The sequence below is a fragment of the Vombatus ursinus genome, unplaced genomic scaffold (genome assembly GCF_900497805.2).
Source record: "Vombatus ursinus unplaced genomic scaffold, bare-nosed wombat genome assembly UNPS02014830.1, whole genome shotgun sequence".
In the NCBI taxonomy this organism is placed as follows: Eukaryota; Metazoa; Chordata; class Mammalia; order Diprotodontia; family Vombatidae; genus Vombatus; species Vombatus ursinus.
The window spans coordinates 50,614,254-50,686,342 of NW_020954608.1; the positions used below are offsets into that span (position 1 = coordinate 50,614,254).

Here is a 72,089-nt window from a genome sequence, read left to right on the forward strand (position 1 = left end):
AACTGAAGCCTCCTTTCCAATAATTTCCTTCCCCTTCCCCAGCCTCTCCCTTTTGTCTTCATCTTTTGTTCCTTATCTTTTCTTTTTACACCTTCAGTTTCCCTTATCGTAGTAACCATCTCTGCTTATTTTACCTGCCTTTCCAGAAATTCAAAACTCTTAGTAAGATTTTGGTCTTGCCAGCTAAAGTTATCTGTCTTCCTATACAAGCCAGGGTGGCTCAGGTATTTATTTGTTTATTTTTGAACGCCAGGAGGGAAAAGAATTGAGGAACTGAGGGAGGATATCAACAGGTAAACAGTAGTAGAATTGGGATTAGAACTGAGGAATTTTTAGGTAGTCAGCTGGATACACATTAACTTAGTATGTTTGGGACAGCCATCTGGGCACACATTATCTTAGCATATTGTCTTTCTTAAGGGCTAAGACAAAAATTGCCTTCTCCTTTGTCGTGGGGAAGTGAATAGATTGTTGTTACAAATGGTAGTAATATCAACTTCTTTAGGAAGAAGTTACTTTGGGACTGGCTGATTAGGTATATCAGAATAAAGTCTTCATCCTACAATCCCACGCCTTCTTAGGGTCTTGTTGACCTTTCATCTGAGTTTGACCAGAGGCAGAGTGCAGTGGGAAAGCACAAATAAGTTGTGGGTAATGGGATGGAATGAAGACTTTCCTTCTGAGTCAAAGTTGCCTCCCTATTCATCTGACTTGAGGGAGGGGGAGTTTTAGGAATCAGAATATTGGGACTTTGCCACGGAACCCAATGACATGTATTGTTCTAGCTAAGGATTCACTTGCCAATATCTGTTGCATCACCAGACAGTATATAACTCTGAGACTAAAGCATGACAGTCCACCTCCTAACAGGCTCTGTACCTAGTTTTGGAAGATTCATGCCCCAGAATCTTTGCTGGGATATTTCCATCCCGCTTTCTCCTTAGAATTTACCATAGTTTTCTTTCACTTCTTCTAAACCACTAGATGGTGTTCCTATTGTGCAGAAGTATATGAATATTCTACTCTATTCCAATGGAAAGGCCCACACAAACTAAAAGTTGAAAACAGTGTAGCCAGAATCAAACCACCATAGTGAAGTCAAAGCATTTTTAGTGACTTTCTCCTGTAATTTGAATTAACCATGCAATCACGAAATGTTTATTGAATAATTTTTATGGGTAAGACAGTGCTAGGTGCTGCAGGTAGTGGTAAAGATCAGAGACATAATCCCTGCCATCAATCATGTTGAGGAGATAGAACATATTCTTAAAAGAAAAAGAGGACGAGGAGAAGGAGTTGAGCATAGACTGAGAGAATTCCCTGCAGATTGGACAGGAGGGAAAAGGGTGATGAAGGACACAGGAGAAATACCATAAACAAGTTAATGGAGATTGTAGGGAAGAAGTGATAAGGTTGGAGAAGTAGTTTTGGGCCAGATAGTACAAAACCTCAACGAGTTTGGGTTTCATTTGGTACACAATGATAAGCCATTGTCTCTCCAGAAAAAGAAAAAAATGAGGTGATCCAGAACAATTAGGAGGGGGAGACTCCAGATTTTCTGCCTGTCTGAGGAGGGCAAAAATTCAAACAAGCTAGATTACATTTTTTACCCGCACTCCCAATTCAAAATGTCACTCAGCTGCCAAAATATCCAACAGGTTTAGAATGCAATCATAACAATGCTAATGACAATTCATTTTTATATAGGCTTTGCAATTTAAATTTTCCTCATAACAATTAAATATCTCTTCCTTTTTAAATTTAAATTAATTTTTTTCATTCAACACTTTTTCTCTCTCTCTCTTTCTCTGTCTGTCTCTCTGTCTGTCTGTCTGTCTGTCTCTCTCTCCTGCCTTCTTTCTCCATTGAGAAAGAAAAGGCCTTTGTTCCAAATGTGTATTGCAAAACAAATTCCCCCTTTAGCCAAGGCTCCCCCCACCCTTTTGTCTCAATCAGCACTCTGAATCCATCACCTCTCCATCTGGAGGTATGTAGCTTGTTTCATCATTAGTCCTCTTGAATAATGGTTGGTCATGCGTTGATCAAAGTTTTAAAGTTTTTCAAAGCTAGCAGTAATGTTATTGTAGAAGCTTTCTGCTCATCTACTCACTTTACTCTGCAACAGTTCATACAAGTCTTCTCCTTATAGTACAAAAGTCTTCCATTCTATTCATTTACCATAACTTGTTCTGCCATTCCCCAGTTAAAGGACACCCAAGATCCTTTCCTTTTGAACTCATTTTTCAACTAACAAGCATATTTTTTTCAATTTTATTAAGTTTCAATTAATTAATTTTAAATTAATAAACATGTGTTTTCTATCCACCATTGGAAATAAAAAGCAGCCTTGTAACAATAGTTACATATAGTTAAGCAAAACAAATTATCAAGTTATCCACGTAAAATATGTATATCTCATTCTGCATCTCGAGTCTATTGCCTCTGTCAGGATTGGTGGATAACAGTTCATCAAGTTTCTGGTAATCATAAGGGGTCTTTTTTTGTCTTTATAATGCTGTTACTATTGTTCTGATTCTTTTTACTTCCGTCTGCATTGGTTCATAAAAATCATAGGCCATAATTTACTCATTCATTCCTCAATTAATGATACCCCTTTAGTCTCTAGTTCCTTGCCACTACAAAAACAGCAGCTATATTTTTTTAATGAGTCCTTTTAAAAATAAACTTTGATATCTTTTGTTTTTGCTTTGCCTCGATTTTTTCCCCTTGTATCCTTTCCCCTCCCCCACATATAACAAAGAATATTTTTATATGGATCATTTTTCAAAGGTCTCTTCCAACTCTAAATATGTGATCCTAGAAATCTTATGAAGTAAATAGTCTTAAGTATCATCCTCATTTTACAGATGGGCAAACTGAAGCAAGCCCACAAAGGTTAGGTGACTTGCCCCAAATCAAAAAGATATATGAGCCAGACAGGAATTTGAACCAAGGTTTTCTGAATCCCAGTTCAGCATGTTTCCATTATAAAGTCCTTCCCTCTTCTTAAGGCACCTTTAAACCTTGCTCTCAATATTAACTTTCTGTGTAAAATGGCTTTCCTTACCTTACTCAAAGAGGTGATTTTGTATGAACAGTCTAGGGTGGGAGCTAGAGCCAAAATAATTTGCCCTCCCTTACTTTTTTAAGCATCTGAACGTCTGTGAAACAGAAAAATTTCGGCCTTTTGAGAGGGGGTTGGGGTGGGGATAAAAAAGGGCGGGGATGGGAAGGATGTGGCTTAAAGAGGGGAGGGAGTTATTGCTTTGCTAGGTGGGGGCTCGTCTGAAGTCACTGAATTCCGAGAGGTCACAAGATTATCCTGGGATGGGAAGGACAGGTCATCCCCCACACTGGCCCCACCCCTTGCCAAAATTATAAATAGTTGGCTGGAGAAGGGCCCCCCCCAATCACAGATGCTCTTCCAGTGAAGGACTGAACTTTACCCTCTGTGGCCGAAGACAGCTTGCGTGCGCCTTGGAGACCGCCTCTTAGGCTTTTCAGGAGGGGAGGCTTCTGGCTCCAGCTCCTTCGGCTTCACTACTAAGGATTTGTAAGGAATTCGGCCGGAGCCATGTCATCAGTCAAGGTAAGGATCGTGCTATTCCGCTGTTCCTGTGTATATCAAGTGTGTTGGAAAGGAGAAGGCTGGGGCGGCGGGGGTGGGGGGGGGCGGAGGGGAGGGAGGAAGAATGATGCTTGCAGGCATATGTTGCTCCCGACTCGTGCTGTACCATCTTAAAGGCCTTAAAAAAACCCCCCCCCCCCCCGCCCTGGTATGTCTCCATGCGTCTCTCGGGATGGGAGCTTGAAGGGATTTCTGCCTCTTCGACCTGTTTTCTTGCAGGGATCGGGCTGCGATGCACTGCCCTTTCTTCGCTGGCTTTCTTTACTGTAAGACCCGAGACCGGGCCAGGCAAGAATGATGCCTAGGCAGGGAATGTGCAGAGGGGGTTCGGGGGTGGATGGAGGAAAGGCGGCTCATATGTTATGGGTTAGGTTTTCCTAACCTAGCCTTGAGTGTGTGCCCGGATGGCAGGCAGTCTGAATGTCATGCTTGGCCCCTAGGCTCTTGGAAGCTGTGATTCTTGATGGGAATAGCCTCCTGTTCCTGCAATCATAGCTCCCTGGAACTCCTGGAAGACTTCCTTGGAAAAAAAACAAATTTCCAGCTGCCCCCTATAATGCAGAAGAAACTGAGAAACCGTAAACACCTTAGTGTTTAAATGTATTGAAAGTGTGTGATCGCAGGAGAGGATTGGGGGCGGCGGAGAGGGGTAGTATCGGAGAGGTCGATAGTTAAGTAAGGAAGGAGCATATGAAAGGAGACGAAAAGAAAACATAGCTATTAACAGAAAAAGTAGTATCCTGCACCAGGATCACTCTCTCTTTTGGGTATTAGTGGGTGGGGTGTCCCTACCAAGGTCACCCCTCCCAGTTCTGGCCCCTAAGCTACTTCTGCAGAAAGTGGAGGGAGCTGGAGATAAGGACCCTTGAGGCAAAGGGTGGGGAGAGGTATGGTTGTAGTTCCTGGGAGAGGAAAAGGGATTGGTTATATCGCGGTGGAGACTCTAAGGGCAATAATATGTGGGCTTTCCCCAGGCTATGCTTGTTGAGTTTACTGGGTTGGGAGCCGAGTGGGTCCTCTTTTCACTGAGAGAAAAGCAGGACTCTTTAAAGATGGGGGAGGGGCGCAATTTTCTGCAAGATGTCTCATCTTAGGGACAGCTAGAGCTGGGATGGCTCTAGGGAATCTTAAAATGATGAGCCCACAGGAATTAGAGCTGTGCTTCCCCAGCAACCCCAGTTCTTGCTATTTCTGGTCATGTCCCTTTGTCTTTAACCGAGATCAGATTCCCAAAGGGTTAAAAGGTTGCTTAGCCTCACTGTTAATACCATTCCTTGACTGAGGGAGTATCAGCCCACCCCCCTCAAACTTCCCATCGTCCCCCCTTTCCAAAATAAGAAACAACTTTTTTTGGAAACTAGCTTTCTAGTTCTCCCATTACTTTTCACTAGTGATATACTGTGCATTCCCAATTCAGATTTTCCGGTGTAACTTCAAGCCTGAACATAGTAGGTTCTTAACAAGGCTGATGATTGAACTTGCCCCTTACTGTCTCCACTTTACCCATTTGCCATATACTCCTAGAGCACTCTTATCCAAGTTGTTTTCTATAACTGGTTCCATCTTGAATGTGTGGTGCTTAATCAGCCAATCAACAAGCTTGTATTTTGCTAAGCGCTGGGGATACAGCTTGTGTATATGGAGGGACATACAAGGTCATCTTAGAAGGGAAAGCACTTAGCAGCTTCGGAGATCCGAGAAAGGCTTCCTGCAGTAGGTGGTATTTGAGCTGAATCTCAAGCCAGGGATTCTTAGGAATGAAGAGAGTGGTACACTGAGGGCATAAGTCAATTCAAAGGCTAAGAGATGGGGTCAATGGAGGGAGGTCGCGTGTAAAGAATAGCCAGTGTGGCTAGACCTTCAAGTACTTAGAGGAGAGGAATATGTAAGTAGAAAGGAAGGATAAGAAGGGCCCAGGTGGTGGAGAACTTTAATACAGCTTTATAGGCCTTCCTCTCTTCATCTTGACTCAGAGAGGGAAAATAATCAGGAGAGTGTTGTAAAAGATTTTGGTTTTTTTCCCCTACCCAGGTTACCTGCCCCCTCCTCTTTGCTGTTGGTGTAGCTGCTATAGGCTCTTTTCAGTTTGGCTACAACACTGGCGTCATTAATGCACCTGAGCAGGTAATAACCCTGGCACCTAGTAAATAGCATTAGTGAAGTCAATCCCCATTCCCTCCTTCCTAACTTTAAGGTTTCGGAGAGCTCAGTATTGGGTGGGGGGAGAGGGGTGTAGTGAGAGAGAGGTGTGGGGGGTGGGGAGGCACAAGACCTCAGATTCACAGTGAGGAAGGAGGAAGAACAATCTTAGTAGTTCTTGCAGAGTCATTTGGACCAAGGCAAAATTATTCATTTGTTTGCTTAACTTTAGACAGCAACCATGTACTCTTAGTCTATGGTGAATCACCACCATGTCCTTCAACCCATAAGGAAGAAAAAGAGTTTACAGCAGCTCTCCAGTGCTGCCACCTGCTTAAAGCCTGTTATGTAGACTGAAAAGTAGAGCACATAGGAAACAAGCCTGAAGGTCCTAGTCGCAGCCTTACTTCCAGCTTTTTTTTTTAAACCCTATGTCTTTGGGGAAAATTGCTTAGGTTTTGCTACCTATTAAAGCAGGAAAATTACAGATTTTACCCTACTCCTCCCCCACCTGCTATAGCAAAATGGAATCCAGCCCATCATTTCTTGGTTTCTTTTACAGATCATTAAGGAATTTATCAATCACACTTTGAGTGTTAGGAACGGTGAGCCAGCCTCTGAGGTTCTACTCACCTCACTTTGGTCCTTGTCTGTGTCCATCTTCTCAGTGGGTGGAATGATTGGCTCTTTCTCTGTTGGACTCTTCGTCAACCGATTTGGCAGGTATTACTCAAATACAAAAAAAAAGGTCAGAAAGAATGGGTGAATGGGTTGCTATAAGGTAAAAGGGCTAGCTGATGTTACTTAATTGGTTAATCCAAAAACATGTGGATTAAAGACAGCATTTCTGAAAAGGAGCCAGCATTAGGCTTGACCACAATCAAGCCTCATTGACTTAACTCTAGAGAATAGTTAATCGTCATTGACATTTATTACCTCATTTCAACTTTCCAAGAACCCTTTGAAATAAATACAGATTAGTTTAAGCCATTTTCTCAGATGAGGAAATTGAGGCTCAACCCACATGATTTACCTGAAAGTCACACAACTAGTTAAGTTTTAGAGGCAAGATTATCTCTTGGTTCCAAGTCTGTAACTGCACTGTAAAGACATAGTTTTCATCCTGGTCTATTTGGAACTGCTTGGAATATTTTATATTTGCCTTCATATCCTGAGTCAGGCTTATTTCTGTATTGTTTAGCATATAGACCAACTATGGTGTTTTCCGTGAGAATTTGGTTTCTATAATAGTTAACATTTATAGAGTACTTGCTGTGTGCCAGGCACTGCTAAATACTTTACAATTATATTATCCCCATTTTACGGATGAGGAAACTTGAGGTAGGGGTTAAGTGACTTACCCAGGGTTTCCCAGCTAGTAAGTGTCTGAGGCTGGATTTGAACTAAGATTTTCCTAACTCCAGGACCAGTGATCACTGTGCCACCTAATTGCCTATCATTTCTCTCAGTGTGAGTAGGTGGCTTACTCCTTAAGACCTATTTCCTTTCATTTTCTGTTGGGCCTTCCTCTGGTCTTTAAGAACATGTGTTTCCCTCTCTCCAGATCACTCTTAGACAGCCTTATAACAAAGAATTTAAAGGAGGGGGGGAGAGCAGTCCAACAAAACCTAAAAAATGGTCTGGCATTAAATGCAATGCTCCACACATAGTGTTGCCTTCTTTCTCATCTCTCCTTAGGGGCTAAGCTTGGTCATTATAGCTTCACAGCATCCTTTTTTGGTTATGTACTTTATTTTGATGTGGCAGTCATTACTTATCTTTCCTTAGCACTATTTTCCCATACTTTTGGGGTAATTGTATTCCTTGTTCTTATAGAACATTAACTAATAATTCAATTACATTCACATACTTATTTGTCTTTATTATTACAAAAAAAGTACTTCTATAATTATTTTGGTGTATAAGGAAGCCTTTTTATCATTGTTGACCTTGGGGCATACACCAAGTGGTGGCATCTCTAGATTAAAGGAAATAGACATTTTGGTCACCTTAGCTTAGCATAATTCCAAATTGCTTTCCAGAATGGTGGGACCAATTAATTCACAGCTCTGTTAACAGTGCTTTAGTATATCTGTTTTTCCTCAACCCTGCCAACACTGATTGGTCCCATCATTTGTCACTGTAGCTAATTTCTCAGGTAAAGTTAATTTGGTTTTGCGTTATTAGTGACTGGAGCATTCTTTCACTCAGTGTGGTTGTTAATGGTTTGGGATTCTTTTCACACCTTTTAACCACTTATCTATTGGGAAATGGCTTTTGATCTTATATATTTCTTTTAGTTGTGCATGTACCTCATTGATTCCTTTACATTATTTCCATAACCTGTTCCTTACCACATTCTTAAAGGAAATACTTACTTTCAACCAGCTTTAGAGGGGAGAAAGTATAGACGAAATGGTGGTCCTTTTGGTCCTCTATTTTTAGGCGTATAATTACCATGATCCCCATTTTACAAAGGAAGAAACTGGGCTTAATGAGGGAATATGATTTGTCTGCAGTCAAATGTATAAGAATCTGGGGCTCCATCTAAGTCTTACTTTCACTATCTCTCAGAGCAGAGCCATTTGGTAATATCTTTTCTTTGCTTTTGCCCAATAAGGCTTATGATCTAAGATTAGGCAGAAGATGGAAAATGTTATCAGTTGCCATCTTAGGCTTGGCTAATACTATGCCTTACCAAACAAGCTACTTCAGTAGAGGAACTGAAGGGGCCAGTTTACAAATTGGAAGGGGAATTCTTTTTGAACAATCCATAATCTGTCTATTGATTGCCCAGTCTTTGGCCTAGTCATACGAATGAGAAAGACTCTTAATGCAGAGAAGAGGTTAAAGAGAATGAGATAAAAAAGGGACAAAAAGTGAGGGGAAGGAATGAGGACAAAAGAATCAAAAAAACACAGGAAATATATGGAGGAAATAAACTAAGGAAACTCAGAGGCAGACAGTACAAATAGGAGAGAAAGCAAAACAAAGGGCTAGACAAACCATACTTACAGTTATCTCCTTCCTTCTATAGACGCAACTCCATGCTCATTGTCAATTCACTAGCACTTGTTGGAGGTGCCTTCTTGGGCTTCTCAAAGTCTGCAGGGTCAGTGGAGATGCTGATTCTGGGCCGTTTGATCATTGGCCTCTTCTGTGGACTTAGCACTGGCTTTGTACCCATATATATTGGAGAGGTCTCCCCAACTGAACTTCGTGGAGCCTTTGGTACCCTGCACCAGCTGGGTGTTGTTGTGGGGATCCTCGTTGCCCAGGTATTCCTTACGTTCTCATTTTAACTGGGTGGAAGTGGGTGAGGGAGGGTACAAGGGACCTTATTTTTACGCTTTCAGTTTTGTGCCCTGGCAGGACCAGAGGCACTGAGAGAAACCAGTGTTCCTCAAATAGATTCATGTTGACTAATAATGACTGGCTTGTTTCATTATTGATACTGACAAGGCCTGATGAGTTATTAGTTTGTTATTAAATCTGGGAAGGTAAAGCTTTTTTTTGTGTGTGATTTAAGATCTTGGGCTAACATGGCTAATGAAAGTAGAGTAAAGAAGATTTTAAAAGAATAGATTGTACCTTTCACTATAGGAAAAGGATTTTTAAATAAGTAAACTGTAACTATTCAATTTCACCAGAAAACATTGAGAGCTTTGAATGTGTACTTTAAAAGGTTCCTTGGACTATATAACTTAGTTCATGTTTTTGGATCCTTAGATATTTGGATTAAATTACATCATGGGAACTGAGACTCTCTGGCCATTGTTATTAGGCTTTACCATCATCCCTACTGTTCTGCAAAGTATAGCCCTCCCGTTGTGCCCTGAAAGCCCCAGATTCCTACTTATCAATAAGAAGGAAGAGGAGCAGGCCCAAAAGAGTAAGTACTAAGGAATATCTTTGAGGTAATAACACCAGGAACCAGCATGCATGACCTGAGACTGTCTACCTCCTATCCTCCCTCCAGAGTAGTTTCTTTAAATTACAAGTTTTGGGAAGATCCCAACTTAGTGACACCCCTAAAACATGAGAAGATGGAATTGGGCCAGAACACTTGATCTTGATATGCCTGATATCTTCCCATTCCACCCTTTAGAAAAATGAATTTGGAGAAGCTAATTTATTCCCTCTTCCTATTTCCAGTTCTTGAGAAATTATGGGGCACTCAAGACGTAGGCCAGGATATCCAGGAGATGAAGAATGAGAGTGCTAAAATGGCACAAGAAAAGAAACCAACTGTGCTAGACCTCTTTAGGACACCAAATTATAGACAACCTATTATCATTGCCATCATGCTCCAGTTTTCTCAACAGCTCTCTGGAATTAATGCTGTGAGTACCTAAATTCATCAATTACTTGTATTAATGTCATAGTTTTTCTGGTTCATTCTTTCTCTTTATTGATGTTAATGATAATAATTGATAGTAGTGACTGACTGTAGGTGTTATCCTCAGTTTCCAGATGAGGAAACTTGGTCTCAGGATAATTGACTCACTCCCTGGCTGTAGGGTTATCACTGTGGCTCTCTGCCTCTTATTCTTCCTGTTCTGTCTGGCCATTTCCTTCCTAACCCTCTGGAATGCTTTTCCAGTACAAAAAATAGGTTCACAGAGTAGGCTGTGTCCTTCCTAGTGGGAGAAGGACCGTTCCTGTGATAGGCCTCAATGGGAGGTAGCTTTTATCTGTTCTCTTTATAAGCATTAATTAAACTTTTAAGTTGAGTACCCTATACTATGTAGGGCAGGGAAAGAAGGAAGGCTAGGGGGACTTTTTAAAAAAATACAAGTCAAGGACTTGTATTTTGAGGACCAGAATGGAAATCCAACCAGGGTACTTAAGTGATAATGACATTGTAATTATTTTTAAAACTTTTTGTTTTGCCTTAAATTTTTATACAAGTCATTTCCTCTTAGCAAGTCACTTCCTCTTAACTCACCTCCTGCCTTCCCTTTTAACAAAGAAAAGCATTAAACAAAAACCACACTGCAACCAAGGCATTCCCTTATGATTCTGTTGAGTTGAGGCATGTGTGTTTCATTATCAGTTCTCCTGGACTAGGACTGAGATTATGCTTTACAATTCAAGAGAACTGCTTTTTAATACTGTTATTTACGTTATCGTTGTCATTGTCCATATTCAATAAGTTCTTTCTTTCTCTCATTTCCATATGAAGTTCAAGCTATCATAGCTTATACAATATTATATAATAACTTTGACAACAGGAAGACACTGAGGCAGAGACTAAATAAGTGTATTTGCTAATTGGTTCTTTAGATGCTTGTTAGGATAATAGTACAGTGTTCTTTAAGTCTTTCACTGAAGTGCTGATGGATATTTGAGTCATTTTTAATGAGGATCATAACTTCAATTGGTCTATTACTTTACCATTTAGAAGACTGTCATTTAGTAGCAGTACATCAACAAAGAGTTCCTAATAATCATAAGGGTGGGATCATTAACAAGCAGATATTTGGTTATGGAAAACAATGTTTGTTCCAAAGACAAATGGGATTAAGTTACTTTGGGCTCTAGTTCTGGTTATACTGGTAACTGATTTTTGTACCTAAGGCAAAGCTCATTGTTCACTTAATGGTACCTTCCAGTTTACTTGGCGTTATTTTGAAGCTCAAATAAAAAGTAATTGTGAAAGCAATTTGTCTTAAGTGGGAAAACTATATAAATAAACCTATAGCCAAATTGGTAAAAAAAAAATTATCTCAGAAGGATGAAACTGAATTAAGGAAATAACACTGACATTTATCAGTATGAACACCCAGGATAAGTCCTTTGGATGGAGAGAAGATTGAGGGCTCAGGGGAAGGGGAATTGATTGTGAATTTATTGTTTAGAGATCACTGAAGTTTCCAGAGTCTTCTTTTCTAACTTGGTCACCTCCTTTTTCCCCCCCAATTAGGTATTCTATTATTCTACAGGAATCTTTACAGATGCTGGTGTTAAAGAGCCAGTATATGCTACCATTGGTGCTGGTGCGGTTAATGTGGTATTTACTGTAGTTTCGGTGAGTTGGACATTTTGAATTTGGGGGCAAGAAAAAAAAAGAGAAACTTCTGGGGTAGATGTTGAGGTTGGATTATATTGATCTTGGGGTTTTGTGCCATAGTTAAAATAAGAACTGAGGCATCAATGCCTTTGGGAGAAGGGCGTGGGGAATAAGTAAATTCTAGAGGTGAAGTGATTGAACAGAATAGAGATGACAGAAAAGAGATTTCAATATTGGAAAAATGTAATAAGGAAGAGGGAAGGGAAATAAAGGGTGAATATAACAGGATATAGCTGAATATTTAGAACCCAGCCTTAGAGGTAGGGAAGATAAGAATACCAAGCAGGGAGTCAAGCATATTGTGTAGGGTGTATTGAATTGGGGAATGCCAACAACTCCTGACCATAGAATATATTGAGTAGAAAGCATTGTTTTTAAGGAAGAGAAAAAGCAAAGGTTTCATTTGCATGTTATTCTCCTAGCTCTTCCTTGTGGAACGAGCAGGAAGGAGAACCCTTCATCTGGTAGGACTGGGTGGAATGACCGTGTGTACTGTTCTTATGGTTGTTTCCATGTCTCTCAAGGTGAGTGCTCTTTGTGAGAGGGAAAAGGGAAAACTTGGGTTGTCTTGCTTATATTATTCTCATTCTTAGCTTCTTGATATTCCTCATTTAGTCTACTCATTTGTGGATGAGCTATATCTGTATCGTGGCTACCTTTGGCTATGTGGCCCTCTTTGAAGTTGGGCCAGGACCCATTCCTTGGTTCATTGTTGCTGAGCTCTTCAGTCAAGGCCCCCGCCCAGCTGCTATGGCTGTGGCTGGCTGTTGCAACTGGACCTCTAACTTCCTTGTGGGTATGCTCTTCCCACATGCTGCGGTAAGTGAGCTCTCTCCTTATCAAATCTTGCTTGAAACTAGTGTTAGCTCATTTAGGATTAGATGAATGAGTTATGACTGTCTTGAGTAAGAATACAATACTACTTCAGGTACTTACTTCACTAGCTGGGTGGCCCGAGCACTTCTTGGTGTACCTCAGAGACCACTCTATTTATTCATATTATAAAAATAAAACCCAAATTACTCCCATCCCTAAATCCCAAAAGACATTTGAGGATAGGATTCATAAGGGACTGGGAATTGGTACAAAGGTAAATTTGGAGGGCTTAGGATTTTAGTCCCAAATCTGGTAAGGGTTCCCCACCCAGTCTGGATTTTCCAAAAAAAAAAAAAAAAATCGTGACTATCATTATTACCATAGAGGAGGAGGCCTGGTTCTTGGTCTGAGAATAAACTTTGACTGACTTTGTTTTTTTCCCTTCTTTAGAAATATTTGGGATCCTACGTCTTTATTGTCTTTACCTTTTTCCTCATCTTCTTCTTTTTGTTCACCTTCTTCAAAGTCCCGGAGACCAAGGGCAGAACTTTTGAGAATATTACCCAGGTCTTTGAAACCAAGAGTCAGGGTGCCATCAGCCCAACCTTAATGGCAGAGAAAGACCCCATTGTGGATGTGAACAGCATTGATCCAGCCAAGGAATCTTCAACCTCCGCCCTCTAAAAGCCCACCTTCCACACTTCTTCCAGTCTCCCAACATGGAAAAGCAACATCTCCCTGAGGTGGAAGGGCCCTCATCAGGATAGCTATAACCTAGGACTGTTTCTGATTGCTGCTACTGTTTCTTTTTCACCTTACTCCATGAGCACTGAGATGAACCTAGGGTTGGAGTCAACTCAGCTTCACTGGCTTTTAAACATTCAAAAATCTTGGTCACTGTCTGTACTCCGCTAAACAGAGATCAGGTGAACTTGCCCTCATTTCTGGAGGGATCGGCTCCTTGGCATTTGTGCCAGCCTTTGCCACGTCTTCATTTCCTTGGGTTCTAATGATGATTCATTGAGGTTCCTGGGAATCAGAAGAGTGGGTGTAATCTCATCCCAATAACTACGAGAGTAGTATGTAGGAGTTAGGGGTAGGAGAAAGGTTGGGGATCAAAATAGGAGAGAATCTTCCTCACTTTTTTTTTTAAACAACTCTGCAGAGTGCATTAACTTGAGTTTTTATTTATTTTATCTGCCGGTTTTATTTCATAATTATTTTTTTAGTGTAAAAAGAAAGAATTGTACAAAATAATAAACTGTTGAGGTCAGAGAGAAGAGAGAAGGGGTATAAATTTAAAGAACTGGAGGAGAAGTAGAAATTATTTTGGAGGAGTTGACATAATAAGGATTGAAGAAATACAGGGAGAGATAGAGTAGTGCATTAAAGGGCACGTGAAATGGTGCCGGAGGTTTTCACATGACCTGTAGCAATTTCTGTACTCCATGAAAATGATAAAAAACTTGAAAGAAGTCAGGCAGCATTTGTGATGCCTGCAAAAGCTACTGGTTTCCTTCGGGATTTTTTTTCCTTTTTTTTTTTTTTTTGTTTTTTGGTTAAGCTATATAATGTTACTTGGAAACTGTAATATTGTTGTCATCATAGGCAGCGAAGTTGAATGCGGTTGGTGGGTTCTACCTCTGGAGGAAGATGGATTTTCTAGATATTTCACTGAAAACTCCCCCTCTCACCAGATGGAACTCCTTTCACTTTATAGCTTTTATTTTTTTTTCCTTCCCTTTTGATGGGAAAATAGTGTTGTGGATTGTTTCTCAATTCAGAAAGGCAAACTTTTCCTTATTTTTGTTCTTTGGGATTTTCTTAGGTTTTGGGTGTCTTTGGTTTTTCCGACCCTTAAATCTCAATAGGCATTTGAGGACAAGATTTAAGGGGTGTTATTCATAGGGGCCTAGAAATTGGTATGGAGGTAGAATATGGGGCTAAGGGTTTTGTTTTGTTTTGGTTTGGTTTTTTGCCTGTACTTCCTCATTTCAAGTGAAGAAATGGTCATGGCTTCCTTGTAAATACGTGTTTACATCACTCTACTACAGAAGATTTGGATGAGGTAGAGAAGGCTCACTCAGAGTTCACATTTAATTTAGATAGTAACAATATATGTCTAATGTCATTGTCTCCTCCAGGGGCAAATGTGTCTTAACGGGTTCATGAATATATTATTGCTGTTATGATTTATATGTTACTATTCATTCCTTCTGGATGGGATAATTCTGGTAGTTTAAACAACTACTGCCTTGGCTGGATGTGATTTAGCCACCCTACCTTGAATCTTAAGTGCCCTGAGACAGACAGACAGCCAGACACACACACAACACACACACACAAACTCACACACACACACACATCCATACACACCTTCCACCTCCCTTGATGCTGGCTAAATTATATTCCAGTGAACCACCAATTAGAGTCCCTTGCTTAGGATGAAATAGCCTTTAGTGAGTTTTACCAGTTTAGGTGGAATGGGAAGGAAAGATGCTCTGAGTATTCAAGAGGTTCAGGATAGAGAGAAGGCTTGACCTATGTAGTCAAAATGGGTATGGAAGGGGGCAGTAAGCTTAGTAATTACCTGAATTGTAAAAGGAAGGGAAGATAACAAGATATCACTGCTGATGAAGTTAAGTATCTTTAAATCTATGGGCTTTCTTCTTCCAAAAACTTTTGAGGGGATTGCCTTTGGTGCTTACCTCCTCCTGACCCAACTTGCCTGTGGACAGTATTTAGTTCTCAATTCTCACCTTCCTCTGGTCATTGGCAGGGAGGATAGATATATATGTATATACGTATATGTGTACATATATGTGTATATATACAATAGTTGACTAAAGAAAACTTATTTGCTCTCTGGTTCTACCCTGTTTCTCCCTAGATCCCCAGGTAGAACTAGGGTCTGGGAATTGGCAATAGTAGAGCTTAACAGTTTCTCCCTCCCTTTTCTCCATAGCCACATTGTAAATATTTCCAAATGTATTTTCTATGCTTATTACTGTTACTGTGGTTCTGTTTTTAAATAAAAGTTTTATTGTAAATATGGTATCATAATCTTTGCATATTATTTGAAGGTTTGTGTGCCCTTTCTTTCGTGGGTTAAACCCAACCCAGAAGCCTAACATATGGGTATAGATATAGGTGATGGTATAATTTGTACTGATACCTTGTTTTTTACATCACCAAGATTGGGAAGAAACACAGAAAAAAGCTTAAGGCCTGAACAATAATTTTTTTTTTTTTTGGCTAGACAATGGGGTTAAGTGACCTGCTCAGGATCACACAGCTATTAAGTGTTATGTGTCTGAGGCCGGATTTGAACTCAGGTCCTCCTGACTCCAGGGCCAGTGTTCTATCCACTGCGCCACGTAGCTGCCCCTGAACAATAATTTTTTGTTTTATTTATTCGCTTTTTGGTGAGGCAGTGGGGAGTTAAGTGACTTGTCCAGGGTCACATAGCTGTCAAGTGTCTGAGACCGAATTTGAGCTCAGGTCCTCTTGACTCCAAGGCTGGAGCTCTATCCACTGTACCATCTAGCTGCCCCCTGAACAATAATGTTCAGTCAATATCTTAGACAAATATTCAGTTCAATATCTTTGGTACAGTTAGTTCTTGATGGTGTTAAGTGCAGAGAGAATTGAACTTGGGATCAGGAGTCCACATTTGGAATTCTGACTCTTAAGGCCTAGCTTTGGCACTTGGTAGTCATGTGATCGAGGAAAAGTCACTTGACCTCTTTATTTTTTTTCTTATTTAGTTTTTTATTTTTCCCCAATTACATGTAAAAATAATTTTTAACATTCACTCTTAAAACTCTGCGTTCCAAATTCTCTCCCTCTCCACTTCCCCCTCATTGAGAAGGCAAGCAATTCAATATAGATTGTACATGTATAGTCATGCAAAACATTTCCATAATAGTCATGCACCTGAATGGGCTGATATTTGTTATAGTGTCCTTCATAGGATTGTGAAGAAGATACTTTTTTAAATCGCAGATACAGTCAGTGGGCTAATGGATAGAAATCAGGAGACTTGACTCTGAATCATAGCTTAAAACATAAGAATGATACTTTCCTGGCCAAGGACCAAGTCTGCTGAGAATGTAATTGCAAATACAATCAGAAGGGCTTTTAAACTGAAAGGGAAGGAGAGAGGAAACTGCTTTCCTATCTAACACTGGTAACCTGCTGTTCTCAAGGGGCTGGGGCACTATGGCTGTTCTCTCCACAGAAAGGGACCCCTCTGCTCTGGACCCATGCACGTATGGCAGGCCAAGTTGAGTGCTTGGGAAGCCTGGCCTCTAATGAAAGGCGTTAAGCTCCCATTTCTCATATTTGTCTCCACACTGGTGTTCCTTGGAAAAATTACTTAAATATCAGGTTTGACTCATGTTATAGGGTCTCCACAAAAGAGGAGTGGAAAAGTATTCAATGGACGGTTATTTCCTAGATATAATAGAGTAAACCTTTTTTACGCACCTACTATGTGCCGGGCACTTTGTTAAATGGTGGGGATACAAATGAAAAGGAAAGACAGTCCCTGCCCTCAAAGAGCTTCCAATCTACTTGGGGTGGAAGACAACCCAAAAGGAAGCTGACAGGGGGAGGGAAAGCCAGAGGGCGCCTGATGACAGTGGGCCAAGCAGAGCAGCCGGTGATAAACCTAGAGGAGCCCTCTAAAGGGAAGCGATGTAGAGGCAGAAGCAACTGAGAGTACTGATTAGGGATGAGTAGTAAAACAGAAGTAATCTTCAAGATGATTTTATCCTTGGTAGGGCTTGGGAGATGATCGTGAAATCAAAACGAAACAATAACTGGTAGAGTTTAAGTGTCAAATGCAAATTTCCACATTGACAAAGACTTAAAACATGATTCAGAAACTTGGAACTGTTATATCCTCTTACAAGTTAAGACAAACCTCATCAGAACATAAAGCAGTTTGCAGGACTGCCAAATAAGAAATTCACAGTTACCCCTTCCACATCTAGACTTTCCCCATCATGGTTTCTATATATTGCAGGTATGCATAAGAAATTGGAGTTTTTGGAGAGTTTTGCAGAAGCCACAGACAACACAATACAACCCCGGGGGGGTTGGGGGGCGGGGGCACTGGAATGTTGGGGGGGGTCCAGGTGGTAGTAACCTCAGGTACAATTGGGGGGCCTTGAATAAAAATAAGTGTTAACCTAACAACCCCAGCAGGGCACTGAGTAATTTTTTTTTAAAAGTTGTGATAGGCCTAATAAGTTGGGAAACCTCTGAGTCATGAAGGCCAGCAGATGACACAGAAAAAATTTAGAAACTCAGAAATGCATAAAATATATGTATAGCATAATATCAACATTTTATGTTTTAATACCAGAATAATTCAGACTTCTCTGGTACGAAGGGTGGCCCCAAAATTTTTACTCAGATTTTCTAGATCCAAGGGGCACCGTGCCCTTAACCACCTACGTGTGGAAGGGATTATTGTATTTTGCCTAGACTCTTAACTGCCCCCTGGCATGAAATAAATGTCTTCTAGAAAACTAGGCTGTTATCTGGTTGGTGGTCATCTTCCCCAAGAGTGCTGAAGTAGTTTCCAGGAACTATTTCCAAAGTGAAGCTGGGACAGACGGATTGAGTTCAAATATACTTCCTTGTGTTAGAATCTCTAGCTTCCCTTGTTCACTACATACATACCTTGTGCCTTTGTGTATAAGTATCTGAAGCCGTGTGTCATATTTCCGTTTCAATTATCACCTCTTTGATTTTGTTATTATAATTATCTCTTTCACATCTTAAGGGGTTAGGGGTGTGGCACCCTTGAGATCTGGAAAGTCCAATTAAAATTTTTTGGCCTTCCCTTCATACTAGAGAAGTCTGGATTATTATGGTATTAAAAGAAAATATATCGATATTATATAATACTATACGTGTATTTTATGCATTTCTGAGTTTCTAAACTTTTTCTTTATTGTCTGCTGGCATTTGTGGGTTGCCTGCAACTTCCTCAAAACTCAAAAAACTGCCATTAAATTTCTTATGCCTACTGGCAACATATTGAAATAGAGATGGGTAAAGTTGAGGTGTGGAAGGCAAAACTGTATATGGAAATGCTGTTGATTTTGTGGATTTATTTTGTGGTCTGCAACTTTGCTGAAGCTATTGATATCTTTATTAGGAATAATTTTAAGATAAAAATTTCTTTTTTTAAATAACCCTTAGGATTTTTTTATTAATTTATTTTGATTTATCAACAATCACTTCCATAAGTTTTTGAGTCATAAATTTTTGTACCCCTCCCTCCCTGCTTCCCTCCCCAAGATGGCCTGCAATCTGATATAAGCTATACATATACATTCCTATTAAACATATTTTCACATTAGTGATGTAAGAAAGAATTAAAATCAATAGGAGGAACCACAAGAAAGAGAAAACAAAACAAAACAGAAGAAAAAAAGTAGAAAATAATGTGCCTCGAGATGCATTCTTTCTTTGGATGTGGATAACATTTTCCATCATGAGACCTTTGGAGATGTCTTATATTCTTGCATTGCTGAGAAGGACTAAGTCTGTCAACGTTAGTCGTTGCATAATGTGGCTGTTATACAGTTAACAGTTCTCCTGGTTCTGCTCACTTCAAGCAGCATCAGTCCATGCAGGTTAAGATAATAATTTCGAGGAAATCATCATGTCATCACAAACTAAAGATAGTTTCATCTCTTCTTCAACTGTCTTTATGCCTTTGTCTTATTGCTATTACTAGCATTAACTGTGTTATTTGGTAACACCTTTTTACTGGGAACTTTCCTAATTTCTCTCAAAAAAATTCAACAAGTCACTTCCCTCTGGGGCTCAGTTTTTTCTGTTCCTTTCCATTCCCGCTCTGCCCCTTACCAGCTGCTTGATCTGAGGCAGGTCATTCTCTGACCTTTAGTTTCCACATCTGGATGACCTCTAAAGTCCACTCTAGCTCCAAATCTAGGATCTAATTATCCCTTACATTAATTGAATAGCTCTTCCAGAGAACATCATACCACATACCCAATACCTCTCCCTTTTTTCAGCTTCTTTTTATGGTTTGTCTACCCCCATTAGATTGTAAAGTCCTTGAGGTCAGGGACTATATTTTTCATTTTTGTATTTGTATCCCCACTGCTTAGCACAGTGGTGGGCGAATGGCAGGTGCTTAATGTTTATTGACTATAGACCACAATCTCCTAGGGTTTCCCTTCCCCCATCCTCCACATGGGTTAGACTAGATATTCCTTAAAAGGTGACAAAGCCAGCACTTAATTGGCCAAGGAATGAGGCAAAGTTTGAGTTGTGCCTCCCTTGACACAACTCCCAGACATCCTTTGGCTTTACTGAGTGACTTTCTGGTCACCTAAGGATATAAATAAAAAGGCCCACTCACAAGGCACAAATACCCATCCACTCTGGTGGATTTCCCAAGATACCACATTCTTCCTCGCTGACCATATATATTTCCCTATGGAGATGATTAGGACCATGTCAGCCAAGCTAAGTTCTATGATATCCTTGTCGTGTTAGGGATCAATATCTTTTTGTTAATTGTTCAATGACGTATGAGTATCTCATTTAATCCAAACATCACATCTGAGCTAACAGACACCAGTCCTGTCTCTAATAGCCTAGGAAAGGTAGTGAAAAGAAGCTTAGTAGATTACATGCCTATATATAATTTCCAATAACAGAAATACAGAATGTGGGGAACACTGAACATTAAATCCACAAAAAAAAAGAAATTGTTTCAAGAAACAACTGATTACCAATGTGGTAATTCATTTCTGAATCAACAGTTAGACTGTCTTGTTTTGTCACAAAGTACATAAATGCAGTTAGCACAGTGGATAGAACGCCAGGTCTGGAGTCACGAAGACCCATCTTCTTAAGTTCAAATCCAGCCTCAGACACTTACTAGCTGTGTGACCCTGGGCATGTCACTTAAGCCTGCTTGTTTCAGTTTCCTCATCTATAAAATGAGCTGGAGAAGGAAATAGGAAACTCCAGTATATTTGCTAAGAAAGCACCAAATGGAATGATGAAGAGTCAGATACAACTGAACAACAAAAATATAAATGTAATTTGTTTATTTTTTTGTTCTCCTTTTTCCACTTCCCAACCCTGTTTGTGACCTTTAGTTGTAAATAAACCTCCTTTTGTTAACTATTTGGCAGGTAGCTAGGTGATACAGAGGGAACAGTGGGTAGAGTGCTGGGCCTTGAGTCAGGACTAGCCACCATTTCAGTGTTAGAAGAGTAGGCACATCTACAAAGGACTTTTCCCCTTAATCCCATTTTTTTTGCAAGGCTGATTTATAGAGGAAAGTTTGAACCCTTGAGGCCAACATGATTGCTCCTTGAACACAATAAACTGCCCTTTCCAAGGCCAGACCAATAGCCCATGATCTAGATAACAGACCTTCTTTCTTTGACACTCTTTACATTCTGGTTAATCAAGATTGTGGGGAAAACTTACTTGGATGATAAAGGAATAGTCATTCAATCCTTTCAATCGACCACTCTAATCCATAGAATACTTTGGTTTTTGTTATGTTTGTATTATCAGTGAAACTTTTGCTAACTCATACCCAAACTTTGAACAATGGTCATTTTCCTACAGCATTTGCATTCTCCAGACTACCCTATTTCTGTTGATGGCACCATTATCCTTCCAGCAACTCAGTCTGACAATCATGGAATCCTCCTTCACTTTTCCTTGTTCAACCCCCATATCCAATTATTTGCTAAGTCTTACAAATCTTGCCTCTACAGCATTTCTCTCCTCCCATTCTCTCCACCAACATAACCTATTCTAGGTCAGGCCCTCATCACCTCTTGGTCTGAGTTATTAAGATAGCTTTTTAATTGATCTCTCCAACTCTAGTCTCTCCCCTTTCCAATGCATCCCCCAAATAACTACCTAATTACAAACCTAAACACAGATGTGATGTTGTTACCACGTGAAAGAAATTATTTTTCCTTATATTAATTTATTAATTACATTAATAATCAATTATTAAATTAGGATTAAGGTTTTTCTCTTTAGTTCCCTATTCAGGGACCAGCCCCTGTAGATCAGTCAGCTGGTCTTTGAAGGACAAGGTTGATAAGATTGCTCAATTCCTCCAGGGAACATCCTCCCACCACAAGGTCTGTGATCTTGGAACCGGACCCTGTCCAACTAAGAGATCTTCTATTTAGAGTGTAAACAGAATCTAATCTAGGTAAATTCCAGCCTCAAAGCATTAAGCCCATGCCATTGCAACCTTCTTTTGGAGTTTAGGGTAAACCAGTTCATGAAGGAGAAAACCATAGATTCCTTTGTCCAGATTGCTGGAGGTGACAGAATCTCATGATCAAGCATCAGCAGAAAGAGCTGAAGACTTTTACCCTACCTCGTAAAATTTGCCGACTTCCTAATTAATTGTTCACCAATCAGGGTTCATTTTCACCTGTTAGGGGAACCTCCTTTTCTAAAAATATTTAAGGCATTCAGTGTCTTCATTAGGTGTCTTTGATTACCAAGAGAAACCACTGACCATCAATTTGATTATCAGCTAGCCTAATTAATAAATTGATTATTAATTACCCAGAAACTGTTTAGTTTTTCATTCATCTCACACCCGACTAAAAAATCTTTAATTGATCCTAATGGCCATTAAGATAAAATACAAACTTCTCATGTTGGCCACAGTATGGCACCCTCCTCCCTTTCTAGTACGATTTCATGTTATTACCCCTCATGCATTCTGTTATAATCAAACTAACCCCGTCATCTATTCCCCATACATGACACTCCACATGTCTCCCACTTTTGTACAAGTGGGTTCTCATGTATGAAGTACATTCCTTTGTCACCTCAGACCCAGATGATCTGTAGCTTCCTTCAAAGTGTAGCTCAGGAGACTTTCTCCATCACTCTACCTCCTTTACATTGCCTTACTCCTAAAATTATTTTGTATTCCTCTGTATAGAATTCATTTTTCAAGAGGATGATACAGTGGCTAAACAGCTGACCTTAAAGTCAAGAATCCTTAGGTTCAAGCCTTGCTTTTGAAATATACTGATTTTGTGATCTAGGGCAAGTCACTTAAACTTTCAGTACTCCTAGACAATTCTCTAAGGCTTTATGTTACAGAGAAGGTGATGATCTATATTGACAAAGAAAGTCACTCTCTGGGAGCTTCCTATAAGAGAAAAATCACAGGGCCAGTGAAAAAACAAAAAAAATTTCCATTAAATTAGTTGTGTACATGTTGTATCAAACTCACCCCTTACCTCCCCTACCCTCAACAAAATGTATGTTCCTTAAGAGGAGGTATGATTTTGATTTTCATCTTTGTATCTGTAGTGTCTGGTGGAGTGTCTTGCACACTGTAGGTACTCAACAAATGTTTATTGAATTATATTTTTCAAAGAAAGAATACTGTGATTCTACTTTTGAGCAGAAGCTGGTCAGAAACATTCTATTCATGAAAATTATTCTAATCTAAACATTTCTTCTGCCTAGAGAAATGTCCAAACTGACAGTCCCCTCATGCCCTCAGACATCTAATACAAGTTATTTTTGTGTGTGTGAATAGTATTTTATTTTTTCAACATTCATTTTTTATAAGATTTTGAGTTCCAAATTTTTCTTCCTCCCTCCCCTCCCCCTCCCCAAGACAGCAAACAATCCAATATAGGTTATCCATGTGCAATCATGTTAAATATATTTAATATGTTCAAATGTATTTAACATGTGAAAGAAGAAGCAGAACAAAAGAAAAAACACACACACAAAAGAAAACAAACAAACAAAGTGAAAATAGTATGCTTCAAACTGCATTCAGACTCCATTAGCTCATCATGGGTCTTTTGGAATTGTCTTGGACCATTGTATTGCTGAGAAGGGCCAAGTCTATCAAAGTTGGTCATCTCACAATGTTGCTGTTACAATGTTTGTGTATAGTGTTCTCCTGGTTCTGCTTCACTCAGTATTGGTTCACATAAGTCTTTCCGGGTTTTTCTTAAATCTGCCTGCTCACCATTTCTTATAGCACAGTAGTATTCCATTACATTCACATACCATAACTTGTTTACTGATTTCCCAATTGATTGGCAACTCCTCAATTTTCAATTCTTTCCCACTACAAAAAGAACTGCTATAAATATTTTTGTAACATCTGGGTCCTTTTCCCTTTTTTATGATTTCTTTGGAATACAAACCTAGTAATAGTATTGCTGGATCAAGGGGTATGCCAGTTTGATTGCCTTTTGGGCATAGTTCCAAACTGCTCTCCAGAATGGTTGGATCAGTTCACAACTCTACTAACAATGCATTAGTGTCCCAATTTCCCCCATCATCTCCAACATTTATCATCTTTTCTTTTCTGTCATATTAGCAATCTGATAGGTATGAAGTAGCACCTCAGAGTTGGTTTAATTTGCATTTCTCAAATCAATAGTGACTTAGAGCATTTGTCATATGATTATAAATAGCTTTGATTTCTTCATCTGAAAACTGCTTGTTCATATCCTTTGACCATTTATCAATTGGGGGATGACTTGGATTTTTATAAATTTGACTCAGTTTTCCATATATTTGAGAAATGAGGCCTTTATCAAAGACACTTGCTGTAAAAATTGTTTCCTACCTTTCTGCCTTCTTTCTAATCTTGCTTGCATTGTTTTTGTTTGTGCAAAAACTTTTTAATTTAATGTAATCAAAATTTTCCATTCTGTATTTCCTAATGTTCTCTATCTCTTGTTTGGTCAGAAATTCTTCTCTCCATAGATCTGACAGGTAAACTACTCTTTGTTCTCCTAATCTGCTTATGGTATCACCGTTTATGTCTAAATCATATACCCATTTTGACCTTGTCTTGGTTACAAATTATTTTTAAAATGTTTAAATACCTCCTCCTCCCAGAGAGTCATTTTATATTAAAAAAAAATATTTCTTTAAAGACAAAAAAAAGATAAAAAGAAGAGAAAAAAATCAATACAACTGATCAGTTCATTGAAAAAGTCAGAAAACATGGGCAATGATGTAATACCTATGGACCTCCCACCTCTAGGAAAAAATGACTTTTTCTCTTGTGTCTCTTCATTGGGGTCATGTTTGATCCTTGTAATGCTTCAGAATTTGCTTTGAATTTTTTTCTTTTCTTTTTTTATTAATTTATTTTGATTTATCAATAATCACTTCCATATGCTTTTGAGTTTATAATTTTTCTCCCCCTTCCTCCCCATCACCCTCCCCAAGACGGCACATAATCTGATATAGGCTATACATTTACATTCATAGTAAACATATTTTCACATTAGTGACGTTATAAATAGAAATTAAAACCAATAAGAGGAACCATCAGAAAGAGGAAACGAAACTCAACAGAAGAGAAAAAAACTAACAATTTGACTTCCATAGTTCTTTCTTTGGGTGTGGATAGCATTTTCTATCACAAGGCCTCTGGAGATGACGTAGATCCTTCTATTGCCAGGAAGGGTTAAGTTTATCAATATTAGTCATCACACAACGTGGCTGTTATTCTGTACAATGTTCTCCAGGTAGTGCTCATTTCACTCAGCATCAGACCATACAAGTCTTTCCAGGTTTTTTTGAAGTCAGCCTGTTCATCATTTTTTATAGCACAATAGTATTCCATTGCATTCATATACCACAATTTGTTCAGCCATTCCCCAATTGATGGGCATCCTCTCAATTTCCAATTCTTTGCCGCCACAAAAATTTTTGTACTTGTGGTTCCTTTTCCCATTTGTATGATCTCTTTGGGATATAGCCCTAGAAGTGCTATTGCTGGGTCAAAGGGTATGCACAATTTTATAGCCCTTTGGGCATAGTTCCAAATTGCTCTCCAAAATGGTTGGATCATTTCACAACTCCACCAACAATGCATTAGTGTTCCAATTTTCCCACATCTTCTCCAACATTTATCATTTTCTTGTTTTGTCATCTTGGCCAATCTGATAGGTATGATGTGGTACCTCAGAGTTGTTTTGATTTGCATTTCTCTAATCAACAGTGATTTAGAGCATTTTTTCATATAACTATAGATGGCTTTAATTTCTTCATCTGAAAACTGCCTGTTCATATCCTTTGACCATTTCTCAGTTGGGGAATGACTTGTATTCTTATAAATTTGACTTAGTTTTTTATATATTTTAGAAATGAGGCCCTTATCAGAAACACCAGTTGTAAAAATTCTTTCCCAGTTTTCTGCCTCCCTCCTAATCTTGGTTGCATTGGCTTTGTTTGTGCAAAAACCTTTCAATTTAATATAATCAAAATTATCTATTTTGCACTTCATAATGTTCTCTATCTCCTCTTTGGTCATGAATTCTTCTGTTCTTATCAGCCTTTATATCTAAATCATGAACTCATTTTCATTTTATTTTGGTATATGGTGTGAGATTTTGGTCTATGCCTAGTTTCTGCCATATTCTTTTCCAGTTTTCCCAGCAGTTTTTGTCAATTAGTGAGTTCTTATCCTAGAAGCTAGGGTCTTTGGGTTTATCAAATAGTAGATTACTATAGTCATTGACTATTGTGTCTTGCATACCTAACTTATTCCACTGATCCACCACTCTATTTCTTAGCCAGTACCAAGTAGTTTTGATGATTGCGACTTTGTAATACAGTTTAAGATCTAGAACAGCAAGGCCACCTTCCCCTCCATTTCTTCTCACTAGTTCCCTTGATATTCTGGACCTTTTGTTATTCCACATGAATCTTGTTATTATTTTTTCTAGCTCTATAAAATAATTTTTTGGTCATTTGGGGTTTTCTTGGCAAAGATACTGGAATGGTTTTTTGTTTCCTTCTCCACAAAGCTTAGTCTTTAAGGAGATTCCAAAGTACATGGGACTATTCCCTAGTGAAAGTCAGTCCCTCACCCTTGGGCTCTGAGTCCTGGAGTGGGAGGGTGGGAAGGGGTCAACCTTTCCCTTCTTTCTCTAAGGTCCCCTACTCTTTGTTCTAGACTCGCTACTCACAGAATAGGTTTAAATTCATCTATAAAATTCTTCTGAATCCTTACAACAACATAGGGCAACACAAATTTTCTCCAGGGATCCCTGAAACACATAGGGAATCCAGCTAGAGATCCAGACAAAATTTTCAACATGGGTCACACCAAAACTTTCATTAGGGTCCCTGTACCATAGGTGATTTCCTTTAAAATAAAGGTAAAATTCCTTTACATCCCTATACCAAAAGGCACCAAGAATGTCCTCCCAATATTCCCTGCCATTGCAAGGACAATCCTATTGATATTCTAAACTTAACAGTAATAGGACAAGTAAACTCTTTTAGTTTACTAAATCAAAGATGAAATCATTAACAAGAGAAGCACTGGCCACAGATACCTAGAAGAAAGAATGAAGTGCTGTAGCCAGCTATGCTGTAACAGGCCACTGTTATTCAGTCCTTTTTCAGTCATGTCCCACTCTTCCTCTTCCTGATCTCATCTGAGGTTTTCTTGGCAAAGATACTGGGAGTGGTTTGCCATTTTCTTCTCCAGCTCATTTTACAGATGAGGAAGCTGTGGCAAATAGGGTGAAGTGACTTTCATAGGGTCACACAGCTAGTAAGTGTCTGAGGCCAGATTTGAACTCAGGAAGATGAGTCTTCCTGATGCCAGGCCCAGGGCTCTATCCACTGCACCATCTAGCTGCCATAGAAATAGCCTACACGTTGAAAAAAAAAAAAGAAAGAAAAAGAAAAAGAAAAAAAAAGAATGACTGAAAAAAAGAAAAAGAAAAAAAGAATGACTGAAAAAAAGAAAAAGAAAAAAAGAATGACTTTTAAAAAAGAAAAAAAAGAATGACTTTTAAAAAAGAAAAAAAAGAATGACTTTGAAAAAAAGAAAAAACTGAAAAAAAAAGAATGACTTTGAAAAAAAAAAAGAAAAAGAAATAGCCTACAGGAAAGACATTTCTTTAGGGTCTAGGTGAGGACATCCAAGGCAAATCCTTTCTTTTTCTTTTCTTTTTTTTCCCCCCATTGAAAGAGAAAGAATTCAGTGTTGTTTTGTCCTCTCTGAAACTCCCATGTACATTGGGCTCTTCTATCAAAGAACATGAGTAAAAGTTCCTCCTTATACTTTATCAAACAAGTAAGTATGTACTTGTTACAGAGCAGGCAGCAAATGTCTCTTCCGGTTTTTTTTGGGTTCTCAATAGATTGCACTTTTAGTACCAGTATAAATAATGGTCAAGTGAAGAAACATGGGCAAACTGCTGGAGAGGTCTCCTAGATTAAGCAGTGTAACATTGCATAAAGTACATCTGAATTTTAAAACTGGAAAGCTGTCAAGTGCATCTGTACTTCCGAAACAAAGAGTAAATGTATCCCAGTGAATAGAATGCTATTTTTTTTTTTTTTTGGTGAGGCAATTGGGGTTAATTGACTTGCCCAGAGTCACACAGTTAAATGAGTGTTATATATCTGAGATCAGATTTGTACTCAGGTCCTCCTGACTCCAGGGCCGGTGCTCTATACACTGCACCACCTGGCTGTCCCTAAGAGGATAGAGCACTAATTTTTTTTTTAAAGTTTCCCAGAGGATATCTTATTGAAATTCTCTCTTCCAAGGTGGATTGTGCACTCAACACTGCTCTCCTAACCTCTGAAGCACTGGCCTTTGCCCCATGTAAAGCCTTCTGGTCACTTTTCAGGTAAGGGGTTGTATATAATTGGGATCATCATCCAGTGTATTAAAAATTGCCTTCAAAATATGTTCAGAATTCTTGCTCCCGAGTGGGAAATATATCTTCCAAGAAAAAAATACGTGGCCAAATACAATTCCCAAGAGGTCCAAAATGATCACATTGCCCAGTAATAGGGAAAAGCCCATGAGTACCCAAGGCAGAAAAAAGGCCTGGAAGTTGAAAATGCCAAAAATGTTTACTTGAACATACGGATTTCTTTGGCTCCATATGTAGACAAATAAAGGCCTGATCCAAGAAAACTAAGCTAACAAACAAACCAAAAGGAGTCTACCAAGAGTCCCCTCTAAAAGAAACAGAAACAAAATGTCTACTGTCCAGCCTTGGAAAGGGCCTTCTTTGAGTATTCGGCAGTAATGATACAAAAAACAATATTAAATAAAAAACTGGTCCAAAGACTTAAGAACTTGGTGATTAATCTTAAATGCCTGGAAATACTGGAAGATCAGCTCAGAGTTGAAGCAGAATTAGAATGGCATGATCAGCTCCAGTTGCTGAAGGAGAAGAGACAGATGGTCAGGAGGGTTCCCCCCTCAGCCAGGCCCCAGCCCCTGCCCCAAGCCCACCAGCTGAGCAAATCCTTTCTTCTCCTGGCAGTACAAAGTAAAAAGCTTTGCCATAATCAGTTAGTCCTAAAGCTGTGGTTCTAGCCAATATCTGATTAATGATAGTAAAAGTCACTCCACTCTCCCAGAAGTAAGGTAGAGCCTATGGGGATGGGGGTAGGGGTGATGGTGCATAGAATTAGTTCTTGCAGGGCCTTAATAATTGAGTGTCTCCAGTACTTCTGGCACATCACCCCCAAAGCAAGGCTAACTACATTGCCCTCTTAGAATTCTAAGGTGCCTATGAGGCACCTTATGAGTATGTCTCTTCCCTAATGATATCGGCTTGAGTTCCCACTGATTTCCTACCATTATTATTCCCATTCCTACCATATTATTACTATTCCCACCATTATTAGATGCCCCTGACTAGTACCCTAGTTCTATTTAACTACTTCAAAGACATATAAAAACAAAAGTGCACACATTTGTGTGTATTTGGGATGTCCCAATTCCATCTCTCAGAATAGTGGGCTTAGACTCAGTTCAGTTTCTTTTTATACCCACATACACACACACGCACACACACACACACACACACACACTTTTCCCCTTAAATACCTGTTAAAACACTTTTTTAAAGTTTTGAGTTCCAAATTCTATCCCTCCCTCCCTCCTTCCCCTTTCCCCTCCCTGAGTAAGCAATCAGATATGTGCAGTCACATAAAACATTTCCATATTACTCATTTTGTACAAGAAGACTCAAATAAAAGAAAAAGAATGAAAGAAAGTGAAAAATAGTGTGCTTCAGTCTGTATTCAAACAATATCAGTTCTTTTTCTGGATAGTATGCTTCATCATTACTCCTTTGGGATTGTCTTGGATCATTGTATTGCTGAGAATAACTAAGTTATTCACAATTCATTGAACAATATTGCTGTTACTATGTACAACTTTCTCCTGGTTCTGTTCATTTCACTTTGCATCAGTTCATGTAAGTCTTTCCAGGTTTTTCTGAAATCATCCTACTTGCCGTTTCTTATAGCACAATAATATTTCATTACAATCATATACCACATCTTGTTTAGCCATTCCCCAAATGATGGGCATCCCTTCAATTTCCAATTCTTAGCCACCACAGAAAAATCAGTTCAGTTTCTATATGGCATTCGTCCCATCAAGTTCAGCCCATATGTGGCATTGCTGTGAGATGAGTCCTTGTCTCATTTACAACTAAGCTGGATCTTGAAGGCCATTTCCAAAGGTCACTATTCCTTAAGTCATTGTTGCTAAGCTAGTTGCCAAAACTGGATGCTGGGACACACGGCTGCCCAAAGATTCACTCTCTTTCCTGACTTTTTGGAACTCACAAGATCAGTCTCCAACTCCTTCACCTAAAACAGAAAAAGAACAAAGGCAAAGGACCAAGGCAGTGTCATAGAGTCACATAACAGCCACAACAGGGAGGACCCAAAGCCTCCTCTCCTGACAGCATTGTCTCTCATGGATGCTGTAAGCAAAGAGTCAAACCAAGAGAAAACGATGGAGAAGATGAAGAGAAGTGTTCACTCTAGGATATGTCATGATCTCAGATGGGCAAAGCTGGAGTTTTTTGGCTTTCTGAGTTTTAAGGGTTCTGTGATCCTCAGAGGCAAGGGTAGGAAGTGGATGTAAAGAATCTTATAATCTTCCAGTGAAGGGGAGACCTGGAGAATTATAGCTGAATTATAGCAGAATCATGTTGAAACACAGTACCATCAAGATCTTCCTGGAGTACCCATGAAAACAGCGAAGAGGAACCCATATTTGTGACAACCTCATCCAAGTAGTCATTGTTAGGTGAAAGCAAGTATTTACCATTTAGGTGTTTGGGGATGAAAAATAAAGCTGGGCATAAATCCACTATCATAAAATAATATAAATTTGGGAGGAATGCAAGATAATGTGCTTGCTGGGTTTTGAACAATTGGGAAGACAAGCAAAACCACAGAATTTACAGCCCTTGGGTCTTGGATGAACTTATACGTATCCTAAATTTCTTTAACAGGTAGTGTAGTTGCAAGGAGTAGTGGTTGTAATAGTAATACCTCCTTTTTGGGGGGAGGGGTTAGGCAATGACGTTAAGTGACTTGCCCAGGGTCACACAGCTAGTAAGTGTTATGTGTCTGAGGGCAGATTTGAACTCAGGTCCTCCTGAATACAGGGCTGGTGCTCTATCCTCTGAGCCACCTAGCTGTCCCTATAATACTTCATTTTGAAAAGGCATAAATAACCAGCTTAATGCCTTCCTTTGCCTCTGGGCATAGTAGGAACAGACTTGGGGCAAGAGTTTTGCAGGATTCAACTAAATCCTAATTGGTTCTGCCATTAAAATGTGAGCTAGTACGAGGGGACCACAGGCAGGGTAAGAATTTGTCAAAAAATTGACTCCTTTGGGTAAAGGTAAGGAAACAAGAATTTATTAAATGTCTAGTGTGTGCCAGGCCCTGTGCTAAGCATTTTACACATATCATCTCATTTGATCCTCAAAAACACCCTAGGAGTGCTATTATTGTCCTCATTTTACAGTTGAGGAAGCTGAGGCAGATAGAGGTTAAATGACTTACCCAGGACCACACAGTTAGGAAGTATCTAAGACTAGATTTTGAATTCAAGTCTTCAGATAGGTGGTGCAGTGGATAGAGTTCCTGGCTTGGAATTAGGAAGACTCATCTTCCTGAGTTTGAATCTGACCTCAGACACTTAAGTCACTTAACCCTGTTTGCTTCAGTTTTGTCATCTGTAAAATGAGCTAGAAAAGGAAATGGCAAACCACTTTAGTATCTCTGCTAAGAAAACTCCAAATAGGGTTACAAAGAGTTAGGTACAACTGAAAAAAATGACTAAACAACTTCCGGACCCCAGTCCCAGTGCTCTAGCCACTGAGCCACCTAGTTGCCTATAGAGTAGATCCCACAAATCCAAACTTGCTGGAAGTAGAGATGGTTACTTTGAAAGAGTCACCAAAACAAAACATTTTTTTTCTGCTGAAGCAAATAGTAAAACTGGAGTACAATATACAGTACAGCCCAGCTTGTAGAAAAGCAGGAAGCTTCTCTGCCACCAGAAAAAAGCTTTCTGCACTGAAAGACGGAGTAATGACGGAACATGCTACCTACTTTCTGACAGAGAGCTGATGGACTTAAGATGCAGAATGTAATATGCCTTTTCTGACATAACCAATATGAGAATTTGTTTTGCTTGACTATGCATATTTGATGCAAATGTTTCACTTTTTTTTCTCAGTGGGGTAGGGAGCTGAGGGGAGAGTGAATATAACTGTAGGGTTACCAAAATGTTAAAAAGAGAAAAGAAAGAAAATTATATTATTCAAATTTTTTTTTTTACAAGACTTTTACAGGTGAAGTTTCTCCTTCTCTTTTTCAGATTTAGGCCTCCACCTGACTACCCAGCGACTTCCAAACCATGCCATGAATCACCACCCTGCTTTCTGGCCTCAATTTGTGTGTCACCTTTCCCTCCTTGCAGGGGACTATCTTATTTGCTTGTATTTCTATAACCAAATCAATAATTAAAGGAAGGGATAAAGAATGAAATTACAGCTTTTCAGGAATTCAAAAGAAAAACAAAAATTGGAAGAAAACAATTTTTTAAAAAATGTATTCTCTGATTTTACATATCCCCCCAAAATGAGTATTTTCCACAAACACAGGAGAAAAGAAAAATATGATTGTATAATAAAAACTATAAATGTCCATCTCATACAGCTTGCTTTTCAAAAGTAGGTAATAAGTTATTAAGTTACTTTCGAAACTGCCCTGCTTAAGTTTTCAGAAGAAGAAATCAAAGCTATCAATAGTCACATGAAAAAATACTTGAAATCAGGCCTTCTAGGTGGCGCAATGGATAGAGCACCAGCCCTGAAGTCAGGAGGACCTGAGTTCAAATCTGGCCTCAGACCAAACACTTGACACTTACTAGTTGCGTGACCCCGGGCAAATCACTTAACCCCAATTGCCAAAAATAAAAATAAAAAAAATTACTCCAAATCACTACCGATTAAAGAAATGCAAATTAAAATAACTCTGAGGTATCACACCTATCAGAATGGCCTATATGACAAAAATAGGAAAATGACAAATGCTGATGGGGGTGTGGAAAAATTGGGACACTAATGCACTGTTGGTGGAGTTATGAACTGACCCAACCAAGCTGGAGAACAATTTGGTGCCCAAAGGGATATAAATCTATGCATACCCTGTGGCCCAGCAATATCACCGTATTACCCTAGGTTATATCACCTATTACCAAATGAGATCCTATTTGTAAAGTGCTTAGCACAGTGCCTGGAGCATAGTAGGTACCATACAAGTTCTTATTCCTGTCTCCTTCCCCCTTTCATTCTCTACTCCTTACTTTCACCCCTCACATTCAATTTGTTGCCAACTCCTGTGGATTCTACCTTCATAATACCTCAAGCATATACCCCCTTTTCTCTGACAATGCCATCTCCCTGATACAGGCCTTCATCATCTTACATCTGGATTATTTTTTTGTTTTGTTTTGTTGGCAATGGGGTTAAGTGACTTGCCCAGGATCACACAGCTAGTAAATGTCAACTGTCTGAGGCCAGATTTGAACTCAGTCCTCCTGAGGGCTGGTGCTCTATCCCCTGTACCACCTAACTGCCCCTCCTTTTTTGGGGGGGGGCAAGGCAATTGGGATTAAGTGACTTGCCCCAGGGTCACACAGCTGGTGAGTATTATGTGTCTGAGGTCAGATTTGAACTCAGGTCCTCCTGACTCCAGGGCCATTGCTCTATTCGCTGCACCACCTAGCTGCCCTTTATATCTGGAATATTACAGTAGCCTTCTGCTTGGTCTCCCTCCCTTGTCTCTCCCTACTCCAGTCCATCCTCCATTCCACTGTCAAATTGATCTTCCTACAGTCGTGGTCTGACCACATCATCCCCCGATTCAATAAACTTCAGTGGCTTTCTATTACTCCTAGAATCAAATATAGAAATTCTCTTTTTTTGGAAAGGCTTTTAAAGCCCTTCATAACCTGACCCCTCCTACCTTCCCAGTCTCCTTATTCCTTCCTACACTTCACACACTCCACAAACCAGTGACCCTGGCCTCCATGCTATTCCACCTCCCAACTCAATGTACTTTCTCCTGCTGTCCTCTGTGCCCCAAATTTCTCCTTCCTCGTTTCTGCCTCCTCTCTTCCCTAGCTCTTTCAAGTCCCAGATAAAATCTTACCTTCTACAGGAAGCCTTTCCTAATTTACATTAATACTTCTCCATGTGATTATCTTCACTTTATCCCATATATATATATATATATTTTTTTTAGGCAATTGGGGTTAAGTGACTTGCTCAGGGTCACACAGCTAGTGAGTATCATGTGATTTGAACTCAGGTCCTCCTGACTCCAGGGCCATTGCTCTATCCACTGTGCCACTTAGCTGCCCCACGTATATATAATCTTGTTTGTACATAGTTGTTTGCATGTTGTCTCTCTTATTTCACCGAGTTCTTTGGGAGCGGGGATTGTTTTTTCCCTTTCTTTTGATCCTCAATCCCTAGCATACATTAGGTGTTTAAAAAATCTTGTTTAATATAGACAAACGTAGAGGAGGGGGGTAGATGGGAGTGACTGACACCTGAACCTCACTGTAATCTGAACTGGTCAAATGAAGAGAGAACACATACCCAGAGAGCTGAGAACAAAAATGCGTTTCATTCAAGAGGAAAATAGGAGGGAAACAGGAGAAGTCGGGAGAGGCGGAAGGAAGAAAGATTAAAAGAGGTGTTAGTCCTAAGCAAAACAAACTCTAAAGATATACAAAAATATTTCAAACTTCTTTTGAGATGGCAAAGAATGGGAGTATGAAAGGGTATCCATATATTGAGGAATGGATGAACAAGTTAGGGTATATAAATATGATAGAATACTGAAAAGAGCTGAATTCTTATCAGAGTAATGACAAATCAGGATTCCAGAGGACTAATGGGGGCAGCTAGGTGGCACAGTAGAAAGATCAGTGGCCCTGAAGTCAGGAAGACCTGAGTTCAAATCCGTCCTCAGACCAAACACATGACACTTACTAGCTATGTGACCCTGGGCAAGTCACTTAACCCCAACTGTGTCACTAAAAAAAAAAATTACCAGAGGACTAATGATGAGACATGCCACTGTATTCACGTCCTAATAGAAGTGAAGGACTCAGAATGTAAAATGAGAAAAATATTTTTGGACACGGCCAATGTCGAAATCTCTTTAGATTGACTATACATGTTTGTAATAGAGTTTGTTTCTCTTGTGTTCTCAATTGGCAGGGTAGGGGAAAGGATAAGAAGGCAGACTTTGGCAGATTAAAACAAATTATATATATATATTTAAAAATTTGAAAATCCAAGCCCCTAGCTCTACAAAGCACGTGGTAAAGTTACTTTCCAAGGGTTACTCCAATAGGAAGTGGTAGAGCTGGACTCAAATTCAGTTCCCAGAAAACCTATAACCGAGTAGAAAGGGAGAGAAAAATAGGACATTGACTAGGGGAGGACCAGGAGGGAATCCTGTGGTAGTGCTGGAGGGTGGGGGAGAAATGAAGAGGGCAGGGGCTCCTGGCTCTTGAAGCCAGCACTGTCTTTGTCAGCTGCCTCTGCTGCTGATCTCAGATCAATCTGAGAACTCTAGCAGTGAGGAGGTCCTCCGGCCACGCAGTGCATGTGGTGGGCAAGGGATGGAGGGCACAGCAGAAAGGCATCTTGAAGGCTAGACTATGTAGCAGTTGGTGGGTGGGGGTCATGATGCTGTTAGTCCCCCTAAAGAGGAATAGCCCCAGGGAATCTGTCATGCTGGGCGCTACCCTTGTACTGGGGAGTTGGTTATGTTCTGGGAAGACTCGTACCTCAGGTGTGGGGGCTGCTTTCCATCTTATCCACCTAACTCTCACCTGTGGCCCATAGAAGCTGTAGCATGCACAGTGGTCACACCCCAATACACCATTTCCGCAGACCGGCTCAACCAGGCTGAGGAGAACCGAGACGTCTCAGACCTGTCGGTGAGTTAGGGGGGTATCCACCCCAAGCACGTGAAGACGTCCCCCAGGGGCAGATGAGAACAGTTTGTTCCAATGGTCACGAAGGTGGCTGAAGCAGGTGATGTGGTATGCTGAGAGCTTGGTTAGACACCAAAGACGCCAAGGTTATCCACTGCATCTCAAGCCATCACCAGTTGTCTTGACTCTGTCCTGCCCCTAGACTGTGGAAGAGAGAGTGAGGCCGATAATTTTGTGCAACTCTGCCTCACTTAAATCCAATTTACGCATGAATCAAAAGACATCACCCATACCACTTTATCCCTTTTTACCTACCTCGAAATGTGGATCCACTAGCAGCTGTAGTCACAACCCTGCACAGAGGCAGCCCAGGTCATAGGGTCATCTTCTCACTGGAAGCAGCAGTGGAATTTGGCAGCCTCGTGGGTATCTGAGCAGCCCTTTAAGGACTGTGCTGCTCACCTCTTGGTGTGAGGAAGGGGCTAGAAAAAGGGGCCCTAAAAATTGTCTGCTTACCCAACCTTGGCCTGATTACCGCAGCAGGCAGAGATCCCACCCTGCTGTCAAAACAAAAAAATGTACAAAAACTTCTACAAAGATGATTCCACTCACCATCAGTACATGGAGTGTGTGCACACTTATAGACAACACAAAATCCAGTAGACTTGAAAGATGCACAGCTCTTGTGGCAAGAGATCTCAGCAGGTATCGCATCCAAATAGCAGCCCTGAGAGAAACAAGGCTGGCCAATGAAGACCAGCTCACTGAAGTTGGAGCTGGATACACGTTTTTCTGGAGTGGCCGCAGTGAAGGGGAGTGCCATGAAGCTGGTGTAGGTTTTTCAATCGACTCTAATCTAGTCAACAAGCTTATATGCCTCCCCAAAGGAGTGAATGACACGACAAGGCAATTGCCACTTGCAGGAAAATGTCATGCCACCATCATTAGTGCCTATGCTCCCACCATGATGAGCCCTGACGAGGTCAAAGAAAAATTTTATGAAGACCTGGAGACCCATATCATCAATGTGCCAAAAGAGGACAAGTTTATAATCTGGGTGACTTTAATGCTAGCGTAGGCTCAGACTACCAGACGTGAAAGGGAGTCCTACGGAGGAATGGAGCTGGAAAGAACAACAGCAATGATCACTTACTGCTACTGAAGACTTGTGTATCTCATGACCTTTTCATCCCCAACACTGTCTTCTATTTACCTAAAATCAATAAAGCTTTGTGGATGCACCCTCACAGCAAACATTGGCATTTAATAGACTATGTGATTGTAAGGTGAAGATACAGACAGGATGTGAGAGTAACAAAGGCAACATGTGGTGCAGACTGCTGGACTGACCATAGACATCTTCTCCAAGTTAAATATTTGCATTCAACAAAAGCAGTGGCCCCAAGGCAAAATAACTACCAGAAGACTTAATGTCCACAGATTAGAGATCTTCTCTGAGTGGGAACAGTTCGTTGTTAACTTGGAGGGAAAGTTGAGCCAACACACAGTTGGCAACGGTGGAGCAGTGAAGGAGTAGGCAGTTTTCAGAGATTTGGTGTATAGCACTGCATTTGCTCATCTGGGTCAGAACACTCACAAACATCACAATTGGTTTGATGAAAATAATGGGGAAATTCAGAAGCTGCTAAATGAAAAAATGAGAACTCTATAGGGTTTACCAGCAGGATAGTTTATTCCTCTCTAAGAAGGCAGCATTAACTCTATCAAAAGTAAAGTTTGAGTGAAACTTAGAGAGATGCAGGATTCTTGGCTCAGCAAAAAGGCAAATGAGGGGCAGTTAGGTAGTACAGTAGATAGAACTCTGGCCCTGGAGTCAGGAGGATCTGAGTTCAAATCCCACCTCAGACACTTGATACTTACAAGCTGTGTTACCCTGGGCAAGTCACTTAACCCCAATTGCCTCACTAAAAAAAGCAAAAAAAAAAAAAAAAAGCAGATGAAATTCAGTTTTATGCTGATCATAACAATCCAAAGCACTTTTATAATGCCCTAAAGGTTCTTTATGGGCCAAAGACATATGGTGCATCTCAACTACTCAGTGCTGATAAAGCCACATTGATTAGTGATAAGGACATGATCCTAGAGAGATGGGCAGAACACTTCTACAGTGTTCTCAACAGACCATCATCAATCAATGCTGAAGCCATTGACCATTTACTTCAGGTTGAAGTCAATCCATCTCTAGAGAGATTTCCAACTGAAGAAGTTTTAATGCAATTAGGCTCCTCTTCTGTGGCAAAACACCTGGTGCTTATTCTATTTCTGCTGAGATTTACAAGGTGGGGGGGGGGTCCATTTCTCATACAAAAACTGACTGAAATTTTTCAGGTTTTATGGCAAGAGGAGGTTATCCCCCAGGAGTTCAAGGATGTCTCCACTGTCCATCTCTACAAAGGTAAAGGAAATAGATCATCCTGTGACAATCACAGGGAGGGTCTCTCAGTCATTGCTGGCAAGATGCTTGCCACAGTCTTCCTTAAGAGGCTGGTCATCTACCTGAGAGTCAGTGTGGCTTCAGAAAGGGCCAAGGAGTATGCGATATGGTATTCACTGCCTAACAACTGCAGCAGAAATACCAAGAGCAGAACAGATGTCTGTACACAACCTTTGTAGATCTGACTAAGGCCTTTGATATTGTCGGTTGTGAAGGCTTATGGAAAATTATGTTAAAATTTGGTTTCCCGGACTTTCTAAACTAGAGTTAAGGTCTTATCTTAAAGCCTTTGTTTTTTGATTCTCTATTTTAAAACAATTCATTGTGATAACTGTGCATTGTGTATCATATATTGTGCATACACCATTAAACACTTGTGGTACCTCAATGGCAGCAGCAGTCCAGCATGGCTAATTTGCTGCTTTAAACCTTCAGAAGGACAATGTGTCACTATATTAATTATCCAGCAAAGGGGTGAAATATCTGCAATTCCCACTAGGTGGCTCTCTTTTTAAGCCACCAATCCCAGTAGGCCAAATCCATTGCTCTTTAGCAAGACAGTTTAGCCTCCCTAAAGACTGCAATATTCCCACTTGCCACCAGATGGTACTCCCTCTGGGAATACCTAGACTATTTCCCATTCCCACCATGGCAGAACAGCATTTCTTTCAATGGTGCTGGCCAGCCAGGACAGCAATTTATCTAGTAGATGATATGGAATATTTGTTCAAAACATGGAAGATGTAAAATTTATTACTTTAGAGCAATGATTCTTAACTTTTTTGTGTGTCATGAATTCCTTTGGCAGTCTGTCAAAGCACATGGACCCCTTCTCAGAATTTTTTAAAATGCTTTGTAAATGTTAATGTTTAAATGTTTTTAAATACACAAAATATGTAGGATTTACAAAGGAAAGTAATAACTAGTGAAATAGAGTTATCAAAAAAAATTTTAAGTTTATGGACTGCAGATTAAGAACCTCTGCTTTAGAATCTCCTCTGTCAACATGACTACTATGGAAGTGTTTTGCATGACTACACATGTATAACCTGTATCAAGATGCTTGACTTCTCAATGAGGGTGGGTTGGGAGGGAGGAAGGGAGAAAATTTGGAACCCAAAGTTTTAAAAACAAATGTTAAAAATCTGTTTTCACATGCACCTGGGAAATAAGATATACAGGCAATGGGGTATAGAACTCTATCCTGCCCTATAGGAAAATTGAAGGGGAAGAGGGTGAGAAGGGTGGGGGAAGATAGAAGGAGGGCAGATTAGAGGAAGGGGTATTCAGAATGCATACCATTTTGGGGTGGGGGGAGGGATGAGATAGGAAGAAAATTTGGAACTTAAAATCTTGTGTAAGTGAATGTTGAAAACTAAAAATAAATAAATTAATAAAAATTAAAAAAAAAATAACACCCCACCCACCCCTACCCCCACCATTCACAGGACATGAAGTCCAAAGGGAACCTCTTAAGGGAACAAATATCATAGTTCTAAAGAATACAACTTAAAAACCTTAACTTTTTTTTTCCCCTTTAGGTGCAAGGAAATGCACCTCTATTAGGATGGAGTCAGAGGTGAAGTTGCCTGATATGAACACAGTGTGAACTGGACACTACAAATAATCTCAGTGCCAATCCCATCAGAATATGAATTGAGAATGATGGAAAGAAATCACTCTTATTTGGGCTTGTGTTTGGTTCCTAATGGCTTCTGAGCTTCACAACACAGACCAAAACTATGAGAAGGAGGTATTTGAATAAGGGGAAGAAGTTAAGTGTGTAGGAGTAGGGAGCTGGTAAGGGAGGTGGGCATTGTTAAGCAGCAGGTACGTAGTTACTGGTTAATCATGTGAAGTTTTCTGAATGGTATCTCTTTCTATGCAGGATGCCAATAAGCAACCAGATCTCAGAGATCCCAATGCTACCTACCACTGGGATGGACAGACATCATCCAGACAGGTAGGAGGAGTTGCTTTCTGAAAATACTGCAGATGTCCTGGGGCTCATTGTTTAAGCCAGTAGGAGAGTCTAACCTAAAACCGGAGCTAAGGGAAACTTGCTAAACAATGAGCCCCATTACGGTAGACAAAAGCTTCTGGCACAGGAAGCTCCAGGGACTGTGGATACTGGCTTTTGGGAATGAGAATAGACTCCCCAGGAAGAGCATGCAGCCTTTAGGGCAATATTCTCCTTAACCAGAGGCCGCTCCAAATGGGATGTAGGTCAGAAAATAGAAGATCTTGGAAACTCTGATCCGGCAGACATAATTTTTTCTCGAAGAGTAGTGACTAGCACAGATAGCTCCTTTGCCAAACTCGATGTGTTCCTTAATTCTTACTGCTTGCTAGAACCCAAATCTCATTGTTTCCGTTTCTTTCCACAGCCAATCCTGGATCTGATGATCTTCCCCAAACCATTTAAAGCCCCAGCAGTCTCCCCATGCTCTCCTTTTTCATCTTGTCCACTCTATTAAGCAGTCAGTCCTCTTAGTTCAGTTGTTTCAGCAGCATTTGACTCTAGGTGACCCTGATCAGTTGCCACAGTTAATCTCACTAAATCTCTGGTGAATTTGTACCAGTGCATCTGCCCATTAGGCTGAAAAATTGGTCCTAGGATACCCAGTGACTCTCTTATGCAGATAAAGGACTATGAAAATAAGTACTTCAGAACTAAAGAAATGAGACTGTGCCTCAGGGTCCTCCAACACGCCACCCGCTCCTTTAGAAAGGCAGGATAAATGCAAAACAAAATGCAGTTTAGTTTGGACCAGAAAAAAAATGAGGCGGATATTCTAAACACCACAACTCCCTGGGTCTCTGTCTCTTCCACAGTAAAACAAGCGGTTTGAACAATAGCTGGCTTTTGAGGTCCCTTAAATACATGTACATATATTTATTATTCTCTGTTCCTAGAATCATTTATAAGAATAAGGATTGCTAAAAAGAAACTCTTTGGGAGTATAGTGTTCACACCTGGAGATAGAGAGAGAAGTTTTCCCCCTAGAGATTGTATGAGTGTTGTAACATTCACAAAGTCCTGAGTTCAAAGAAGGCAACAGGAAAGGAAATAGCTGCCTCAGCCTACAGGAGGTACAGTTTGTTTCCTATGGCAGGAAACATTTTTCAGATATTTCTGCCTGATGTAAAAAGATGAGGTAGAACGCTGTCTTGGTGAAGGGGTAAGGGAGGGAGGGGGAGAAAATTTAGAAGTCAAAGGCTTATGGAAGTGAATGTTGAAAACTAAAAAAAAAAAAAAAGGTAAGGTAGAAATTTAAACTAATTCTAATGTCAGAGTACTTTAAGACTCAGTATAGAGGAAGATGTAGGAGTACTAAAGAACTACTTTGTTCCTCATGTTCACATTTCCTGAGACCTTCATCTTCAAACCTCTGAACAATAGTTCTCTGGGAGTCTAACCTGAGTTCATCTCATTCCCCTTTCCATTCCTCTTCCATGGTATATCTTAGCTTCAAGCAATGACTTGAGCATAAAAAGCCAGATTTGAAGGCCTGACAAGAAGGGAAAGTCTTTTGGTGACAGCCTGGCTGTCACCTCACGATCAGAGAGACCTGGGCTCTTCAAACTCCATGACAGATTCTAGAGTGGTTTGGTAGCAGAAGAAATTAGCATCAAGTTTCTCCATTTCTTAGCTAGTCCTTGAGGTTACAAAGAATACTGCAGGCAAATGTTAGAATTATGGGGCAACTTCTCAATGGCCTTCTCCTTAGTAACCTAAACATTCAAGATAGTAATATATTTAATATTTAATCAACAAGGACAGTGGAATCATTACATTTGCATTCTAACATCACAGTTCCACATGTTCTTTTTTTAAAAATTTATTTACTTTTAGTTTTCAACATTCACTTCCACAGGATTTTGAGGTCCAAATTTTCTCCCCATCTCTCCCCTCCCCCTACCCTTTGCATTCTGATTACCCCTTCCCCCAATCTGCCCTCTCTTCTATCACCCTCCTCCTTCTCTTATTCCCTTCCCCATCTATTTTCCTATAGGGTAACATAGGTTTCTAGACCCCATTGCATGTCTATCTTACTTCCCAGTTGCATGCAAAAACAATTTCCAACATCCATTTTTAAGACTTTGAGTTCCAAATTCTCTCCCTTCCTCCCTCCCTAACCCCGCCTCATTGAGAGGGCAAGCAGTTCAATAAAGGTTATATATGTGTAATCATGCAAAACACTTCCATAAGTCATGTTGTGAAAGACTTACTATATTTCACTCCATCCTATCCTGCCCCCTGTTTATTTTATCCTGTCCTTTGACCCAGATGTTTTTTTGGGGTTTTTTTTTGTGTTGTTTTTTTGTTTGGTGAGGCAATGGGGTTAAGTGACTTGCCTAGAGTCACACAGCTAGTACGAGTCAAGTATTTGATCTGAGGCCAGATTTGAACTCCGGTCCTCCTGACTTCAGGGCCGGTGCTCTATCCATTGCGCCACCTAGCTGCACCCCCAGATGTTCTTAAAGAAGAAGTATTACTGATACCAAACAGAAAAAAGATAAGAAAAACAGCTACAATGGGGCAGAGATATATATAAAAAATCCATGCTGGACACAGCACAGTTTTGAGTTGAGTGACAAAACTGTTAATATAATTGTGACATTGTTAATCCCAAACGAACTATGAACTGCGACTGCCTTAAATGAGCTTTGAAATAACAGAATTTCATTAATGTCCTTGCATTCCTACTCTTAAGATATTTATTCTTGATTAGGTTGAGCTGAACAACAGCCTAGGTCACCCAATCCTGAGATTTTGTCTTGTGAAGCTAAAGCTGGATCTAGGCCTTTGATGTCCTTGCTCCTTTCAATTGGAATTCATGGTGTGAAGGGCAGAACAGCCAGAATGAAGTGACTTTCCTGGCCCAGATTGCCAAGGGTCACTGGGGTCTCATGACCAGGCTTTGCTACCTCAAACTCATATCCTCTCCCTCTCCTCCTAAAACTGTGAAAACTTTTTATGGGTCTCTTTGCTTGGGAAATCCACTGGACATCCCCCAGGGTGGCAGATATGCTGCCCTGTTATCTCAATTAAAGATGCTTGCTTTATTCTTCAACTCATGGTTTTGATTTTTTTCAGGACTTGACCTGAGGGATTGACTCATAAGGTGTGTGAAGAAGAGGAAGAAACCAAAAGTATGGAAAAACCACATACCTTATCAATTTTTTAAAAAAGACAATTACTGACATTATGCCACCCTCTCATCTATACAGAATATAAAACTCATCTACACATGAATAGAGGGCAGTCAGGATGAGATTAACAAGAAGAAAGAAGTCAAGTTTTCCCATACAATTTTCAGTAATGGACCACATCTTTAGTTTTTCACAACTGACTATAGGATATAGAAAATATTGTTGTCAGTCGTTTTCAGCAGTATCTGACTCTTCATGACCCCATTTGGGGTTTTCTTCGAAAAGATACTGGAATGATTTGTCATTTCTTTCTCCAGCTTATTTTACAGATGAGGAAACTCAGGCAAACAGGCTCAGGATCAAACAGCTAGTAAGTGTCTAAGGCCATATTTGAACTCAGGAGCATGAGTCTTCCTGACTCCAGGCCTGGCACTCTATCCACCACACCACCCAACTGCCCATAGAAAATACCAAATCTGTATTATTTTTTGCTTATGAAAAAGCATTTGATTCAGTAAAGCAAAACCCCACCTAAAGACTCACTGTCAACAAAGTTTCTCCTATCTATACATCACAATTATGTAAGATTCTTTGAAAGACATGACAATAGAAATAACCCCTTTCAATGACTCCCCTAAACACAAATATTTGGCAAGGCATAAAAAAAACCAACCAAACAAGGAGATGTCTATTCACCAAAAGATGTTTGCCACTGTGATGGAGGGGATCCAGTGCACAGTTGGGTTGAAGAGGAATTCTGTATGAATGATGAGACTCCTGTTTGCTATTGAGCTAGTTGCATGGGGTCCCAAAATATTACAGAGCTTCCTGGAAGAGATCTATAATCACTTAAGAGATTTTGACTTGGCCTTTCATACAGAAGAGACTAAGTAGATTAAGAATGTCTATTGCTAGGGGCAGCCAGGTGGCACAGTTGATAGAGCTCTACCCTTGGAGTCAGGAGCACCCGAGTTCAAATCTGGCCTCAGACACTTGACACTTACTAGCTGTGTGGTCCTGGGCAAGTTACTTAATCCCGATTGCCTCATTAAAAAGCAAAAAAAGAAAAAAAAAAAAAAGAAAAAAAAGCCTATTGCCCAGATTGTTGGAAGGCTAACCAACCTATAGAGTTTGTCTACCAGTTATGTACATGATAAATAAAACAACTGAACAGTGAAGTGGACCTCCTATTAAATAGGAGAAGGTTGTCTTCAAGAAATTGCAAAGCTCTTTCAAAGGCCCCAAGCTTCACCTGGAAACAAAGGTCTGTCTTTTTTTTTTTTGGTGGTCCATCTTTTTAATACCAACATTCTGCCAGGGTTGCTATAAGTCTATGAGACATGGAACACAACAGTTTCTGAAGAAATAAAAATGATTATCACATAGAGAACAATAGAGAGGTACATAGAATGTTACACCCTGTATATATAGGAAGAAGAAATGAGCTAGTCTGTAAAGACAAGGGACAATCAGAGTGCTCCACTGGTATCCTTGAGAAGCCAAGTGAAATCAAGGAAGGCCCCTAGCTTTTTGAATGAATTCTCTGTGATAACCTAATGGGCAGATGGGCAGACATGGATGGGCTGTGTTTTGCATTGTTAGAAGGAATATCCACATTGATGAGATCACAGATCTCTTTAATAATAGTAGCCAATAAAAATAGCTAATGTTGATACAGCACTTTGATACATGTCCCAGGCACTGTGCTAAGCACTTTGCAATTATTATCTCATTTAATTTTCATAACAACCTTTCAAGGTAAGTGCTATTATTATTTCTATTTTACAGATGAGGATACTGAAGCAAGCTAAGGTTAAGTGACTCGCCCAGGGTCACACAGCTAGAAAGTATCTGAGGCCATATTTGAACTCAGTGCTCTATCCAATGCAATATGTAACTTTCCATTCTCCTCTAATTTTTTATGGTGTTGTTATTGTAAAGGGGGAGTTCATTGAGTCAGTCAATCGATCATGCTACTCCACTTAAAATAACAAAATATTAAACCCTCATACCTTTATCATATGAGAACACATCTATTGAATCAATTAAAGTAATTTCTAATAGGTGCAGGAAAAGTCCATAATCAGTTTAGAAGTAGTGAAAGCCAATGGATGAAATAAAAGTGAGGCTACACAGGAAGTGTATTGAGATTAGTTGAAGAGACTCAGTCATGTCCTATGGAAATTGCATAAAAATAACAGGCTAGTTTGGAACCCAAGTATTCTAGTATCTAGCCAGCCCAGTGATGGAAGCAGTTCCAAGAAAGGCTCTGAGAAGGAATCTCTTGGGGGGAGGGGAGAGGAGGATGGGAGGAGAGAGCTCCTATTTTCTCGCTTTCCCATGACCAGAGGATGACCTTGCTAACTTCAAAAATTTGGAAAATTTTGGACTTCCTCTGGGTATACCAGCAGTGTCCCTGGGACAGCTGAGTATAGTATCTGCATCCAGAACTGAGGACAGATGGACACAGAGAGGAAAGGCAGCTTCAGTATTCTGCAAGAAAAATAGCCAAAAGATACACCCTGAGTAAGGGCAACTTCATGAATGCTTACTTTCATTTTAAGTCTTTTTCTTTCTCACTTCTATCTTCTGGCATCTTCGCCTGATATCGCTGTGTCTCTGGCTACCTTTCCAGAGCTTTCATTCATACACCCTGACTCACCGGTTGTGATGGAGCAAGAATTCTCCTTGCTCCTCTTTGCTACTTCCAGACTCTGCCAAGACCCCTGAATTAGCTCTACCACCATGATTCAGCAACTTCTCCTTCTTTAAGGTTTATCTTTTCAGAGTTATCAGTCTAGATGACCCCTCTAACTATAGTTCCCTTCTCTGAACTCCTATAGCACACACTGGCAACATCATTTATTTTGACACCAAAGTAACAACTCAAGACAGCCTGGCATTACTTATACACTGTGTGTGTGCTTTCTCTCTCCAACTAGATCATTAGATGCTATAACACAAGGGTCTATGACTTCCATGGTGTGCACCTTCCTAAACAGAATATAATGCTCATGGTAGATGATGAAGGAGTAAATTAGAAAGCAGAATTTGCCACAGTTGTTTTAGACCATTTCCTCATTTCATATACCACACTTTTTTGGTTTAGTTCTCAATCTGACAAACCATTTTCTCACAATTTTATCACTTTCTGGAGAAAGCCAGAATTGCTGAATAGAATCCTACTCATTAGTACTAATTTGAGTAGCAATTAGCATAGCATGCTTTCCCTCTTTCCCTGGCTACACAACAAATTCTGGAGTTCAGTCTAAACAATTTATGGAAAACTGAGAGGGCAAAGAGCTAGGTGAAAGCCAGATTGTGACTCCCAGCTGTTTTTGTTTTTTTTTTTGCCATATTTAGCATTCTCTTTTTCCTTGCCTCCACTGCCCCTCCAGTCATTCCCACACTTACTGTTTCTTGTTTAAAATTCTATTCTCTTGGTTTGTGACAAAACAGGAGATAGAAAGGATCATGGGAAATAAAATGAATAATTATGACTACATAGAATTAAAAAGGTTTTGCACAAACAAAACTAATGCAGTCAAAACCAGAAGGAAAGCAAGAAACTGGGGAACATTTTTTACACCAAATTTCTCTGATAAAAGCCTTATTTCTCAAACATATAGAGAACCGAGCCAAATTTACAAAAATAAGAGCCACTCCCCTATTGATAAATGGTCAAAGGATGTGAACAGGCAATTTTCAGAAGAAGAAATTAAAGCTATCTAAAATCACATGAAAAAAATCTTCTAAATCACTTTTGATGAGAAAAATGAAAATTAAAACAACTTTGAGGTACCATCCACAGCTATCATACTGACTAATATGATAGAAAAGGAAAATGATAAATGCTGGAGGGGTTTTGTGAGAAAATCGGGATACTAATGCAGTGTTGGTGGAGTTGGAAACCAATCCAACCATTCTGGACAATTTGGAACTGCTTCCAAAAAAGTAAAACTGTGCATACCCTTTGTCCCAGCAATGCCACTACTAGATTTGTATTTTCAAAGCAAGAAAAGGAAAGGAAAAGAACCTCTCTGTACAAAAATATTTATAGCAGCTCTTTTTGTGGTGGCAAAGAATTGAAATTGAGGGAATGCCCATCAGTTGGGGAATGGCTGAACAAGTGGTATATGATTGTGTTGGAAAATTCTGCTATAAGAAATGATAAGCAGGATGGTTTCAGAAAAATTTGGGAAGACTTACATGAACTGACACACAGTAACAGCAATATTGCATGATGATCAAATGTGAATGACTTAGCTGTTCTCAGCAATGGAATGATCCAAGACAGTTCCAAAAGACTCATGATGGAAAGCACTATCCACCTCTAGAGAAAGAACTGATGAACTCTGAATATAGATCAAAGCATACAACTTCTCTCCTTGTTTATTTTTTGTGGGGTTTTTTGTCTGTATTTTCTTTCACAACATGACTAATATGGACATATGTTTTGCATAATTGCACATATATATAACCTATATAAAATTGCTTACCATGTCAGGGAGGGGAAAGAGGAAGGAGAGAATTTGGAACTTAAAATTTTTAAAAAGTGAATGTTAAAAATTGTTCTTACATGTAATTGGGGGGGAAAATAAATATTATTTTTTTTAAAAAGAAATGAGGGGCAGCTAGGCGGCACAGTGGATACAGCACCAGCCCTGAAGTCAGGAGGACCTGAGTTCAAATCCGACCTCAGACCAAACACTTGAGACTTACTAGCTGTGTGACCCTGGGCAAGTCACTTAACCCCAATTGCCTAAAAAAAAAAAAGAAAAGAAAAAAAAAGAAATGAGCAAGATGGTTTCAGAAAAACTTGGGAAGTCTTATAGGAAATAAGCAAAATGAAGTGAGTATAACCAGGAGAACATTTTATACAGTGACAGCAATATTGTATGAGATATTCAATTGTGAAAGACTTAGCTATTCTGATCAAGACAATGATCCAAGATAATTCTAAAGGACCCATGATGAAAAGCGCTATCCTCCTCCAGAGAAAGAACTGATGAAATCTGAGTGTAGATTGAAGCATACATTTTTCACTTTATTTTCCTTGGGATTTTTTTTTTTTTTGGTGTGTTTTCTTTTGCAACATGGCTAATATGGAATGACTTCACATGTATAATTGATATCATATTGCTTGACTTCTCAAGGGGTGGGGGAGAGGCAGAAGGGAGGGAATTTGGAACTTAAAATTTTAATAAATAAGTGTTAAAGTTTTTTAAATGTCAGAAAATATTTTTAAAAATAAAAAATTTTTAAAAAATTCTATCCTCTCCTTTCCCCTTTTCTCCTCTTTACTATCAATCACATTAGTTGGAAAAGCTTTAATGTCACCTTCAACTCATACCTAAACATGAATTCCCTTTTAAATGTCAATTACAAGTGTCATTTGCTTAAAGACTTCTGGTGCTTAAGGATGAGTGTATGACTGAATAAATTTTGGTATAGGGTTAGGGAATATTAATTAATTGATGTAACATTATTGTGCCATAACCAGAGATATTGAAGAATTCAGAGAAACTTGGGAAGACACATGAAATGATGCAGAGTGAAATAAGTAGAACCAGGAGAACAATTTACACAATGACCACAAAAATATGCAAGAAAACAAGTTTGAAAGACTTCAGAATTCTTATCTATACAGTGACCAAGACTAATGATGAATTCCTCCTGCCTCATAGAAGAGAGATGATGGATTAGAGTTGCAGAATGAAATGTATTTTAGTTAAGGTCAATGTGTTTTGTTTTGTGTCAGTTTCTATAAGTCTTGCCAAGTTTCTCTGAATTTATCATATTTATTATTTCTTAGGGTGCAATAATATTCCTTTACATTCATATACTGAATTTTGTTCAACTAATCCTCAGTTGAATGTCACCCATTCTCTCATTCCCCTCCATACACACACACACACCTGTTTTTTGCTACCGCTAATATTTTGGTATATATGAAGCTTTTCTTTCTGTCATTTACTTTCTTGGAGTATGTATCTAGCAGGGTACAAAGTTCAATAATTTTCTCGCATAACTCAAAATGCTTTCTAGAATGGCTGGATTAATGCACAGCTCCACTAACAGCGTATTAATGTGTATGCATTTCCATAGCCCTTCCGACATTGACTATTTTCGTCTTTTATCATATTTTCCAACTTTCTGGGTATAAGGTAAGATGTCAGAATTGTTTTAATTGGTATTTTTCTTATTAATTATTTGGAGCATTTTTTCATATGGTTGATCATTTGCATTTTTTCTTCTGAAAGCTATTCATTTGCACTGACTACTTAATCTACTGAGGAATGACTTGCCTTTTTCTGTGTCATTTTCCTCAGTATCTTGGATATCAGATATTTGGTGCAAAGATTTGACTCTTTAACAGTTTCTCTTCTAATCAAATTGGTTAGTATAAAAGTTTTTTTTAATTTTATGGAGTCAAAATTGTCTACTTTATAAAAAAAAAATCTTTCCTTTGGTTAAGCATTTCCCCCTTAGTCATAATTGTGAAAAGTTTCTTCTGATCTTCTGTCCTTTTTTTTTTAATGTAGCTCTCCATATTTAGGTCAAATAACAATTTAGAGTTTATGGAGCATTTTGATGTAAGATGCTGATCTAAACCTAAGTTCAACCAAACTAATTTTTAGTTTTCCTGGTGGTTCTTGTCAAATGGAGAGTAGTTTATATTCTTTGATTTGTTAAACACTAGGCTGTACTATGTTCATTTGCTTTTGATTCTTGTTATCTAATCTGTTTCACTTATTTACTTTTCTTTTTAACCAATAATCAAGTAGTTTGGATCATTATTGTTTCAGAATATAATTTGAAATTTGGAAATACTATACCATTTCATTCTTAATGCACTTTTTTCATAATTTTACATTAGATTCTTAACCTTTTGTTTATTCAAACAAATTATGTTATTATTTTGTCTAGCTACATAAAGTTGTGTAATACCCTGGTAGTTTAACTGGCATAGAATTAAATCTGCAAATCAGTTCAGACATACCATTATTTTTATTATGTTAATGCAGCCCAACCATGTATAATGAATATCCCTCCAAAAAATGTAAGCCTTCTTTCATTTCCTTTTCTTTTTTTTAAAGAGAGGGTTTTCATTTTTTTAAATTTTTATTTATTTATTTTTTTTTGGTGAGGCAATCGGGGTTAAGTGACTTGCCCAAGGTCACACAGCTAGCACATGTCAAGTGTTTGGTCTGAGGCCGGATTTGAATTCAGGTCCTCCTGACTTCAGGGCCGGTGCTCTATCCACTGCGTCACCTAGCTGCCCCTATTTCCTTTCCTAGAAAAAGGTTTCATTGGTGTTTTTTGTTTTTATAAGTGATTTCCAGATATATTCGTCCCCCACAACAAGTTACCCATCTCCAAGTATTTTTTCTCTTGTAACAAAGAATAAAGGCCCATTTATTTATTTTGTCTCTAGAGCCAAGATTGGTCATTATAATTACACAGCATTCAACTTTGTTTTTATTGTTCTTTTCATTACAATTTCATTTTATATTTTGTTTTCCTTGTTCTGCCTACTCATTTAATCAATTCCTATAGGGTTTCCCATATATTTTTTTAATTCCTTAACTTTGTCATTTCTTATGACACAATTTCATTATATTTGTATACCACAATTTGTTCAGTCATTTTTCTAGTTGATTAGCATCACTTTGTTGCCAACAATTTGCAAACACAAAAAGTTGTTACCATGAATATTTTGAGAATGTACAATTTTTGTTTCCATCTTTCACCTCCTTGGGGTTATATGCCTAGCAATGAGGTTTCTGTGTTAATGGTTATGGACATTGTAGCCAGGTCCTGTGGAATAGCCACAGGCTACTCTGTCTCTAGACTGAGTCAATACGGAGCCCATTCCAACCCACACAGGAGAGCCCAGGGTTAACATTTCTGTGTGAGCATTTATAATTCAGAAAACTAAATGCTGCAAATTAGGGCTTGATTTGTTGCTTTATTGATTGACAGTTAAGGGTCAGCAAACTGCAGGCCTAGGGCCAAATCTGACCAGCAGTCAGGTTTTGTACTGCTTGAGAGTTAAGAATATTTTTTACATTTTTAAATACAATAAAACTTCATTTTAAAATGTAAAAATCATTCTTAGGCGTTACAAAAACTGGTGGCAGGCTACATTTAGCTCTTGGGCTGTATTTTATCCACCTCTGGGTTTAAGAAAATGATAGAGAAAATGTTAATAATGCAGATTAAACTGAAAAGTGTTTCCTGGATGCCAGTTTTTGTTTGAGTCCTGGTTGTTAAACATTTATGAGCACACTACCAATAGCCTGAGACCTCTTTTTATTATCTGTAGCAAGTATATACAATGTGAATTTCCCTTCATAGGTAGGATCCATTCACAGGGTAATGTGAGTAATAGCATTGCACTTAACATTCTAAAAAGTCTTGGTAGCTCTAGGCTATGACTACCAGCATCAGCCATTTTTAGAAGATGTGTGGGCTCACTTCAGAAAATAAAACAAAATGCTGATCTCTTGGGAGATTTCTCCTCTACTGTTTATTTTGGGGAGAAAATTTGGGTCTGTGCAGCAAGGAAGAAAACAGGAGGAAGTTTTAAAGATGATAGGAAAGCTTTGAGTAAGCTAGTTGTTACCAATGGGAAACAAGGGCTTTCACATCATAAGAAAAAGTATGAGCAAAAGAACAGAAGTAGGACGACATGGGACATACATGGGGTAAGGCAAGTGGGTCAGTTCAGTTGGAGTATACTAAACATGAGACTGTGGAGAGCCTTGAATGCCAGCCTAAGGATTCTGAACTTTATTTGGTGGGAAATAAAGAATATTTAAAGAGTGTCAGGAGAGGAAAGGATGTTAGAAGAGTAGTGGCCCAATGAGAGCTGGGACAAAGGAAAATGAGTGTGAGTTGGCCAGGGCAGAGGCGTGGGGGCAAGGAACGGAAGAAGGAAGCATGGCTGGTAAGAGTACTACATAATAATCCAGGTAGGTACCGCATTAGGAAGGTAGCATTAGGAATAGAAAAATATTATGGAAGCAGAATCAATAGGACTTGACAGCTGATTGAATGTGATCAATGAAGAGACAAAGGTAATACCATTCCTGAATTCCTTTTCAACAGATTATATAGAATTCATTCAACATCAGAAACTGATATGGTTTTACTAACAGAAATGACACTGAGGCGGATACATTACCATCAGTTTTACTGTTGTACCCTAAGGACCATTAATAGCTGAGACCTTCAATATTTTGGCAGCTAGATGGTACAGTGGAGAGCTGGGCCTAGAATTAGGAAGATCTGAGTTCAGATCTGGCCTCCAACACCTAATAGCTGTGTGACCTTGGGTAAGTCATTTAAGCTCTGTAGGCCTCAGTTTCTTCAACTATAAAATAGGAATAATGACAGCACCTACCTCCTAGGGTTGTTGTGAAGATCAAACGAGATATTTGTAAAGTGCTTAGCACAGTGCATGGCACAAGGTAAGAGTTTAATAAATGTTGCTCCCTTTCCTCCCTTGCTCCCCTATTATAAGGTGAGTTCCTTGAGTAGGAAATGTCTTTTCTATTGTAATTCTCCATTTGGCACAGTGCTTTATAAATGCTTTTTCATTCATTCACTTGTGATAAATTCCATCTTTTCCTTCCTTCCTGGTACTCTGAAAGTGGAATGATGCTTAAGTCTTAAGTCAGGTTTTTCCTGAGATGAAGGTACTAGGTACACTTCTCTGAATCAGTCACTGCTCCCCATCTCCCGTTGCTGGTGCCATCCCTCACATGATTACCAAATCCCTTCAGAATGGAATGATTTATTTATAGGATCTATTTATTTTTAGTGATATATTTATTTATAGTGAAAACAAATAGAACCTGTAGAAATTACAAATACTCACCAGTGAACAAACTGTTCTGTAGAGGTCCATATAAACTGCCAATCTTTCTATGACTTCTCAGTTCGTGCACTGTAGGACGTTCTCTTGGCCTTTTCCTCTGGCAGAGTCATGTTACACACCCTTTGCTTGAAGGACTCTTCAGTTCCTGGAAGATGACACTGATGACACAATTAATCTGGTGTCAGAGATCTTTTTTAGCTTCTAGGAGAACTCTGATTTTATTCTCTAATTTACCTTACTGTTTCTATTGTGACTTGCTGTAGTGGGCAGGCCCGACTGGGCCTAGAATACTATTAGTTCAGGTTTGGTCTGGGGATGAAACGAGGTCATTCAGCAGTTAACAAGGTTCACTTAAGTATAGCGAGGAAAGAATATGCAACAGGGATAACAAAGCACTTAGTTTGGATAGAAACAACACCCCCTCAATCCCCCCACCTCCGTAAGGAAAAGTCTGATCAGCAGGGCAGGGTCTTAGGACTTTAAAGGGCCCAGACACTAGATGGATGACCCTTAGGTGACCTGGAAGCCACTTGCATATAGCCAGAGGCTACTAGGAATCTGCATCAAAAGAGGTGTAACCTGAGTCTTCAGGCCAGTGCCAGAATAGGCCCTGGGAACAGTTTTGTCACCTTTCTGGGGAAAAAAGTTTAACCCATGTGATGTGAGGAGAAAGAACCCTGACTAGACTTATTCGTATTATACCTAGGGAGTAGCCCTCTCTTCCCCTACAATTCTGGCATCTACTTACCTCACTGTAACATTTCCAGTCATCCAGAGTCTCTCAGGTCTGACAGTACCTTCCTATCTACTATGGGAGTAAGCCATTTAATTTCTCTTAGCCTCAGTATTCTCATCAGCAAAATAGGGATAATTCCCGGACTATCTCTGGTACTGCCTGACAGAATTATTATGAAGTTCAAATGAGGTAAGTACAGAAAGAGCTTTAAGGACAATATAAATGTCAGTTATTTTTACCTGTACAAATATTTGAACATGTGGGACTATGGGTAAGACACTGATCGGACTGGGCACGGAGGTATGTGCACTGTATGAGGCCAGGTGCCTGTGCTCAAGGAGTTTATGGTCTAGGTGGGAAAATAAGACATATACGGATAACCTGCCTTGGAAGCATTATCTCATACTCCTTCTTTTGGCTATTCCACGCTCCAGTCAAACTGGACTACCTACTGTTTTCACATTTTGATCCCTCCACATCTTTATGAACCTGTCCCTTAACCTAAAATGGCAACCCTCCTCCCCTACATTCCCTTATTCCTAACCATCCTTCAAGACTCAGCCAGAAGGCCACTGCTTCCAGGAAGCCTTCCATTGATTTTCCTAACCAGAAATGACTTCTCTCTCCTTGAATTCCCATAACATAGTGCTGCACTTGTGCATTTATAATCTCTTAGGCACTCGTTTTATGGCCCCGACTGACTTAGAAATTCTCTCAAGCCAGAGACCACACAGCGTCATCTTTCTTTGTATCTCTCAGTATATAGTACAATGTCTTGTAGGTAATTGTTTAATTGAAATGAAGATAATTCCCAGGAGCATGTTGTATTTTGTATGTTTTACAATTTTCAAAGCACTTTCATATCCATTATCTCTCTTGGTCAGCAGAACCATCTCCTGGGCTGGGGGGAACCTCAGCTTTAATTTTTTTATGGCTGAGAAAATAAGGTTCATGGATGTTAAGTGACTAAGGCCACAGGCTAGTAAGTGGCCTAGATGAGAATAGAACCCACCCAGAGGTTTCCTTCCATCTCCTACCTATGCTCTTTTTCAGTTGACCTGTGGTGATCATAAATAATTCCCCAGTTTTCCAGGATAGTGCCAATTTCAAGAAAAGAATGTTTTAATGAAGTTTTTTTTTTAATTTTTAAAAAAGTAATAACTTTTGTCGGAAAGCATTGATTTTTGGTTCAGAAAATGTGGCCAAGTATAGCTATCATTTGTATAATTTTATAAACATTTCATTTGATTTTTAGTACAACCCAATCTGGTAGGCTCTATAGGTATTATAATCCAAACTTGTAAGCAGTATGTGGATTTCAGCTATTATTATCATCCCTATTTTATAGATGAAGAAGCTGAGGTTTAGAGATGAAGTCATTTGCCCATGGTCACATAATATCTGAGGCAGATTTTAAACGTCTTTCTTAACTCCTGGTAAATGCTTTTTTCACTATTTATGGTAGTCATTCCTTCCCTCACTCCTAATAATAGTACATTAGTATGGGCAAAAGTTTTGGAGAAAAATTATTTTAAACTTGATATGGTTTTACATTCCATACCTGGACCTTCTTCACCACCCAAGACTTCTAGATCACAATGAGACAATAAAGTTCATATTTGTAGTTCAGTCATGTCCAACTCTTTATGGCCCCATTCGGGATATTCTTGATAAAGATACTGGAATGGTTCGTTATTTCCTTCTCTCGCTCATTGTACAGATGAGGAAACTAAGGCAACCAGGGTGAAGTGACTTGCTCAGGGTCTTATAGCTAGTAAGTTTCTAAGGCCAGATTTGAACTCAGGAAGATGAGTCTTCCTGACTTTAGGTCTAGTATTCTATTTACTTCACCACCTAGCTGCCCAATGAAGTTCATTAACTAGCTTGATTAAGACATTACAGAAGATGAAAAATTTGGCCTTACAGTTATTTTTGAGGTTATAGTGGTTCAGAGGGATAGTGCTAAAAACATGCAACTATGTTTGCTAGTAATATTTTTTGTGGCAAAGAACTGGAAAGAGAGTGAATGTCTGTCAATAGGAGAAATGGAATATTATTACGTAGAGTAAACATGAGAAATTCCAGGGAACATAGTTAAATTTTTATGAACTAACGCAAAACTAAATAAGCAGAACCAGGATACCACTATAAATAATGCCCTTGATAATGTAAATGAAAATGAAAAGTAATTTTAAAGACCCTAATTCATCCCCGAAAATAAGGCTTGGTGGGAGGGCAGCTGTATCCATGGTAATATCCATTGATAGATGTGGTCGCTGCACTAGTTGTTTTTACTTAACTAGTTTTTGTTATAGGAGAAAATTCAATGGAGTGGGGTGGATGGTATATCCAATATCCAAAAATAATTATGACACAAAAACAAAAGGCAGAAAATTACATTAAAAAAACAACTGTGACTGTGTTAATGTGGCTCTAATGTGAAGTTGGACACAGGGATTAAAAGTTTGGGCTTTTCGTTTTTGTGGTGATTACTTCTGTGGGACATCCTTCCCTTTCCCCCATGATGAGAATTGTGTAGTTGATAATAATTTTCTTTCCCCCATATTTAATTCTTTTATTATTCTGTAAAAGGTAACAAAATATATAGAACAAAACATTTCCCTTTTTAAAAATGTTATAACTCATATTTATTATCACTTATATTTATATATAAATAACACACTCTATAGCTGATCATTAATTAAGCCAGTGTATAATACATTAGGAGCATAGAAATTCAAAGTAAATCTGTCATGCAAAAAAGGTAGCTAGTAATCATTTTCTAGACACAAGACTGAATTTTTAATTTTAGCCTCTACTTGGTTGGGGGACACTACAATTTCAAAATTTGTAAATTAGAAAATCTTTTTGTTTTCTCTGCTGAAAGAGAAGCAACACAGTCCTTCATCGTCTAATGGGCATTGAACACCCTGGATTCAAGTTCCACTTCTGACACATAGTTTGCGGCCCTCAGTAAGTGACTTAACTTCTCAGTGCCCTGTGCAACTCTTTAAGATCTGCTTTGGTGAGTTTTCTCACAAGACACTCCCAACACTGATAAAATCATAGGTCCTACACCCCAAACCCTGAAAAGCCTTATTCTTCTATGCCTCTTCCCCCTCTAATTGTTCATAGGATCATATTGTTGTTCATCCTTTATTTTCAAAGCAGACTAATGACATCATGGGGTGATATCTTGACTTGAGTGTGAATTGGATTTTAGTAAGGCAGAGTTGTACAAGGTCATCAGTCCCAATCTTTCTTCCTGAGTCATCAAAGTACAGAAGCAAGACATAAGGCAGGATGACTAAGATGCAGTGGATGACCTTAGCTTCTTTGATGTCTGACCATAGGATCACATATATACAACTGGAAGGTCAGCCAGTTGGTCAAAAAGTAGTTATTAAGTTCTATGTGCTGAGCAGTGCTGGGAAAATGAGCAAAAACATGGTCCCTGCTCTCAAGTTCAGATCCTAATTGAGAAGAAAATATACAAAAAATGATATATGCTTAAACATACACCTAGTGCATAAATAAGAAACCTTAGAAGCTGAGTTCAACCCCTCATTTTACAGATAGGGAAAGTGAGGCACTGAAGTGAGATGATTTAACTAAGTAGTATTCCAACTAAGATTTTCTTCACTCCAAGGCTGCTCTTGAATTCACTACTCCACAGTTAGCTTCACTGCAATAGGTAGGGAGGGGTGAGACCTGGAGGAAGGGAATGGAGTGGGAAAGTCAATGAAAATTATTTAGTTTTTTTTTCTAAGTCAGGTGCTCTACTATGAAACCAGTCAGGCAATAAACATTTATTAAGTACCTACTATGTGCCTGGCACTGTGCTAAACTTAGCTGGGGGTATAAAGACAGGTAAAAACAATCCCACGGGGCAGCTAGGTGGCACAGTGGATAGAACACGGACCCTTAAGTCAGGAGGACCTGAATTCAAATCCAGCCTCAGACCAAACACTTGACACTAGCTGTGTGACCCTGGGCAAATCACTTAACCCCAATTGCCTAAAAAAGCAAAAAACAAAACAAAAAATCAATCCCTGCCCTCAAGAAGCTCACAATCTAATGAGACAACATGTAAATAATTATGTACAAACAAGATATGTACAGGGTAAATTGGAGACAAGGCACTAGCATTAAGGAGGATCTGGGTGTGCTTCATGCAGGTGGGATTTTAGTTCCAATTTAAAGGATTCAGGGAAGCCAGATGGCAGAGATAAGGAAGAAAATTCCAGAAATGGAAGACAGCTAGTAAAAAGTGAAGTTAGAATATGGACTACTGTATGTGAAGGAAAACAGTAAGGAGGCCAGTGTTGGTCAACTTTTAAAAAATAATGTTCATTCATATTTGTATGCTAGCAGTAAGTTTAGTCTAACTTATCAAGAAAAGCAGGAGCCAGAGAACCTGGGTCCAAATCCCAGTTTTGCCCTGTACTGTGACCTGGGAAGTGAATTTCTCTTAGTCTTCCTGGCCTAATTATCTCTTCCACCTCTGTGACTCCATTTGTGGCATCTTAGTTTTAACCCAGGGACATCCTGATTCCAGGTCCAGAACTCTATTCATAGGGTCATCCATCTTTAATGTAAAGATCAATGGTCTTGAATTTACCTGACCTGAGTCAGATAGAAAAAATACTAGCTCTGCTGTTTCTTAACCCCTCTGGGCTTCAAGTTTTCCAGATATAAATGGGGCTAATAAATATTACTTGTTCAACCTTCATCACTGGGTTGTTACTATGCCTTTCTTTTCTTCTCCTGGCAGCAGCCAAAATAATCCAGTAAAACTGAGGACTGCAAAAAAAAAACCCCCAAAAAACAAAAAACAAAAAAAACCAGTAAGTTTTTGGCAATTAATAGGACAGATTACCTAGGAAGGAAGATCTGGTCTTCACCTGCCCTGGGGATGGAAAAGGAATCCTAATCTATAACCTTAAAGGTTCAGGGCTCCATCCTTCTTAAGCAGGGATAAAACACATTGGATTTGAGGTGGTCTCTTCAAAGTACTGGCACAAAGGAGCTACATGAATAGTGTCTGACATTCCTTACAACACTGCTGAGGAAAGATGAAGAAATGGATCTATAGTCCTACAATTGGACTCATCTCCTGGTTTTCAGTTTCCATTATACAGACTGACTTTGAATTTCAACTGATTTATGGGTATGATATGAACCCATTTTTTAAAAAGCAATTCTTACATTTTAATAAACTCATATACTTTATTTTCTTTATAACCCTGTGAAATGGGTAGCATCAATCATCTTATCCCCTGTTCTATAGGTAACTGAATCAAACTGAACAGGGGTAAAGGCCATTACTTTCAAAGTTGTTTTTCAATGCTAGCCAAGCTTCTTACTCTCCTCTTCCTATGTATATTTTCTAAGGTGAGAAATCCCTTTGCATGTTATCAGACAAAGATATTTAGCATCAGCCACTCCAAACATAAAGTACAAAAAAGTAACTACTAAAGTGGCAGAATCTCCTATCCTCCAGCCAACAAATCTCTGTAAAGTGGAGAATTGAGACAAAAGGTGTTGCAGGCAGCTAGTGGTGGAGAAAGATGTGGGAAGAGAAAGGAGAAATGTGGGAAAGAACTAATATCCCAAGTATTTCCCTGGAGTTGTAGCTAAGCATATAGATATCTCCTGCCTTTCAGTCTTTGTAGCCCAATGAATCCACACTTACATATAATCTAAATTCAGAATTGTACTAACCTATATTAACCTATTAAACGAGTAGCTTCTGTATTATTAACTCCCTGGGTTACAGCACGGCATTTTTGCTCATTCGGATTTAAGAATTCACCTATCCTCTCTGGCTTCACAAATCAAGTTAGTTTAGTCCCAGTTTTTTCAAAGACAAGCTATTGAGAACTAACCTCACCAGAAGTCACTGAATAAGCATGTGAATAGGCAGGCTTTCAGGCCCGAGCTTATCCACCTACCACCTCATTTTCTCTCCATTTTTACATTTTCCTGAAAGTCCTCATTGCTTACTATTGGTTTCAATTAATTAACCTTCCGTGTGTTTTAGAGTACCACATTTGATAATGTAACAGTTTTAAACTAACTTTTCTCTATTTAGACACATTTTATTTTTCCTCTACAGTTTTAGGGTTATGCATTAGAAAACTCAATTAGGCACAGTAATTGCAAAACACAATCTTTAGTTCCAATATATTCTTCCTCCTTTATTCTTGCTTAAACTATGTAAACAGGATCTCAAAGTGTTGATTGTCTATGTACTCAGCCATGTCTTCAAGCTCTATCATTCACCTTTCCATATTTACATTACTTACTGAAGGAGCAGGTGTTCACAATCTGGTTTTTCTAGCCTTTAAGTTACCTCCCTTAGCTCCTAGCCAAGGTGTCAGTTCTGGAACAGTTTATTAGGTAGGATTAATTTGGTCAATATTGATGTGGCCTACTAGTTGCAAAAGCACCGATTTAGAAAGTCAATTACCCCTGGCTTTGCCATTAAGTAGCTGTTTGACCTTGATCAAATCATCTTCCCAACCCTAAGTTTGTGTGTCCTCAGGAATAAAATGAGAGCTTCCGACTCAATCTAATTTTTTCCCAGCTACAAAATTTTATGCTTCTCTCCAAGTGCCCTAAACACATTAACAATTGCATCTGGTCGATTTGAGAGCCAGACCAAAAACTTCAGGTTACAAGACTTAATAGGAAAATTTAATCTGGTCTGAAACTAGATTGCTGGGTTTTTTATGCCCTGTACCCAAAGTGAAGAGTAGCACTGACACTACAAAAGAGAAGACATCCAAAAGCATAGCTTAAAAAAATCAAACAAACATCAATTAACACAGGAGAGGCTTTGAGTCATTTAGGTAAAATTTGAAAACCTGGGTCAAGTCTGAGCTTTGCTTTGTGGCTACTCTGTTTGGGTGAACCCAGGTTGGGACATTTGTCATGCAGATTAAGGAGGCCATTTTCCAGAGGAAATAGAGGAATAGAGAAGAGTAGTTGCTATTCCAAGCATGAGATGCATTGCTCTGGAAGCAGTGACTAGGTTTAATGAAAAAACTAGACATGTTCAAATTAAAGTTATGACTGTAGCAGAGATGGGATACATAAACACATATAACTGAACGAAGGACATATTCAAATGAAAGTTACATGATGGCAGAAGAGATGAGACATCTACAATTTGGAACCTCTGATTTCATTGGGACAGGTAATTTTCAAATGAGGAGATGCCTAGGTCTAGCAAGGTACAGTCTTGGAGTTGCCTAGATCAGGGCATAGTTAAATGATTTTCTCAGGGTCACAAATGTTCTCACCATAAAAAGATGCTCAGTAGTTCAAGTCAAACCCAAAGATATATCCTTCTCTTAAAATACCAAGAACGTAGGGATATCTGGGCTGAAGTTATTAAGATGTTATCCATTGAATATGTGGCAGCAGGGCACACAGACATCTAAAAGTTATAAAGAGACAATGTATTTAACTCAAATTGATCAGTCCATCAACTTGCAACAACAAAATTTGGCATCAAGATTTCAAATGAGCTTTTCATTAGAAAAGACAAAACAGATTTCAAGCAAATTCATGTCTCAGTAGGGAAAATATCAATGTAAGATTCTTGTATACCTTTTAGCTTTTTGTATCGGAAAAGTAAAAGCCAAGTCAAGTCAAATGAACAAATATTTATTAAGGAGCTTACTATGTGCTAGGCACTGTGCTAAGCACTTCGGATACAAAGAAAGGTAAAGGATGGTTTCTGTCCTCAAATGAGCTCACAATCTAATGGGAGATAGAACATGCAAACAACTATGCACAAATAAAACATATACAGTGATAAACTGGGGGATAATCTCAGAGGGAAGGCACAAGCATGAACTTATATCATTTCTATTAAAAGAATATATTAAGGATAAAATCCAGAAAGAACTAGCATTCTTACTATCCTAACCATAATTTTACCAAAACCCTAGTTTAAAACCCAAAAGCATCAAATCCCACCCACCCGCCTTTCCTCATTACATGCTTTTTCAATGCCATCTTCTTCAACTGATACTGGGTTTCATCTTGTCATTTAGATCAGGATTCTGAAGTTGAAGGTCTTTCTATATATAGTCCAATAGTGCCTAAACCTGGAGCCAGCCAGCAAAATCTAAAGAGGATAGTGACCCTCTGGCACATAAGATATGCCTTCACTCATATAAACCAACTAACCACAACAGTCACATAACAGAAATACTAAAAAGGCAGGAAAAGAAACCAGTGTGGTAAAGATACCTGGAAAGAGTACTTTTTCTGAGAGGAAAAATTAACTGCCCAGATTATGACTGGAATACAGGTACCCCACTGGGATCTAAGAATTGTGTTTGAGCATCACTGGCCTGCCGATAATCATAGTCCTCTTCTGACTTGCTGTGGGTCAGCTGCATGTTCATGGAGTAGTTTGGGAGATATTCCACTGTGTGGGGGGCATTAAAACTCATAGTAGTCTGTGGTTTCATGGAATAGACCTCACTAGTATTATTTCCAAAGGTAGCCCCTAAGTCACTGGCAGGGTAGGGGTGCTGAAATATCTGGTGCTGATAAGCGCCTTCTCCAACATTCTGGAACTGGTTATTCCAAGTCTGGTTGCCCCATACTGGAAGGTTTCCAGAAGGGTTCATCATATAGTCCTGGTGCAATGGAGAGTAGAAGTTTATGTAGTCCCCAACAGCTGATCCATTCTGAAAGAAGAAGTGAGTAGATTAATTTAATTGTGAAGAGTGTCCAAATCCTTATGAAATAGTAGTACTTTAACTTCAAAACTCTGATCATGAAAACATGAAAACAATCATGACTTCAAAGGACTGATAAAATATGTGTCACTTGTAGAGGTGTTGAACTATAGGTGAAGAATGAAGAAAGGTATCCTAAAAATCTTAGTGCAGGTTGAAACTATTAAAGCATTTAGAATTCCCCTTTATTTTCATATAAGGGCAATGAATGTCATACGTTGATTCCTCTTGTCTGGTTGTACTCATTTGCTACCAGGGAAGGTGAATTTAATAGGTGAGTCTTTGGGACATGGGGGAGAGAGAGGGAGAGAGACAGGGGGGAAAAGAGAAAAAGGGAGGGAAGGAGAGAAAGGGAGAGAGAGGGTGAGAGGGAGGGGAGAGAGAGAGGAGCATCAATAAAACATTTTAAAAGAAAAGCAGTATTTTGATTCACATGGGCACCAATAAATGCTAAGAAGCCTGAAAAACTATACTATGTTCAAGGGAAAAAGCTTTTCTTTCCATTACCTGAACCATGCCCATACTGTTGCCATTCTTTGACCACATGGTGTCTTTCTGCCATCTCTTTGACTTCATTCTCTGGTTCTGAAACCAGGTCTTAACCTGAAGGAGGAGACAAATATTAATCTATAGATTTCCTTGAGAAAAAAAAGATTCTGGTACTTCTTCTAACAGCCACTTTGCATTAGCTCTGAATGAAATAGGACATAATATTCAGGGAATGTCTCTGGTCCCTGGATGCAGAGCTGGACCCTTGTTATTCCATTCCCTGACTCTAAAGCTGACCTTTCCACATTCCCCTTAAGCTAATATCCTTCCTTTCTTGATTATGTCTATTTTACCACCATGTATGTATGTGTGTTGTTTCCTGCATTAGACTATAAGGTTCCAGAGAGCAAGGATTATGTCTCTTGCTTTTGTTTGTATCCCCACCTAAGCTCAGCACAGTGCCTGGCATAGAAGATGCCTCTTGATTGACTGACCTATCCCACTAATTCCTCAAACATTTACCTGTTTGTAAGTAAGGTTCAAATTCTCAGCCACATTTCGGATCTGCTGTGGACTGAGGTACTTTTGCTCCACGAATCTACTGTTGAGTACATTTAGTTGAGCCTGAGAGAACACTGTCCTCATCTTTGGTTTTTTGACCAGGCTCTGATCTTCTTTTCCCTGATGGATCTTGGGCTTGTTCTGAGAGGAAAGGTTATTTGAAGTCGGGCTAGTGGCAGAGTCAGGAATATCTTGAATAAACATATCCATGGATGAAGGAGGAGCAGGAGAAATTGCTAAATGGTGAGAGAAAGCAAAGTAAGAACTTTCTGTCACTGACAGAAATTATTATATCTTTTATACGATATTATACCTCATGTCTTATGCATACTTTTAAAAACATTCATCACCCACAATAAACTAAATTTTAAGTTCCTCAGGAGGTACAAGTCTTTGAAGAATGAAATAATTTGCTCCTAAAACTTCCTTTTTCAAAAAAAAAAATCCATGGGGCAGCTAGGTGGGGCAGTGGATAGAGCACTGGCTTTGGACTTAGGAGGACGAATTCAAATCCAGCGTCAGACACAAAACACTCACTAGCTGTGTGACCCTGGGCAAATCACTTAACCCCATTGGCCAGTCCCCTCCCCCCAAAATCCAAAGAACTCTAGATAAATATCGTTAAATAACTGAGTCGTGCAGGGGCAAGTGGAATGCCTAACAAGCCTCAGGTCATATTTTTCTAACAAATAACCTGATCCCATTTAATCCTTTGTATAGCCTTGATCAATTCCCCTAAACAGAGTTATCAGATTCTTCCTCTAACCAACCTCTTATTGCTTCTCCCACAAGAGAATTTTTCTTTAGCCTTGACTCATCTCTTTGACGTTCTATGGCCAAATTAATGGGCTACTACTACCCCCTTTAAATTTGGGTCAGATCTTTTGAGTTCTTTAATATATGTAACTCCAGGGGTGGGGGTGGGGGGTGGGGAAAATCCCTCTACCAACGTCAGTGTAGACACCTTTTACAACTTAGTCTTACTTGGGCAACTGGGGTTAAGTGAATTGGATCAGAAATAGGTCTTCTTGAGTTCAGTTCTTCCTGACCCCAAGGTCATCTTTTCACATACCTTACTACCTAGTTTGAATAGGTCCAGGATTTCTCAGTTTCCACCAGCAGCCGAAGTCCCTCTTTTACATAGCCATAGTTAAGCAAATTTTGGTGGAACTGCACCACTTCTCAGCCCTTTCCAGTAGACCTAAGAAAAATGCAGACTGCTTCCAAACAGCCAGGTCCAATACTATCTAATAATCTTTCTAACAATTTTCTCTTCTACCGTTTGAGTTGTTCTCCTTTTCTCAAAACCTTATTTCATATGTAATTAACTAAGATAAAAAAACCCAAAAAGCCAAAACCATCTTATTTAAAATTGAAATTCGAGTTATTAAGAATTGTACATTTAGTGCTAGAGAGGATCTTACTTGTCACCTTGTTCACTCCCCCCTTGCCCCTCCGCCCCCCCCCACTTTACACGTGAGGAAATAGAAGGTGACAAGATTTCCCTAAGTCACATAGGCAGTAAATAAGGAGCAGAGATTTGAACCTCAAACCTGCGTGGTTCAGGGCCTGGCCCTTTTTCACTACACCATACCATATTATTTTTTATTATACTGTAAAGTGGTTAGTACAGTACCGGGTACAAACTAGGTGCTTGCAGGCTTCTCCTCTTCCCCCCCCTCCCCTTTTCCTTAACCAGGTGCCATCCTGACCAGCCCATAGAAATAACCATTAGTAGAGCAAATTAGTGGAAAAGAGGCCATTGTGTAAAAGGAAGACTTACTTCGTCCACCTGCGCAAGCCAATTCAACCAGCATTCTTTTCATCCCCTACTGTAAGTAAGCAACCTGCGTTAGGTGCTCACTTACCTTTGTAAGCTACTCTTCAGGAAGCTTATAGTCTACCAAAAAAAAAAAAACCTCCTACTCTCCAGGAGCTTATACTCTACAAACACATATAAGGACATACAGAATAAACAAATGTAAGTAAATTCAAACAAGAACAGAATGGTGGTGCCCAAGAACTATTTTAGGTTGACGCTAGGCCCCAGGAGTTCCATAGGCACCAGTGCTAAGTTAAAAAGAGGACCACCTATTTAAAGGTTGGGATCTTGTCACTGAGAAATAAACTCTGGAGCCCAACCAGTTCTTCAGGTAGGGGGGAAATAGAGATTCCGCCACTACTCCGTGGGCTAGAATCATTCTCCAAAAGCGAGAGGTGGACGAAAGAGAAGCTTCTATATCCTGCCACTATCCTTGAGCAAAAGAACTTGAGCTGCCTAGGTGCTGGCTGGGGACCTTGGAGAGGGGGCTCACCTGTGCTGCTTGGATGGAGCTTTTCCGGACTTTGTATTTGGAAATTAGAATAAGGGCTTGGGGAGGTAAATGGCTCTGGCTGGGACGCGGAGATCCAGGTGTTATAAGGGCAGTTGGCATCACCTTCTGGTCGGCAGGACTGGCATTGCTGCGAGTGAGAACTGGAGGTCATGTTTTAGTGAAGATGCTCGAAGGGGTCCAACCTGGGCAGTCGCTGTAAGTCGAGGAGCAAAAGCCTTGAGTTGGCAAAGTCTTCTGCAAAGTATAAAACGCTCCAGAAATGCTAAATAGAGAGACTCAAAAATGACAAAGGCTGTAGCTGACCTATGAATAAGGCCTAAACAAGAGGGTGTGAACTTGTATCAGTTGGGCCGCCTTTTTATATCGCTTCCCCCACCTGGTAATCCTGCCCGCTGGGTTCCCCAAGGCCATTATCATGAAAATGGACAATTGATAGAAAAGGTGGGGTCTGAGATTTGGACAGTTCCGAGGTTTTGTGAGAGTGAAGGAAGTAAAGTTCCTAGGAATCTAGGAGGGGAGAGTATTAGAACTCCAGAAATACTTCTTAACAAAAACCTCAGTTTTCCGCTCAAGTCAATCCATTCTACGAACTCTGATGATCTTCCGCACGTTCCCCCTCCCCCCCAGCCCCAAACACTTACACCTGGTGGTGTGAATGGAAGCATACCTGGTTAAAGTAAAAAGTAATTGGTGGAGAACAAAATATGCCATACTTGGAGCAAAAGCGTCACAAAGTATCAACTCTTTTTGAATTTTCAACCTGTAGTCTAGTAGGACAAACAACTTCGGGATTAAACTGTTCTTCAGCACTGCCTGTGTACGCCTTTTATCTTTTCCTTTTCCCTTCGTCCGTTCTTCATTTCTCTTCTTCATTTCTCTGCCCGTTGGCTCCACAATACCGGGGCGGGGTGGGGGTGGGGGGGAGGGGGAAGTAGCCGAAAAACTGATTCCATTGCCAATCGTGGCCGCAGCCTTCCCCCCCCCCCCCCCCCCCCCGCCACCATGTGCATGATGGAAAATTCATTCATTCAAAAGCATTTATTAAGCACATATTACACAGAGGAAAAAACCTCAAACAATTCCTGGACTCTAGGAGCTTATACTCTATTAGGAGGTAACATTTTAGGAGATAAGCAAAAAATGTATACAAAGTAAATACAAAGACTCTTTTGGGGGGGAGGGAAAGTGGTGGTATGAACTCAGCTGTGAAGGAAGGTAGTTGATTCTAAAAAGTGGTGTTATAGGACGTATGTTTTTTAGGCACCAGGGGAATCTTCGCAATTGCGTGGAGACTGGAAATAGAATATGTACAGAGAACAGAAAGTAGGCCAGTTTGGTTGAAAAAGTGTATAACAGAGAGAAATGTGCATTAATAATAATAGTATCTATATAGTGAGTTGGTTTGCAAAGTACCTTCCTTACATATTAGGTCACTTACTCTTCATTACAACCTGGTGAGATAGGTGTTATTCTTATCTTTATTTCATGGATCAGGATTTGAATTCTGGTCTTCTTGATTCCAAGTTCAGCCCTCAAGCCACTTCAAGGGCCTGAGCCCTGCCCCCAATTACCTAACAACTAACCTGGAAGCAGGCTAGAGCCGGAAGACAAAGTGTTTAGATGCTAAATTCGGGAATTTGGATTTTAAGAATCTTCTCCCCTCCCATCCAATATTTATATGAATATCAGAATAATCTTTTTTATTCAGAGATCTTGTCAATCACTCTGCAGAATAATCTCTAATGGCTCCCTACAGCCCACCAGAGAAAGTGAAGGCTGGTGTCACTCTTTAACCCCATGTTGCTCCCCTGTACCCTACATTCCAGAAAAAACAAGACTACTTTCTAACCCTCAAAAGTGCCTGAGCTCTTACAATTCCAGGTGTAGATCCTCCCCCCCCCCAACCCTTTTGTCAGAATCCCTACCATTCTTTAAAGCCCAACTCAAAAGCTGCCTTCCGCCTGCTCTCCATAAATCCTCCACCTGACCTTCCTCCTCTGACCTCACCATAGTACTTTGTTTTGCAAATTTCTTTTGCACTTGTGATCCAGCATTGTGTATTATAGTTAGACTTTAAGATTCTGGTTAGCCAGAATTTTGTTTTTTGGTTCTGTTTTCTCCTTCCCCAGCACTGTGTCGGGTGTACCCTGTGCACTGAATACTTGATTTGATTTGATTGACAAATAAATGCTTTGGGCAGTGCTGGGCATCAGTGATTCTCCCACATGGCATATCATTTGGGAACACCCATATCTCATTATTAAATTTTGAAATGAACTTCTAAAAAATAACAGTCCTATGAATTCTGATGGGAAGCATCTTTCCAATTAGGATACTGCATCAGACCTCTAATCTGCTAGATGAGCCTATTAGAAGTGGAAAAACAACAGAGAGTTAAGAGGGCTTGGGTGAGGTGGAGGGGGGGATGGGTGGAGTCTGAGATCTGGAGGTTAGCCCCAGATGCAATTTTCCATCGACACCAACTCTAGGTCAGCATTTGCCTCTGGTTTCTTCAGGATCAATTCTTTCCCAGTGCCTCTTTCTTATGCCTTCCTCTCTTCTTGCAATTTCCCTTTTCTCCCCGGTATTCCCAGGAGTACTGTGGGATTCAACACTTCTCCACATTTCAGCTCCCCGTTTTGGGAAGGTGGAAAAGGATACATCCTCCAATTCGCCTCCCTTTCCCAAAAATTTGAAAATCCCAGTTGCATTTATTTTCCTTTAAATCACTCTCCCCTTCCTCTTCTCCTGTCCCCTGTCCCTGGCTTATTTTTCTTAGCAACCAATCCATAAACATTTATTAAATTCTCAAAGGGCATACACAGGGCTTAGTCCCTGTCATCTGAAATTCACAATTTTTCCAGGAAGACCAGGCAAACACACAAGGAACAAAGAAGAATGACCCACACTGGATATGAACACACCCTAGAGCTGGGGGTTCTTAACCTAAGGTCCATGAACATGCTGCTATTTTAAAAAAAAAATTCATCATAGTAACAGTTACAGTGTGAGATACATATACAGGGCACAGTGGTAGGCCCTGGGGATACAGATTCAAAACTGAGATAATCCCTGCCCTCAAGCAGCTTGCATTCTATACTTGGAGGTGGGGGTGGGATGCATATGATTGATAAGTAATTTTTTGTTGTTCAGTCATTTTCTGTCGTGTCTGATTCTTTGTGACCCCATTTAGGCTTTTTTTTTCTTTTTGGTGAGGCAATCAGGGTTAAGTGACTTGCCCAGGTTCACACAGCTAGTTGAATATAAAGTGTCTGAGGCCGAATTTGAACTCAGGTCGTTCTGACTCCAAGACTGGAGTTCTTTCTACTGCGCCACCTAGCTGCCCCCATTTGGGCTTTTCTGGGCAAAAATGCTGGAGTGGTTTGCCGTTTCCTCCTCCAGCTCATTTTACAGATGAGGAATGGGGTTCCTCAAACAGGGTTAAGTGACTTGCCTAGTGTCACACAGCTTGTGTCTGAGTTTAGAATTTGAATTCATGAAGATGAGTCTTCCAGACTCCAGGCCTGGCACTCTATCCACTTCAACACCTAACTGTGCAAGTAAGTAAATACAAGCGTTCTCTGTCTCTGTCTATCTCTCTGCCTCTCTGTCTGTCTCTCTCTATACACACACACATATATATATACACACAAAAAATAAATATAATGTGATGGGGGAGGATAGACAGTTCTAACAACTAGGGGAATCAGAGGGCTTCTTGAAAGAGGTGACACTTGAGTTGAGCCTTATACTTGGGCTGAGCCTTACCCCAGTGATTTGCCAACAAAAGCAATCTTGGTGGAATAAAAAAAATTCTGGTGCATCCAGTTGCTCAAAACCTGCAATCTATACAACCAAAATTCAAGTTTCAAGTCATATATGTGTGTATATGTGTATATATATATGTATACACATATATATAATACAAACCACAGAGTAACCAAATATGCAGGTCACAAGCAGAAACATAGCACGTGCATATACTATATAAAATGGCAAAACAGAATATACATCAAAGAAACATATATTGGTAGTATACACAAAGCATCCTCACACCAACGCTGCATTCACATTCTTCTGCTCAGACTCTGACTCAGAATAAGAAGGACCTGGGGTGAAGGAGTTACTGGAAGTTGGGGAGTCGCCCCGACTACCAGGTATTCCTCTTCACCTAGGATACATTCAACAAACCTGGGGTACTCTGGGTGGTATGAGCAGGACTTTTCTTTTTGAACTGAAAAACTTGATTGGACCGAGAGTGGGGGCGATGGGGTTGGTGTTAGAAGGGAAGAGTTTTGGAGGAAGTACTGATCTGGTGGCAAAATGCCTGCCTTTACAAGCCTTACTGTTATTGGAGTTGTCACCAATATCTGCTGCAACAGGCTAGCTGCCTTCCTTCTAGTGGGAGGTTTACCAGCTCCTTTACCAACACTTTCTTTTTTTAATTAATTAATTAATTTTAAATTTTCAACATTTACTTCCATAAGAGTTTGAGTTCTAAATTTTCTCCCCCTCCCTTCCTTCCCCCCTCCCCAAGATGGCATGAAATCTCATATAGGCTTTACATGTACATTCATGTTAAACATATATTCACATTAGTCATGTTGTAAAGAAAAATTGGAACCAATGGGAGGAACCACAAGAAAGAAACAGACAAAAGAAAAAGAGAACAAATAATATGTTTCGATCTGCATTCAGACTCCATAGTTCTTTTTCTGGATGTGGATAGCATTTTCCATCATGAGTCTTTTTCACCCACAATTTCTTAAGCAGTCATACACCGTGATGGTGACTCCTCTCTAAAGCAAAGGTTCTTAACCTGTTCTATGTTATGGACTCCTTTGACAGTCTGGTGAAGCCTCTGGATTCCTCAGAATAATGTTTTTAAATGCATAAAATAAAACACATAGGATTCTATAGAGAACCAATTACATTGAAATACAGTTATGAATTTTAAAAAATTCCTTGATAATTTATTTATTTTTAGTTTTCAACATTCCGTTCCATAAGATTTTGAGTTTTAAATTTTCTTCCCCTCTCCCTTTTCTCCCTACTCCTCCCCAAGACAGCGTGCAATCTGATATATGCTCTACTTATACATTCATATTAAGCATATTTTCCCATTAGTCATGATGTTCTTTAGAACAATTAGAACTAATGGGAGGAACCACGAGAATGAAGCAATAAAACAAAACAACAAAAGAAAGGGAGAGCAAATAGTATGCTTCCATCTGCATTCAGACTCCATAGTTCTTTCTCTGGATGTGGATAACAATTTCCATTTGTCTTAGATTCTTGCATTGCCGTAAAGAGCTAAGTTTATCAAAGTCAGTCATCTCACAATGTGGCTGTTACTGTGATGAAATTTTTTTTAATAGCAACAAATTCATGGATCTTAGGTTAAGAACCCAAGCTCTAAGGTATGTTTATATCCAATGTGGGTCATTCTTCTTTGTTTCTTGTGTGTTTACCTGGTCTTCCTGAACAGATTGTAAATTTCAGATGGCAGGGAATAAGCTCTTTACTTTGACACCTCCATCTGTCCATCCCTCAGCTCTTGCTCCATACCTTCCTTAGGCCAGCAGTTCTTAAAGTCTTGGTCCCCAAGACCATTAAAGGAGTCCATCCATGAATCTGAGGGAGAGAATCCAAAACTACTTTCCTAATAATTCTTAAGAGATTTTAATTTCTG

The 72,089-nt window shown here is 39.5% G+C and overlaps 2 protein-coding genes and 1 pseudogene across 2 annotated transcripts; 1 reads left to right on the forward strand and 2 right to left on the reverse strand.

Annotated features, from left to right (window-relative positions):
* The first annotated feature begins 3,259 nt into the window (after positions 1-3,259).
* SLC2A3 (solute carrier family 2 member 3) lies at positions 3,260-15,719 on the forward strand. Its single transcript, XM_027838604.1, has 10 exons — positions 3,260-3,589; positions 5,660-5,752; positions 6,330-6,490; positions 8,805-9,045; positions 9,497-9,659; positions 9,923-10,110; positions 11,694-11,798; positions 12,263-12,364; positions 12,456-12,659; positions 13,107-15,719. Exons 1-10 carry the CDS (start codon positions 3,575-3,577, stop codon positions 13,338-13,340), a joined length of 1,506 nt encoding a protein of 501 aa, XP_027694405.1. The 5' UTR covers positions 3,260-3,574; the 3' UTR covers positions 13,341-15,719.
* A 12,576-nt stretch (positions 15,720-28,295) lies between these two features.
* On the reverse strand, positions 28,296-36,838 carry LOC114025241 (annotated as a pseudogene).
* A 25,720-nt stretch (positions 36,839-62,558) lies between these two features.
* NANOG (Nanog homeobox) lies at positions 62,559-66,548 on the reverse strand. Its single transcript, XM_027838576.1, has 4 exons — positions 66,377-66,548; positions 64,023-64,297; positions 63,519-63,614; positions 62,559-62,960 (listed from the first exon to the last, which is right to left on the reverse strand). Exons 1-4 carry the CDS (start codon positions 66,546-66,548, stop codon positions 62,559-62,561), a joined length of 945 nt encoding a protein of 314 aa, XP_027694377.1.
* Between the last annotated feature and the right edge of the window lie 5,541 nt (positions 66,549-72,089).

Bases quoted from the DNA above. Each gene is read 5' to 3' on its own strand.
- SLC2A3 (XM_027838604.1), top strand. The intron at 5,753-6,329 runs GTAATAACCCTG...TTTCTTTTACAG, and splicing joins TCATTAATGCACCTGAGCAG to ATCATTAAGGAATTTATCAA. The intron at 10,111-11,693 runs GTGAGTACCTAA...CCCCCCAATTAG, and splicing joins AGCTCTCTGGAATTAATGCT to GTATTCTATTATTCTACAGG.
- NANOG (XM_027838576.1), bottom strand. From the start codon at position 66,548: ATGACCTCCAGTTCTCACTCGCAGCAATGCCAGTCCTGCCGACCAGAA. The intron at 64,298-66,376 runs GTGAGCCCCCTC...CTCACCATTTAG, and splicing joins GCTCCATCCAAGCAGCACAG to CAATTTCTCCTGCTCCTCCT. The intron at 62,961-63,518 runs GTAATGGAAAGA...TTCTTCTTTCAG, and splicing joins ACAGTATGGGCATGGTTCAG to AATGGATCAGCTGTTGGGGA.